The sequence below is a fragment of the Eleutherodactylus coqui genome, chromosome 11 (genome assembly GCF_035609145.1).
Source record: "Eleutherodactylus coqui strain aEleCoq1 chromosome 11, aEleCoq1.hap1, whole genome shotgun sequence".
In the NCBI taxonomy this organism is placed as follows: Eukaryota; Metazoa; Chordata; class Amphibia; order Anura; family Eleutherodactylidae; genus Eleutherodactylus; species Eleutherodactylus coqui.
In genome coordinates this window covers 79,698,781-79,770,869 of record NC_089847.1, presented here as the reverse complement: position 1 = coordinate 79,770,869, position 72,089 = coordinate 79,698,781, and the positions used below count along the sequence as shown (strand labels likewise).

At 43.2% G+C, this 72,089-nt stretch overlaps 1 protein-coding gene across 3 annotated transcripts; it reads left to right on the top strand.

The window, feature by feature from the left end:
- Nucleotides 1–28,303: 28,303 nt before the first annotated feature.
- On the top strand, nt 28,304–71,801 carry ZFTA (zinc finger translocation associated). Of its 3 annotated transcripts, XM_066582755.1 has the most exons (6): nt 28,305–28,652; nt 46,524–46,991; nt 58,244–59,953; nt 60,107–60,637; nt 67,682–68,104; nt 70,544–71,801. In XM_066582755.1, exons 1-6 carry the CDS (start codon nt 28,499–28,501, stop codon nt 70,978–70,980), a joined length of 3,723 nt encoding a protein of 1,240 aa, XP_066438852.1. In that variant the 5' UTR covers nt 28,305–28,498; the 3' UTR covers nt 70,981–71,801. The 3 variants fall into 3 exon arrangements, with proteins under 3 accessions (XP_066438855.1, XP_066438852.1, XP_066438854.1); XM_066582758.1 differs by lacking the exon at nt 60,107–60,637 and having other exon boundaries at nt 28,304–28,652; XM_066582757.1 differs by lacking the exon at nt 46,524–46,991 and having other exon boundaries at nt 28,306–28,652.
- Nucleotides 71,802–72,089: the final 288 nt, after the last annotated feature.

The window sequence follows — 72,089 nt, the reverse complement described above, 5'->3', positions numbered from 1 at the left end:
TTTTCAACATCCAATTAGAATATTCTCACTTCTTCAAGTGAGTATTACCCTTTTAATGGTGGCCGTTAATGGGCTTTAGGGCTTATTTAGACGACCGAATATCATCTCGGTTTTCACGCCGAGCCGATGTACGGTGTCCTTGTCTGCAGGGGGGGGAAGAGCCAGGAGCAGGAACGGAGCTCCCGCCCCTTCCCCGCCCCTCACCACTATTTGCAATGGGAGGGACGGGGCGGAGCTAAGTGGCAGTACTTAGCTCCGCCCCATCTCACCCCCTCCTATTGCTAATAGTGGCGAGCGGCGGAGAGGGGGCGGGAGCTCAGTTTCTGCTCCTGCCTCTTCCATCCTCCTCCCCCTGCAGACTAGCACACCATTGTTATCGGACACCGGTACTGATGACCTCGTTGCCAGGTGCCAAATTGGTAGATATGGAAGCCCGTGATGAGGAGATTTGCTAGCAATTATCTATCAATAGCATAAAAACACTCCATGTTATGTCAAGACATTTCTCCAGTGAGAATCTCGAGGACATTCTACTTTATTATGAACATTGCCAACTCTTATACAGAAAGACGAGGGCGTATCCAAATATTGCTTGGTACAAAGATTAGTGTTACGTAGCTTACTGTTACAAAGGTGAAAATACTTATTGATCACAAGACTTATTGACATCTACCAAATAGTCTCAAAGCTCTCAGACATAGAAATTACCTAAGTCAGGATATTACTGTTGCATTAGACAATAGTTCTGCAATAGTTGTGTGTCTTCTCTGTTAACATAGCTTAGCTTTATTTAATTTGTCTGTTGACTTCTTATTTTAAAATCCTAGTTCCCGGCACTATAAGGCATAGGTTTTAGTCTTCTATTTAAGGGTCAATAGTCCAATACAAGGTAAGAAGCATACACTTATTGCATTCTGAAACTTAACACTTCATATTCCATGACACCGTATATCGGCTCGGCGTGAAAACCGAACCAATATACGGTCGTCTGAATAAGCCCTTAATCTGATGCCTGCTCTTTTTTTACAGCGCTGTATCAGAGGTCTGACATAAAGAAGCAGGAGCCCAGCTGTCTAATGAGAGACTGGCTCCAGCTGTAATGATGGGGACCAGAAAAACTGCTAATCCAAGCTGTTTAACACTTTCCATGCTGCAGTCAGTGTGTCTGCAGCATGGAGAAGGCTGACAGAAGAAGGGGGCTCCCTCTGTCTCTCATTGGACCCTTGCAAAATGATTGTGGAGTCCCAACAGGTTGCTATAGCACCTGAAGGCTTGTAGATGGCCTCTGGGTCTGTCATCTATGGTAGCCCATGAAGCTCAGCCTTTCACTGAGCTTCATAGGCTATATAATGCACTGCAATACTGAAGTATTGTAGTGTATTATAGAAACAATTAAAAGTGGCAAACTTCAAGTCAAGTAGCTGGACAAAAGTTTAAAAAAAGTGTTAAAATACTAATGAATACAAAAAAAAAAGAAAAAAAACTCACCTTTCCCAATTGAGGCTACATTCACATGGGCGACCACGATATTGGGCGAAGAAACTTTGTACGATATTGTGCTTGCCAATGTGCTTTTTAAATAAAAAAAATCACATTTGTGAAATTTTGATCCTCAGGCACGTGTTTCAGGCTCGTCAGAGGATCGCAAGTGTTTCCCATTGATTTCATTCGTGAAACACTTGTGAGTGCTATGCGATGTCTTTTAAGGTCCCGTTAAAAAACAATAGGTAAGGCATTCCACAGAAATGCCCAAACGTAGAGCATGCTACAAGTTTTATCCTGTGGAGGAAAAAAATTGCTCATTTGAATAAGTCCATTCAAAAGAATGAAGTTCATACTCATGTGAATTTTGCGCATCTCACATCATACAAAACTCATGTGAGATTCTTGTCCATGTGAATAAGCCCGGAGGGCGCATTCAGACGACCGTATATCGGCTGGGTTTTCACGCCCAGCCGATATACGGTGTCCCTCTCTGCATGGGGAGGAGGCTGGAAGAGCCGGGAGCAGTGCTCTGAGCTCCCGCCCCCTCTCTGCCTCCTCTCCACCCCCCTGCACTATTTTCAATTAGGAGAGGTGGGCCAGGGGGTGGAGATAATTCCCCCAAAACGTAGCCCCGCCCCCACCCCCTCTCATTGCAAATAGTGCAGAGAGGCGGAGAGGAGGCAGAGAGGGGGCGGGAGCTCAGATCACTGCTCCCGGCTCTTCCAGCCTCCTCCCCCTGCAGAGAGATGCCGTATATCGGCCGGCGTGAATACCCGACCGATATACGGTCGTCTGAATGCGCCCTTAGTATGTAAAAAAAAGCGCACACAAAAAATCCCCACAAGTTTGGTATTGTCGTGTTTTTAGCGGCTAGTGTTGCTGATTTTGATCAGTCGGGCATTAAAATCGTCCTGATTTTTGCTAAATCGAATAGGGTTAGTCCATAATTATTTTTGGCAAAAATCGTAGGAAATTCGAATTTCCCATAATGCCTGCTGCACAGGTCAGCATGCAGCCAATCAGCAGCCAGCCTTGCTGATGTCACCAAATGTGTTCCCCATCTTGCATATGGGGTCAGTTTTATTAGACGCCTGCATTACATGATCTAGCCATATACGCACAGTGTAACCAGTGGCCATTTACAGTTGAGCAGAGGACGGAGAAGCAGCATAACGTTTATATTCCTATGTAACACATGATCTGTTGTTAATAAGGATAAATATTCTACAGAGGATGTATTCCTGCTGGGTGTGAAAGCTTTTATACTGGGGTCATATTTGAGGGAACACAGGAAGAAGCTGCATCATATTTATATCCCTATATAACACATGGTTTGTTGTTAATAGATGTGGACGAGGAGGGAAAAGAGGGATGGAGCAAAACCCGTACAGTTGTGTTTGTTGTGAACAATGATACTATAAAAGTCGTGAAGAGAATGGAGTGGTAACTCCAATAGTGGAGGTGCTGCCAGATCAGATGACGCACCACCTGAATAGACGTGATAGAGTAAGAGAATAGAACTAAAAAACTGGCAATGGAGAAGGCGCAACACTCCAGGTTAAAGCAAATAGGAAGTGACCAAAGGTTTGGGAAACTTCTCCTTTTATTTAATAAAGTATGTGATCAGCTTATGAAAACGCGGTTCAGGGATAACCCCTTCGTCAGTTCAGCTGGTGTTTAAAACATACAAGCAATTGGTGAGTCCCAAAAGGGTTAATGATTAGATCTGTTTGCCTGTGGAGTGAGGAAGGAGAAAAGAAATGTAGTTGGTGGAGGCGGACATGTCAGTGGGAGGCTGACGCTCGCTTTTCTTCTGCCCACGTTGAGCTGCGGGCCTGCCTGAGCCCCAGTGGGATGATCTACCCCGGGTGCCAAAGCCAGGAGCAACAACCCCTGTTATGACAAGTCATGTGGAAAGTGTGCAGCACGGTCATAGAGATAGCATTGCCAAAAAGGGGAGCAAGAGTACCTCAAAACTATGGAAGTGAGCGCAGAATGGAGAGAAACCATAGTTGGAAGCTGTCTACCCGACAGTGAGTTGTACAAGCCCCTGTTAGTTGAAAGCCAGGGGAGTGCAAGTGGTGCAACCACAGTTATGCCATCACCCACTAATGTAATTTCTGAGAAGACGACCCTCAGATAACCCTCAGAGTGATGGTAATTGTTTGTGAGAAGCTGTAACCAGAGAGAGAGAGCGTGGAAGCAAAACCTTGTGTGGAAAAGTGTGTAATCAGAGCAACATAAATTCAAGTGCCGAGTAAGACTGCATCACTGTGAACTGTACTCTGCTAAACTGTTGATTGAATACTGCTCAGTAAACTGTGTACCTTCGGTTTACCACAAAGTCACGTGGACTTGTCTCCATTATTTCATCATCATCACCAGGAGTCCCCCTGTCCCCCACTCAAAGGTACTGGTGTCACAGTGACAATTGCCATTGAACTGTGCTACTTTTTCCTTTCCGTGCAACTGGGTCATTCCTGGCTTTGCTGCCATTGCCGGGGAGAGATTGCAGAGCCACCCATGATGACCACCTTGAACAGACCCCGCGGTCTCGCCCCGCAACAGTCTGTGGAGTGGCCCGGTCACCGAAGCTGTGCAAAAATTACAGTACTATGTGCAGATATGTGCACAATATGCCGATTGCTGTTCTCTTCAAACCTTGTTAATGCGCAAATTTGCTGCACTGTGGCGAGCATTTGTGGCGCTCCCCCTCACCTTTTCGGAAGGCTTCCCGCTGCCAGCACTCCTCGGCTTCCCGTTCCCAGCAGCCTGGTCAGGTGAGGCCTCTACAGACCGCTGGGAACCAGAAACCGGGGAGCGCTGACAGTGGGAAGCCTTCAGAGGAGGCAAACGCAAACTCTCCTGGACATGGCCAGCACATGCATCAAACTAACAGAAGTGTTAAATTAATGTGTTATGACCAAATTGATAATATGTACCATGCAATAAGCATGTGTATTGTAACCTAGATGTAATGCAGTCGCAATGTTCTTTCCGTTATCAGTGACCACATTGTCCAGTAGGAGCTTCCGAGGAGACAGCCACAGTGAGATTTGCTCCTTCATACACAGCAAAAATAATTACCCTGCGTGGCTTTTCTTGCCCAGGATCAACAGGTATAACGCAGAGTGGCAGCGTTTTACCTTGCACCTATGTAAGGAGGGAGGATGAGGAGTGTAGATTATGCTCTGCACTATTGGGGACAGGAGACGTGGACTTGTCTCCATTATTTCATCATCATCACCAGGAGTCCCCCTGTCCCCCACTCAAAGGTACTGGGGTCACTGTGACAATTGCCATTGAACTGTGCTACTTTTCCCTTTCCGTGCAACTGGGTCGTTCCTGGCTTTGCTGCCATTGCCGGGGAGAGATTGCAGAGCCACCCATGACGACCACCTTAAACAGTCCCGCAACAGTCTGTGGAGTGGCCTGGTCACTGCAGGTGTGCAAAAATTACAGTACTATGTGCAGATATGTGCACAATATGCCAATTGCTGTTCTCTTCAAACCTAGTTCATGCTCAAATTTGCTGCACTGTGGCGAGCATTTGTGGCGCTCCCCCTCACCTTCTCCGAAGGCTTCCCGCTGCCAGCACTCCCCGGCTTCCAGTTCCCAGCAGCCTGGTCAGGTGAGGCCTCTACAGACCACTGGGAACCAGAAACCGGGGAGCGCTGACAGTGGGAAGCCTTCAGAGGAGGCAAACGCAAACTCTCCTGGACATGGCCAGCACATGCGTCAAACTAACAGAAGTGTTAAATTAATGTGTTATGACCAGATTGATAATATGTACCATGCAATAAGCATGTGTATTGTAACCTAGATGTAATGCAGTCGCAATGTTCTTTCCGTTATCAGTGACCACATTGTCCAGTAGGAGCTTCCGAGGAGACAGCCACAGTGAGATTTGCTCCTTCATACACAGCAAAAATAATTACCCTGCGTGGCTTTTCTTGCCCAGGATCAACAGGTATAATGCAGAGTGGCAGCATTTTACCCTGCACCTATGTAAGGAGGGAGGATGAGGAATGTAGACTATGCTCTGCACTATTGGGGACAGGAAGACTCCTATTGAGGAGCAGGGGTATAGGCACTTGTGGTCAGAAGTTGAACCAGACCGACACAACCATGGAGGTGTTAGAAATGCCTTGCCTTGTTTCGGGGGTACATCATACTACAAAATATTGATGCAGTGGGCCATGAAAGATAAGTACTATCCCTGGCCATAGTTGCTGCTCCATGTGTTGATGGTGGTGTACACATTATTGCACACTGACAATCGCAAGGAATGGCCTACTGTCTTCTCAATATGATTGTGCAACACAGGGACAGCTTTCTTAGAGAAGTAATGTCGGTTAGCACTGGCGTACGGTGAGGGGAAGCAGGGGTCGCAACGGCGACCCGGCCTTTGAGCTGAGGGGGCCCAGGGGACCGGCGCTGTCGGCCGCATGATGGCTGAGAAGAGAGAGCAGAGGAGGGAGAGGAGGGAGACGGGAGGCAGCGCCGCAGGTCGGCAAGAGCAGAGGGGAGGGCTGTTACACGTGGAGTCAGCAGCCAATTACAAGCTGCAGACTCCCACGGCGCGGCCCTCCCACTGATAGGCTGCGGCTGTGAGTGGTCACAGCTGCAGTCTATCAGTCTCTGCCGACCAGCGATTACTAGGGGGAGGGGCTAGTGCGACTCTACTCACCTCCAGAGCGCTGGATGCACAGGACCTGAGAGAGAACCTGTGGCTGCAGATCACACTCTGGTCATGTGAACAAAGGACGGGGGACTTTCCATTACAGGCTGCCCAGAGACTGCTGCAGAGGTGAGTAGAGAAGAAATTGTAACTATATATGTATAGCTGGTATAAGTTATACCAGCTGTATATATATATATATATATATATATATATATATATGTGTGTAATTATATACAGGAGATACACAGGTTACACCAGCATGGGACATACCACTATATACAGGGATATAGGGGGATATACATCCTTTATATAGTGATATGTACCATGCTGGTGTAACCTGGAGATCTCCTGTATATAATTATATGTACAGCTGGTATAGCCTGGATATATACTGTATATAATTATATGTGTACAGCTGGTATAGGTTATACCTCTCCTGTATATAGTTATATATGTACAGCTGGTATAACCTGGGTATATACTGTATATAATTATATATGTACAGCTGGTATAGGTTATGACTCTCCTATATATAATTATATATGTACAGCTGGTATAACCTGGGTATATACTGTATATACTTATATATGTACAGCTAGTATAAGTTATACCTCTCCTGTATATAGTTATATATGTACAGCTGGTATAACCTGGGTATATACTGTATATTTGAGCACTTTACACACAACTGAAAAACGCATCAGAAACCTGCATGCAGTTTAAAAACCGCATGTATTGTTTCAATCCACGTGCGATTTATAATACTGCATGCGGCTTTTGGATGTGATTTTAATTGTGGTTCAAAAATGCAACAAAATCCATGAACACAGTGTTAGGCCAGCTGCACACAACTGGGTCGGATTCTGCATGCGTGAGCCCGCGGTGCAATCCAACCCTGTGCCCCGCTGGCATCCGTGCGTAGCTGTAATTTCTTCCTTTTTTCTGTACTGCGAATAGTCCACAAGGCGAGGTGTCGGACCCACGCAGTACAGTTTTTTTTCTTTTAATCACTGACTTTCCAGCGCCGTCGCTAGGAGATGACGCGTGTGCCTGTGACTCTTCCGCAATGTCAGGGCAGCAGGTCGCACGGCTTACATTGAGTTCAACGGAGGCCGTCCATGCAGAATCTGCACTAAAATACAGCATGCCATGATTTTTCCTCCGTGAGCGGAAAACCGCAATTGCTTTCCGCTCGTGTAGAGGAAAAAACGCTTTTCCATAGCATGCTATGGGCGGTACATGCTGCGGAATCCATAGGTGGATGCCCGCTCCATATTCCGCAATGCAAATCCAGCCGTGTTCAGCCGGCCTTAGGCTAATTTCACACGAGTGAGTCTGATATTGGGCCGTGAAACTCTGCCCCCTATCACACTCGCCAACATGTGCTGTGCACACGGATGTGATGGGTTGTTGTGTTAAAACCAGCTCGCATCACATCATCATATTCTCATGCGATGCAGAGAAAAAACAAAAAAAAATCGCTCCTGTGTATGATCGTATTCAAAAGAATGGGGTTCATATTCATGTGCGATTTGTACATCTTGCAACGCACAAATCTCGCACAATTTTTGCGGCCGTGTGAAAGCAGCATAAGACATTAGCAACAGGTTTTTACGTAGTCAAGGAAAGGAGTCCTGATAAGAACGCTTACGCCAAGGGCCTAGATCATGTTTGTAAATTAGCACGGTTTAGGTATAGGTATGGGTACAGATGGAGGGAGGGGGGCCCAGCTGAACTTTTGCACCCGGGCCCCTTAGCCTTTAGGTACGCCCCTGTCGGTTAGTTATCCGCCACCTAGGCCAAGAGCATGCCATAAGTTGCCTAAAGGCGGTGGACTCAAACAAGTGATACGGCAGTGACTGCATTACGAACAACTAGGCGATCTGTGAGTTTAAGCACACAACAACTGGATAACAGGACATAAAGTGTTGTTGATTGGCAATAGATTCCATAACGGATAACTGACAGGACAGAGGAGCACTAGATGATAGTGATGATGATGATGCCAATGAGTCCATATTGCCTGTGGATGGTGCCTGGCTACTAGACCAATGATGGGGATTTGAAGCAGCAGCAAGGTCTTAATCACATTGTGGTGCAAATTTGATTGTCACATCTGACCTTGTGATACCACTCAATCACTCAGTGTACTTACACAGAGCCATACTTCATAGATTTGTACCCTGGCTACTTGCAGATATGGCACATTGCCATATTTCGTTCCTCCGGGAAGGTACAGGATTGCCACATGGCAGAGTACTGGAAAGAGCTTGTATTACCACCACCAATCAAGATTGCCCCTCCTCTGGCAGGCTTTTTTTTGGAGTCTACACCGGCAGCACCAGTGTTCCTGTCACCTGCTCCTGAGTTGATCATACAGCAACCTACCCCTGAGATGTTGTGCAGATGTTCTGGACTTACCTCGGCTCAGCTCTTTATCACTGCCAGTGCGGCCACTACCCTCCTCCTCTGGTGACATCATCACCTGGTTCCCAAGTCCTGTTCAAAAACCACATCATTATCATAGTCCTCATCATCATCCACCACTTCTCTCAGTCTGTTCTGATGTCTCATGTGCTCCTTGCCACCCTCACCATATCTACCTTCATAACTGCCATTACCACCACCCCTACTACCACATCCATGTGTCTTAGTTCTGGCTTCCACCTCCACCACACACTCCAGAAGCTGACTATCCTCACACAGCTCCTCATCATTACTATGTTGTTGTTGAGTATCTAATTTAATCTTCGGACCGAGGGTGTTGCGTTTTTTTAACGCTGCAATATCGCAGCTTTTTTTTTAACGCGATTGTCAATGGGACGCTCTAATGTTAAAAACACATTGCACAAAAATCGCAAAGCACAAACTTGCAATGCGTTTTAACATTAGAAAGTCCCATTGACAATCACGTTAAAAAACCGCAGCGATATAGCAGCGTTAAAAAAAAGCAAGGGGGTAAGAGCTGACAGCTGAGCGCTGCCTGTGATGGTTAACAGCGCTCAGCCAATCACAGGCAGCGCTCAACCACTCATCAATGAAAAGAATGGGCGATAGCGCAGATTTTTCTTAGCGTTCCGAGGATTGAGTGAAAAGATCGCAAATGATAATGAAACCATTTGAAATCATTGGTTCCATTATCATGCGTTTTCATTTACTCTCGAATCGCAAAAAAAAGCCTATCACTAGTGTGAAGCTGGCCTTAGTATGCCAAGTAATTGAAGGGATAGAGGAGTAGGAATCTACTGTACCCTGGCTCAACGCAACTTAGGGTAATCCTCCTGAGATGACCAAGAGTGAGCCAAACAGTCCACAATGGCCATAATATCCTCCAAAATAACACAATCCACATCCACTGGAGATGGGCACATGGCTGCTGCTATTTATACTGGGTCTGGGCACATGGCTGGTGTCAACAGTGCTGGTACTGGAACTAATATCCTTATTAGCAGAGGATGTGGGATAGTTTTTTTTCTCTACACTGTCCTTTCCCATTCCTGCCTTTTCTTTTACCAGACATTTCTAATCTTAAAAACAGACACATGCCACTGTGCACTTTACTGCAGTTACTGTACACTACTTTTGGAAGAATTCAAGAAAAGAATTAAAAAAGAAAAAATACACCTGCATGCTTTAAATAGCAATGAAATTGGACAAAAAACACTCTCTGGACTCCAGTGAAAATATTGTACACTACTTTTGTAAAAAAAAAGTTTTGAAAAAAGACACGAACATTTTCAATTGTAATGAAATAGATTGTGTGCAGTGATTACTGTACAGTCATTTTGGAAGAATATATATCACGATTTTAACATTACAAGTCCCATAGACCCCTGCAGAAAAAAAAACGCTGCGGATTTCGCAGTGAACAAAACTGTAGTGGGTAGTCACCCTAAGCCAGCACTTTGACTTGCCCATTCCAAAACTTTATTCTTCTTTAACCATTCTTTTGTAGAACGACTTGTGTACATTGTTCGCTGTCCTACTGAATGACTCACGTTCTCTTGAAATTCAGCTTAGCAACAGGTGTCCTAACATTCTCCTTTAGACCTTGCTGACAAAACTCATTGTTCCATGAATGATGACAAGCTTTCCTAGCCCAGATACAGCTAAAAAGGCCCAAACCATTATACTACCACCACTGTGTTTCACAGATGGTACAAGGTTTTTATGATGTAATGAAATGTTTTTCTTTCTCCAAAAATAACATTAATGATCTAAGTCAAATAGTTCTATTTTTGGTCTCATCTGTCCACAAAACATTGTTTCAATAACCTTCTGGCTTGTCCAGGTGATCTTTAACAAACTTCAGATGGACAACATTGTTCGTTTTGGAGAGCAGCAGTTTTTTCCTTGCCATGCACACCATTGTTGTTCAGTGTCCTCCTTATGGTGATGATTAAATTTAGCCAATGAGAGAAAAAGTCTTCAGTTGCTTAGAGGTTATCTTGGGTTGCTTTATACTGTCCGGGATGTGTTCTGCTTACCTCCCCAGCTCCCCGTTCCTGCGCTGTCACCCCTGGAAGTTGGCACGTGGTCTGTGTGATTCTTCAGTCAGTGTGCGCACATACTATTCTCTAAGGGTATGCGCCTGCGCTGACTGAAAAGTTCCGCTCATATACCTGGACTCCTCTAACCTGAACTATGGGCACCATGAGGCCGGCTTCACATGGGGGATACAATTACATGAGTTTTGTGCATTATGAGACGCACAAATATGAATCACTACCTTCTGAATGGAGTCATACGCATAAGTGATGCGGGAAACATATTGCAGCATGTTCTATCTGGCTGTGTGATCTCGCATCGCAGCATCCATCGCAGTTCCTCCCATTCTCTGCGACAGCCGCGGCAGAGGATTGATTCCTCCCCAAAGCTGTGCGAGGCTGTTTTCACATGAAAACGCCTTGCACCCCTGTGAATTCACATGATGGGGGCACGATATGGTGGCGGGATTCACGGCCCCGTATCGCGCTCACCCGTGTGAAGTTAGTTTAACTTAGTTGTGACTTTGGACAGCATCCTGTCTCCCACTACACTGTGCGGCACATGTACTGTAGATAGAGACTGGCCTATTGTAAGCAATAATGCACTGCACTACAGAAATACTGCAGTGCAACGTCATAGCAATCAGAGCTTTTATGGTACAAGTTCATAAAAAACGAAAGAAAAAAATAGTGTTTAAAAAAAGAAGTAAAATTAAATTAACAAAAAAAAATCATCTACGCACTTTTCCCTTTCTATAACAAAAAAATATTTAAACCCACATTTTTGGTATCCGTAATGAGTAATTATATTACCTATTAAAAAATTAAAAAGTTATAAAAGCTACAAAAAAAACCTTTGCCATATTTATAATAAAAATCTAAATAATAGAACAAAAATACATATTTGGTATCGCTGCATCCGTAAAAGTCCGATCTATCAGGGTAACACATTATTGACCCCACATGGTGAACGTCGTCAGAAAAAAAAAAAGGAACACCAGAATTGAGCTTTTTTGGTCACCCTGTCTCCAAGAAAAAAATGCAATAAAACGCAATCAATAAGTTGTATGTACTCCAAAAATGGCACCAATAGAAACTACAAGACATCCCACAAAAAATGAGCCCTCACACAACTATGTCGACAGAAAAATATAAGTTATGACTGTCAGCTGACAATTTTTAAAAAAATTAATCTTTGAAAGCAAATAAAAAGTAGGACAGTGAAAAATAAAACTATATAAACCTGGTATTATAGTAACCGTACCGACCTGTAGAATAAGGTTATTAGGTCATTTTTGTTGCAGTGTGTACGCCGCAGCAACAAGACGGACTCAAAGATGGCGGAATTTCGTTTTTTTCCATTTCACTCCACTTGGAATTTTTTGAATGTTTTTCAGTACATTATATGGTACATTAAATAGTACCATGAAAAATACAATTCGTCCCGCAAAACACAAGCCCTAATGCAGAGTCTTTAAGGGAATATTCCAGAGATGGGGGGTTTTTCCCGTTTTCACCCATCCACTGAGTAGTACATGGTAGATGGGCGGGAGTACAACTGCTGGGACCCCCACCGATGCTGAGAACTGGGGGTCCCGTTAACCCCACTGCCAGTCATTGCTGGATCATTACCCTGACCGCAGCGAGGTAGCGCTGCATGAACCCCCAGACGCACATGCGCACTGCCACGCCCTTCATAAAGCTCCATTTAAATAAATGGTGCTGCACATGTGCGACCAGCGTCCTACTGAACACGCCCCGCTACGGTCGGAGCAGTGATCCAGCCATCAGATAAATGGGACCCCCTTCCTTGGGATCTATGTGGGTCCCTCCCAGCAATCAGACCTCCACCCAGTGGGAGGGTGAACACTGGAGCCCCCCAACCCCAAGAATACCCCTTGGGACACTGTTTTCCCTAGCAGATCTCCATGTTTGGCACGGGTCAAGTACCAGGAAGAAACTAATCAGATTTACATGAGGACATCACAAAGCAATGTCTTACCAGAGGCAGGCGTACCGCTAGACGCAATAGAGAGGGCCCAGCGCCCCCGCTATATACAGAATGCATGCTGAGCATACTGCTAGCTAGTCGCACAGCCGGATGCGTGATTGTTGCAGCCGCCGGCAGTGTGTGGCTGTTGCAGGAGGGGAGAAGGAGGGGATGCCGACATAAGATAACCCCCATCATCCTCCCCGGAGTCATCCTAAAGGAAGGAGAAAGGCCGCTGCTATTAGTCACCCCCCAGCCGGGGCGGCTGATCTCACACAGGGAGTGAAGGGTTAGGCTGCCTGTCCATGGGCATTGCAAAATCCCACGGAAGATCGCCGCCGCCCAGGAGCAGGAGCCAGCAGATGGATCTCCGCGGTGAGCCTATCTGACAGATAGGTTTTACTGCGGAGAATCACGGCAATTCACAGCATGCTGCAATTTGCCGCCTGTGAGCGGAGAATCGCTATGATTCTTCGCTCATGGACAGGGGGGGCTGCGCTTTCCATAGCGACGCTATGGAAAGTGTGCACTGCGTTCCCCGCGGCCGGATTATCGCCACGAGGAATGCAATGCTAAAACGCCCGTTGACAGGCAGCCTTTAGAGGGGACACACAGATCTCCACCTGCAGCATTGGACAGCAGCTTCCAGGAGGAGTCAGGGATCACATGACCAGGGGATGATCAGTGTCTGCAGGACTCTGTGGGCTGCATGTAGCAGATCTGTGTGAGTGTTATATCCTGGCTGTATCTTTGTAGTATACATATACAGATTATGGTTTGTGCTGTGCATGTAGCAGAGCTGTGTGTGTAAATAGAGCAGATCATGGTAAAATAGCCCGGCAGCACACAGTTATAAAAACTGTCTCTGTTGCCCATAGCAACCAATCACAGCTGTTCTGTGATTGGTTGCTAAGCCTCTAGCTTAGATACAATCTTTGCTGCAGATGGACCTGAAGGCTCTAGTACCCTGTTGTACTGCCTCTAGCTTGGATACAAGATGTGGTACGGGTAGGCATGGAGGCTCTAGTACAGTGATGGCGAACCTTTTAGAGACCAAGTGCCCAAACTGCATCCCCGAGACCCACATACTTACCCCCTCCCCCTCGTGGAAGCATCGCTGCTCCTCTGCCCGGCACACCGCCAGCAGCGTTGATCCCAGTGCACACTGTGACGTCAGTGTGTTGCCAGACGCCTCCTCTCCTGCTCTCGCAGAACCAAGTAGTAGGAGACGTCAGGGGAGGGGGAAGGAGGATCCCGGCTGCACACTGACGTCACAGTGTGCGCCGGGATCAGCAACACTAGCAGCATAGTGAGTGAATACCAGCAGGTGAGCGTCCGATGGCAATCCATGGCAGCAGGGAGGGATCTGCGTGCCATAGGTTCACCACCACTGCTCTAGTACCTTGTTGTACTGCCTCTAGCTTAGATACAAGATGTGATAGGGGGCATGGGGGCTCTAGTAACCTGTTGTACCACCTCTAGCTTGGATACAAGATGTGATACGGGCGGGCATGGAGACTCTAGTACCCTGTTGTACTGCCTCTAGCTTGGATACAAGATGTGGTATGGGTAGACATGGAGGCTCTAGTACCCTGTTGTAGTACGGTACCTCTAGCTTGGACACAAGATGTGATATGTGCGGGCATGGAGGCTCTAGTACCCTGTTGTACTGCCTTTAGCTTGGATACAAGATGTGATACGGGCAGGCATGGAGGCTCTAGCATCTTGTTGTACTGCCTGCAGCTTGGATGCAAGATGTGATACAGGCGGGCATGAAGCTTCTAATACCCTGTTGTACAACCTCTAGCTTGGATACAAGATGTGATTCAGGTGTGCATGGAGGCTTTTGGAGCTTGTTGTACCACCCCTAGCTTGGATACAAGATGTGATACAGGTGGGCGTGGAGGCTCTAGTACCCTGTTGTACCGCCTCTACCTTGGACACAAGATGTGATACAGGTGGGCATGGAGGCTGTAGTACCCTGTTTTACTGCCTCTAGCTTGGATACAAGATTTAATATAGGCTGGCAGGGAGACTCTAGTACCCTGTTGTACCACCCCTAGCTTGTATACAAGATGTGATATGGGTGGGCATGGGGGCTCTAGTACTCTGATGGGCCACCTCAAGTTTGTATATAAGATGTGATACAGATGGGCATGGAGGCTCTAGTACCCTGTTGTACTGCCTCTAGCTTGGATACAAGATGTGATACAGGCGGGCATGGAGGCTCTAGTATCCAGTTGTACTGCCTCTAGCTTGTATATAAGATATGATACGGGTGGGCATGGAGGCTCTAGTATCCTGTTGTACTGCCTCTATCTCGGTGGCCTCTTCCTCCATGTCGAGCTCCGGCCCATCTAGCAAGTTATCCACCCGCTGCATTTCCATCTCTCACCGCTCAGCTCGTACTCGGGGTCTCTGTGCTTCCCCATAGGGCTATAAGTTGGGTTCGGGCTCCTTCAAATTTTGGGGGTCGCAATGGATCGACCTTCGAGGCTCGGCGGCACTAACAGGCCATGTGCACTGGACCTGGGCGGAAAAGGAGCGAACCAACGGACGGCAGAGGGGAGGACTCATCCCGGGTCATGGCTCTACAAAACCTGCGCTGATATGTAGAAAGTTAATTATTGCTGACCTGCCAGTGCCATATCCAGCCTCTTGTAGTTATAGGAAATGATGTGACACATAGATATGAGAATAGTACAGTCCCTCCCCTACGAGTGAGAAGTGGATTTGTCCAAGATTGCGGCTGTAAAGCTATGCTGTAATTATGCTGACCTCCCTGTTTAGTGTGTGAGGGGGCGGCGCACCGCTAACTGAAGTTTTGCTAGAAAACTGACTCACTTGTCTTTATAATAACCAGATTATTAATGTTCTGTGAATTACAGAATTCTGGTAGTAATAAAAATGACATTCATGGCCGACGAGGCAAAAATTCTCGAGTTTTGTTTTTGAGAAAGGAGGGTGATAAGTAATATGGCTGCTAGAGGACAACATCCCAGTAATAGGGCTGTCATTGCTAAAATAATAACCCCTCCACCATAACTGGATTACAGCGCTGCGGTCCTGGCGGTTGTTGTGACAGCGGCTGTCATAAGAAGTCAGGTGACCACTGCAGCCAAATGGAGGCCACAGCGTCACTGTTTGTCCTCCTGAGCGCCATGAGGGCTGGAGTTCAGAAACGTGACACAGTAGCCTCTGATTGTCTGCAATCAACTGTCTACCTGTGGTGGCCGCTGTCACAAGAAACACCAGGACCGCAGCGGGACTGCAGTGCTGGATCCTATCAGAGTGGTAAGTGTAGCGATTTATTAATTTAGTACAGACAGCCCTATTAGGCCGCGTTTACACATGGCATTTTTGTTGAGATTTATTTATCTTTTAATGCAGTTTTTAATTGCAGTTGAAAACCATAACAAAAAACGCAGCATGTGTGAACGCAACTTTAAAGAGATTCTGTCTGGTAATTGGACAACCCCTTTAAAAGGAACCAGTCGTCCCCTATAAGCACTATGAAGTCTTGGTGTACATAGGATGCGTCCGGAGGAGTCCAGGGTGTGTTCTGCTTACCTGCATCTGTGTGATTCTTCAGTCAGTGTGCACACATACTGTTCTCTAAGGGTATGCGACTACGCTGACTGAAAAGTCCCGTTCACATGCGCAGACTCCTCCGACCTGAACTATGGGCACCATAAGGCCGGCTTCACACAGGGGATACAATCACACGAGATTTGTACATTTTGAGTCGCACAAATCTCGCACAAATATGTACCACCGCCTTCTGAATGGAGCCATATACGTATGCGATGCAGGAAACAAATTGCGGCATGTTCTATCTGGCTGCAGGATCTCGCATCGCAGCATCAATTGTTTTCAATGGGTCTGGGGGCAGCAATGGTGGAGAAAAGGGATCGCTGAGTTTCTCCAATTCTCTGCGACAGCTGCGGCAGAGGATCGAGGTCTCCCTGAAGCCGTGCGAGGCTGTTTTCACATGAAAACGCCTCGTACCCCTGTGAATTCACATGGTGGGGGCGCGATATGGTGGCGGGATTCACGGCCTAACTTAGTTGTGACTTTGGACAGTATCGTGTCTCCCATTACACTGTGCGGCACATGACCTGTACATAGAGACTGGCCTATTGTAAGCAATAATGCACTGCAATACAAAAGTACTGCAATGCAACGTCATAAAATCTCATCAGAGATTTTATGGTTCAAGTTCCCCACAGTGACATAAAAATGAAAGAAAAACAAATAGTGTTAATTTAATTTTACTTCTTTTATTTAACAAAAAACTCTTTTACGCACTTTTCCCTTTCTAGTAAAAAAAAAAATTCAAACCCACATTTTTGGTATCCGTAACGACCTGTACGGTGAATTGAATGCACTTTTTATCTTGCACAGCAAATCAACGGAAAAATAAAAAAGTTATGCCTTTTGAAAATTGGAGATGAAAATACCCAAAAAAATCGTCACGCCTTTATGGCCAAAATAGGCGGAGTGGTCAGGTGGGCGGGCTGGACCATCTACTAGCAGTTTATTCGGCTCCAAAGTCCACCCCTCTCAACTCCTTAGCCGTGGATGATGCAGTAGGCATCATCCATGTAGCGCTGCCAAGTCTCACATGCGCGCTGCAAGGTCTTCAGCTGGTGCATGCACAGATGAACTGTCTTTTTTGTGGGAATATTCACGTTACTCGTTGCTCATGCAGCAGTTGTGACCACGCGGCGCACACAATTGCAAGTGCAAAAAAAAGCAGTATGTCCTATTTTGAGGTATTTCTACTGCAAGAACTGCTCATTCGTTTTTTGTTTTTTTTATTATTTCTCACGTGTAAAAACGCATGTGCAGTGATGCGAATAGCGCACTTTGAACATGTGAACGTTTTGCAGAAACTTAATAAACGCAGTTATACAACTGCGGTATATGTACGATTTTCTCTGACCTATATCACACTAGCCTGTGTAAATACAGTGTAAAGCACGCGGTGCAGAGCGCGGCGTATAAGCGTATATTCACACCAAATCTGAGAACCCTAACAGTTTTGCTGCAGATGTGTTTTTTGGTCACATGATTTTTACAGGTAAAAGTACACGCGGTCTTTGATGTGGTTCTCAACCGCACCCTGACTGCGACACGTGAATACGCTTTAAGGACTCTTTTACTCCAGCACATTTATAGTGACGTATTTTTAGTGACGTTTTTCTGGGTGATTTTCTTTTCCATAAAACCCTGCGTCCGGATTTTAGCAGTAGATCAACAGTGAAGTGTGGAGCTCCATAAACAGTACAGGGATCCTTTGTGGGGTTTTTCTTCTTTAGTCGTATGTTTCTTGGGTCAGTGGCTTTTTTTGTAATTGCAGCATCCTGCAGTTTTGATAATTGAAGGCCAGAAAGGGATGGTAGCGCCAGCATCAGGGGGCAGGAGAGCGGTGGAGGATCTTGGTAGCACCGGCATCAGGGGGCAGGAGAGCGGTGGAGGATCTCGGTAGCGCCAGCATCAGGGGGCAGGAGAGCTGTGGAGGATCTTGGTAGCGCCGGCATCAGGGGGCAGGAGAGCTGTGGAGGACCCTGGTAGCCAGAGAAGGGTGGTAGTGCCAGCATCAGAGGGCAAAAGAGCGTTGAAGGATCTTGGTAGCGCTGGCATTAGGGGGCAGGAGAGTGGTGGAGGACCCTGGTAGCGCTGGCATCAGGGGGCAGGAGAGCTGTGGAGGACTCTGGTAGCGCTGGCATCAGCGGGCAGGAAGGGGAAAAGGGTCCTGGTAGCACCGTTATTGGGGGCCCAGGAGAGCGGTGGAGGACCCTGGTAGCACTGGTATTGGTGGCTCAGGAGAGCGGTGGAGGACCCTGGTAGCGCTGGCGTCAGGGGTCAGGAGAGTGGTGGAGGACCCTGGTAGTGCTGCCATCAGGGGCAGGAGAGCGGTGGAATACCTTGGTAGCACCAGTTTCGGGGGGCAGGAGAGCGGTTATGTGATGACTTCTCCTCTTATCTTATAAGGTATATGCTGTTTAACCCTCGCAATTCTATTGCATTAGACATTTTTATTAAGTTCAGGCCTCTGCATGGTTTAATGTGTGTGATTATCACATGTTTATGCTATATTGCACTGCGATATTCCCTGTAGCATTCGTCTACAGGAACGCATTACACTGAATCTGTACCTGCAGTGTCATGCAGATCTGATCTTGTAATGGTGAAAATCCCGCATTGTTCTATTTTTTAGGTTTCTGACAGAAATTCTCATTACAGACCACTCCCCAAGTAGCAACAAATACGGCTCACACATTGCAGTATGGCAGTATATCTTTATGTATATATATACCTGTAAGTTGTCTGTGTAGAATATGCTTGAAAAAGGCACAGTGTGTGGTGCCAATACACGTGGCATTCTATGAATAAAGTTTACCAGCATATGGGTTGCTGATTGAATACTCTATTTTTAAATTGTACCGGAGTCCAGAAGAGCGCGGAGTGGCTTTTTTCATTACCCTTGGTTGTCTGTAATTAAGGCTCCTGGTTGACCAGGGAGCCTTTTCCATCTCCAGACGGCTCTCTGGTTAGCTCCGGATCTTTGACAAAGGTTTCTAGATTCAATGCCAACTTGGATGTGGGGTGCAGGTGGGATTACCCGCGGCAAGGTGAACCCACCATGCACCAGGTGAGTTAACATTCACCTTCCAATCTGTTTTTACTGCAAGATTGTACAAGGCGCAATTTCTTATACTCTCTTTCAAACATCTTCTTTGTTTGTGTCATGATACAGTTACAAAAACCTGTGGTGTGAAGATTAGACTCTGATAGATCCCAAGTGTTTAAATAAAACAAGTTGCCAACTCACACTCATTGTCATCCCATTGATTGAAAATACTTGACTCTAATTTCAACTTCCAATCATCAGTTTATCATAAAGGTTTACATACTTTTGCCCCTCACAGACCTGTAATCTTGGATAATTTTTTTTAAAATAAATAATTCAAGTCTAATGTTTTAGACTCATTTGATTTATTTGTCTTTATCTACTTTTGGGACTTCTTTGAAAATCTCATATAGTTTTAGGTCAAATAAAAAAAATTCTAAAGGGTTCACAAACTTTCAAGCACAACTGTAACTGCAATTACTGTACACTTCAGTACAATCTGTCCCTCCCTCACAGTCACAGACATCTCCTGGCACCTCTACCCCTGGCTGAAATGGCTGCTGAAGCTATGGTGCATAGCCTTTTATTTTAGCCATGATCTCACCCTTATTCTGCCTTCTGATTGGCTCGGAGAGCTGTTTGTATGGCATTATGAGCTATCCTAAAGCCATGTGATTTTTCCTTCTTCCTATTTTTGCCATGTAGGGGACGCTATTTTAGTGGGCTTGGCCAAGACACAGTGCCTGGGTTCAGATTTGCTGAGAACCGAATCTTTAGTAAAGTTCTACCCAAAACCAGGTTTGATGGGGTTCATTTGCTCAACACCAGAAATTGTTGATTTCAACCATAACGAATCCTCGTTCTGTGAAATTTAACAACACATAATTGTTTAAGCCAACTGATAACTGCCCGTCATTGTTTGATAGGAAGGCGTCCGTGTTTTAAATTTTTTGGATGATATTTGGATGGAAGATCTTTCCTGAAAGAAGGTTTCCGTAAAGATGTTTGTCCATTGCCCAGTGTCATTGAACATGTATGGCCAGCCTGAGCGACTGTGATGGCCAATAAAGACTAAAATGTGTATGACTGTGTCTGTAAAAATATTGTTTACCAGGTCATTTTTAATTCAACTGCTGTTCAACCACCAACCTAATTATGTCTGATATGTATAGACACTTTTTTTCTTTTTTAGGAAGAGTCAAAAGCAGCACTCTGATGACAAAATGTAATATCCAGAGATAGCAGACAAAAAAATAAAGGGGGAACTTATCTGATGTGACTAGAGTGCCTAGTAAGGCCAAACCGTCACACCTATGATCCTGGGTAGCCTTGAATTAACAGTCAGGTTCCAGAATGGACACCCTGTCCAGCTGATGTACATCCACAATGGGAGGGCGCTCTGTGTACTTCTTGAAGATCCTAAATGGCCTTGGCCCTAATTGGTAATGCAGAAAAACATAATTATCCAAGCATCCAAAGGTATTTGAGGAATAAACACACAACTGAAGAGAACGAGATAATAAAAGCTAAAGTTACTCTACAGAGGGGTGGTGAAACTCACTCAACTCCCCTACATCTGGGATGGCTCACCAGATATCAATATTCATTTGTTCAAAGCAGAACCAGGTCAAGAAAACCCAAATTTATTTTGCAAGGTATGTACAGAAACAGTTGCAATGCATTTCAGTGCCAAGCTGGCACTTTTTGGGGGTTCATTACAAAATAAAAGGCAAGCAAGGATGCCACCAAAAATATGTGCCATTATAATTAGGGTGATCCCAATTATGGTACAATAAGGCCATGAAAAAGCATATAAAACATATATGAACATAACTCTTCACTGTTAGGACTTTAAAACATAACCTTTAATAAAGCAATTAAAATTTAAAATAGTACTCACAAAGACTGACACACATAATACATAAAGAAAAATATTAATAACTCTGGAAGTGTATCTCAGAGGGTTCTTGAAAATGTAGATGCCATATATCGTGCTTTCTAGGTATAGTGTGATGCCCTAACTGGTATCTATTCGAGGCAACAAATAACCATTTCAGGGTGATAATACACCCCCACAACGGTAGTATCTACAGTCTTGGGAAACTGATAGTGCCCAAGACCGAGATTATTTGTTCTTGGTATTAGCACCAAGAAGGCTTAATCAATATCTGGTCCTTGGTCCGACGCGTTTCGCTCAACTTGAGCTCCTCAGGGACCTCTTGTGAATATTTAATATGCCTCTCAGGATCTTAACAGCAATTGCATAATAACCAAATAGTGAGCATTCAGTTGGTCTCAGGTAAATATATATCTTGCAGATCAGATGTTATCTGCAATGAAGTATATAATACCTCTTAATCTGGTAAAGAAATTTTTTTTTAAAAAATTTTTTCTTCAAAAAAATTTTTTTCTGAAAAGTTCAGAATAAGCCATGTATCAGAGTCTCGCGTTGTGCATGAGACAGTGCTGCATGGACTTTACACACCCATGCCTTGCATCTACCTTGATAGCTTGCTGGCCCCTATATATTTACTAATTCCTATCTACCAGTGGTAACGATGTTGCCTAATAGTTTTTAGGTCACACACTGGAGAATTACTACCAATCACTCACCATCAGGGTGGTTGGCTTGCTATTGCTCTATCCTTTTTTGTTTTACTGATCTACCTGCTACTTAGTGCGATACTTTAGGCTATCTTGTAATCAGAGAAGCATTAGGAATAAGGCACTAATAGAATCTAATTAGCGGAGAGAGATAGTACTTAGAAATTCTCCAGTGTGTGACCTAAAAACTATTAGGCAACATCGTTACCACTGGTAGATAGGAATTAGTAAATATATAGGGGCCAGCAAGCTATCAAGGTAGATGCAAGGCATGGGTGTGTAAAGTCCATGCAACACTGTCTCATGCACAACGCGAGACTCTGATACATGGCTTACTCTGAACTTTTCAGAAAAAAAATTTTTTGAAGAAAAAAAATTAAAAAAAAAAATGTTCTTTACCAGATTAAGAGGTATTATATACTTCATTGCAGATAACATCTGATCTGCAAGATATATATTTACCTGAGACCAACTGAATGCTCACTATTTGGTTATTATGCCATAGCTGTTAAGATCCTGAGAGGCATATTAAATATTCACAAGAGGTCCCTGAGGAGCTCAAGTTGAGCGAAACGCGTCGGACCAAGGACCAGATATTGATTAAGCCTTCTTGGTGCTAATACCAAGCACAAATAATCTCGGTCTTGGGCACTATCAGTTTCCCAAGACTGTAGATACTACCGTTGTGGGGGTGTATTATCACCCTGAAATGGTTATTTGTTGCCTCGAATAGATACCAGTTAAGGCATCGCACTATACCTAGAAAGCACGATATATGGCATCTACATTTTCAAGAACCCTCTGAGATACACTTCCAGAGTTATTAATATTTTTCTTTATGTATTATGTGTGTCAGTCTTTGTGAGTACTATTTTACATTTTAATTGCTTTATTAAAGGTTATGTTTTAAAGTCCTAACAGTGAAGAGTTGCACATAACATTTTGGACTTTACTTGCCCCCAGTGACAAATATATGAACATAAACACTAAAAACCAATAACAAAAGTATTAAAAGGGTATGTGTATAGAAACAAATACATGCAAATCCTAAACTCATGGGAAGAATGATTAGCTGATATTTTTTGTTTAACCCGACTGAAACTGTTTTTGTCTGGAAGGAAGTCAACTATTTCCAAAAATTTTCTGGTGATATTCCAATGGAAGAGCTGTCCTGAAAGTTTCCAGATTGTTCATCATCCAGTGTCACTGAACATGTATGACCAATCTAAGCAACTGTATTGGTCAATAAAGACTAAAATGTGTATGGCCGCATCTGCTAAAATACTGTTCACCAGGTGATAGTTCATTCAGCTGTTGTCCAACCACCAACCTTCTTCTATCTGGTATGTAGAACAGCCTTTATTTATTAGGCTGCTGTAAAATGTGTTACTTATAAAATATTATATTTGTATAGTTAATAAACAATCATAGAAAAGGTGAATCCTTTACACAAACATCCAAGGCAGCAAGTGATTGGGCTTTTTACAGTCCTGGCAGAGGAGCTGTTAATGTGGACACAGCCGCCCCCCCATGGATCTTGTTGTCATAGTAACAGAACTGCAGGGCAATGCCCCTATAGTGAATGTGCTTCTGACGTCCATGTAGGCTCGGCTGGTTGGAGGCATTTATCAGATTTCCAAGCTGCACTTTGTGATGGAAAATATTCTTGCATAAAAAAGACAAAAGTATTATAGAGGTGATACCTTTATTGACTAACCAGAAAAATTGTATTCACAAACTTTCGGGGCACGCAGACCCTTAAATGCTGTCCATTTTCTCTCAATATTAACGTCTGCTTTTTTTTTTTTTTTAAATACAAGTGTATTTAACGTGACATACATTTTTCTGGCTAAGGGCTTGTTCACACTTCAATTATTAATTTCTGTTCTTCTGTTCCATTTTTGGATCAGAGAAACAGACATCAAACTGAATTAAATGTTTCAGTTTTTTCCCGCACTGATTTCAATTGGCTTTCAAAAAATCAAAAATGTTTATTTGATTTTGTTTGTTTTACTTGTGTTTTCAAATTGGAATAGTGCAGACTGCTGCGCTATTTGTAACATTTTGATAACGGAACTGTGATTGTTCCCAGCAAGAGAAATCAAGTAATCTTGTAGACCTAATACCTTTTAACCCTTTCCCACTCCAGGATGTACATTTACGTCCTGCAGCTTTGGGGTATGTATGAAGAGAGGTCGCGGGTTTATTACAGCTGACACCCATGGGCAAAAGCTGCAAGCGGCCGATCGCGGCCATTAACCCTTTAAATGCCCCAAACGATGTTCAGGGGTCCCGTACGCCCCCCCCCCCTCCCCCCCATGATGAGATCGCAAGGACACATGCGAGTATCATGGCAACCAGGGGCTTTCTGAAAGGCCCCAGGGCTGCCTTAGCTGACTGCCTATTAAGTTATCCCTGTGGGGTGACTTGATAGACTGCCTGTCAGATTGCAGTATGATGTAATGCTATGGCATTACATCATACTGCAGGAGCAATCAAAGCATCACTAGTTGTGTTCCCCTGGGGGGGGGGCTAAAAAAAAAAGTAAAAATAGGATCAATAAAGTTGATTTGTTGAAAATTGTGAAAAAAAGTATTAAAAGTTTAAATGAACCCCCTTTTGCCATATCTATAATAAAAAAAAATCTAACTCATAAAACAATAATACATATTTGGTATCGCCGCGTCCATAAAAGTTCAATCTATAAAAGTAGCACATTATTTACCCCGTACGGTAAACGTTATCTGAAAAAAAAAGGAACGGCAGAAATGCACTTTCAGCCACCCTTCCTGCCAGAAAAAAATGCAATAAAAAGCGATCAAAAAGTCGTATGTATTCCGAAATGGCACCAACGTAAACTACAGGACATCTCGCAAAAATGAGCCCCAGCACAACGAGGTCGACGGAAAAATAAAAAAGTTATTGCACGCAAAAGATGTCGGCAGAAAATAACTGTAAAAAATTAAATGTCTTTGAGAAAAAAATAAAAGTAGTACAGCAAAAAAAAAAAACTATACAAGTTTGGTATTGTAGTAATCGTACTAGAATAACGTTATCATGATATTTTTGTGGCAGTTTGTGCGCGTAGAAACAAGACACACTGAAAGATGGCAGAATGTCATTTTGTTTTTCATTTAACTCCACTTAGAATTTTTAAAAACTTTTTTGGTGCATTATATGGCACATTAAATAGTACCATTGAAAAATACAACTCGTCCCGCAAAAAACAAGCCCTCATACAGAGACGTCGATGGATAAATAAAGGAGTTACGATTTTTTAAAAGGGGGGAAGGAAAAAACGGAAATGGAAAAAAAGGGCCGCTTCATTAAGTGGTTAATGGCTAACAAAAATATATGATGTTAATGCGAGCTTTTGAACCTACACAGGGTTCTGCTTCAGGCTTAAACTAAATAGATCCGAAGAGGCATGCATATATATACAGACATACTTATGACAAGGCACAGACATGGATGTGATTAATTTGCACTTCAAAGAATACTGCCTCAGAAATACAAACATCTTTAAAAAGTTACTGATAAGGGAGTGAAGCTTTTATGGTCCCTGAATTAGTGTTGGGGGTGTCACCAGGCCAGCAGTGTTATCTGTGCTATAGATATCTCATATTTCCCAGTCATGCATGAACCCTCGTGGACAATTTAACCCGCTCTTGAAAATGTCAAAAGTTGTTATAAATTTATATTCCAAAGTTCTTCTGTGCTGCTGTGATTTGAAATTGTTTTTCAGTATAATAACTTTCATATCTTCTATGTTGTGTCCGTGGCTAGAAAAGTGCTCGGCCATAGGTAATTCTCTCTTTCTCTCTTCAATCATGTGGTGATGCAATCTCATCCTCGCTTTCAGCTTTTGTCCTGTTTCTTTTACTAAAAGGCCTCCCAACAGGACATTTACTGCACATGATCAGGTACACAACATTGGACATGGAACATGTAAATGTCCCCGGGATCTTATAGTCCTACCGTGTGTTGGGGATTTGTATCCTGGCCGTGGTCAGTACACGTGAGTAGGTCTTGCAGCTCCTTACATTGCAGGGATAAGTTCCCTTTTGTGTGTCAGGGGGCAATGCACTTCTGATTATAAAGTTCCTCAGACTTGGAGGTTGCCTGTAACACAGAAGGGGAGGGTCCGGGAATATGGTTTTCAGACGGTCATCCTTGTGTAGGGTATGATGGAGTTTCTTTGTGGTTTTCCTTAGCACCTTTAGCTGTGAATTGTAGGTCACTACTAAAGGTGCACAGTCATTTCCTTCTCTGTATTGGAGCAGTTGATTTCTGGGGTTTCTGGTGGCTCTGGTTATTTGGTCATCGAATGAGGTGGGATGGTAGCCCTGATTTAAAAACATCCTTTTAAGATAGTATAGATGTTTTTCTCTGTCTGTCAGATTGGAGTAGATCCGGTTGTTTCTTAAGGCCTGGCTGCAGACAATGGACTTTTTGATGTGCTTAGGATGGGAACTGTCCCATCTGAGGTATGTGGGCCGATCAATCGGTTTTTGGTATAGGATGTCTGTACGTAGTTGTTTGAAATTTTTATGGTGTAGTCCAAAAAGTTGATTTCGGTATACGAGTAGCCTAATGTCAGGTTTATGGTGGGGTGGAATGCTTTGAATCTCTCATGGAATTTTACTAGTTCTTGTTCGGTGTTGGTCCAGATGATTATGATGTCATCAATGTAGCTGAAGTAGGCCAATGCTTAGCTGGAGCAGGAGGCCAGAAAGTCACTCTCCAGTTTTGCCATAAAAAGTTTGGCATATAGCAGTGCCATTTTACTGCCCATGGTGGTTCCAGCGAGTTGCAGGAATATCTCTTTGCCAAAGGAGAAGTAATTGTGTGTGAGGATGAATCTTGTGAGTTGTAACATAGATTCAGAGGCAACCCCACTGGCCTCAAGGTGTGCCTTCAGGAGGATTCATGCTTGGGAAGTATGTGACATCTGAAGCACAGATAATACTGCTAGCCTGGTGACCCCCTGAACACTAATTCAGGGACCATAAAACCTTCACATCTTTATCTGTGACTTTTTTGAAGATGTTTGTATTTCTGTTTTAGTATTCTTTTAAGTGCAAATTAATCACATCCATGTCTGTGCTTTGTCATAAGTATGTGTGTGTATATATATATGCATGCCTCTTTAAATCTATTTCATTTAAGCCTGAAGAAGAACCCTGCGTAGGTTCGGAAGCTAGCATTAACATTATGTATTATTTTAGCCATTAAAAGGAACCATATCTACAAGATTACTTGATTTCTCTTGCTGGGAACAATCAAATTTTGCTCTACTGGCTAACATGGTACCAAACTTTTTCATGCATATCTGTATAGCATTTGATACAGGAAAAGTTTGGCGCATTTTGTTGCAGACATCAGGATGCAGAGCAGGTTATATCACAGGTGGGACATTTAGTGACAGTCATGGCGGATTCACACGGGCGAGAAAATCGTGCAAGTTTTGTGCATTGCGAGACACACGAAACTCACAGGAAAATAAAACCCGTTATTTGCACGAGCGACTCTTATTTCCCAGCATATACTGTGCCCAAGACTGTTGGGTGCAACCAGTCCGTATGAAGGCACCCTAAACTCCAAAACTCCTAGCAGCAGCGCGTTCTGGAAGAGAACTCTGCAGCATATCTAGCGTTCCTTTAGGACGGAGGCACTGCGCAATTTCTGCAGGGCAGTCGATAACCCTCCTGAAATCCACAAGTCATAAAGTTGCTGTTTCCTGCAGATTTTGTGTTTTTCTTGGTTAATGGGGCTTTTTGGGGGGGGGTTTTGTGCGACTTTGATTTCTGTTCGTTTACTCAACTGCGTCATTGGAGGAAAAATCTGCAATGCAACCAACCCTCGGGGATTTGGCTTTTATGTTACCTTTACGTTAAATTCTGCTGTGGAAACGTACAGAAAACACGCTAGACGCTGCTACATTAAAGTCCGCTTTGCAAACACAACAGATATTTTCTGTTCCGTGTAGACGAAAAATCACTACAACTCATTTATCTTGCTGGGATGTCGAGGGGCTACGGATTGTGCACTGGAAATTCTGCAGCGTATCCATCTAGTGTGAACAGAGCCTCAGGCTAGAAATCTGCAGAACATTTCAGAACACTGAGCTGCAGAGAATTTAGGAGCATAGAGGAGCAGAACATTACATGGCAGCAGGGCTCTGTGCCGTGACCTCTGCACGGGTTACAGCATTTGCGCAGCCTTGCAGAAGAGCAGCCGGCAGCTCAGCCCGCAGGGTGCCCCGTCTCCTCCCCCCGTCCCGTGCGGCACCATGACGGTGAGCAGCCCGCCCACGTGACGCTATGTGCCCGCCCCCATCCTGTGCGGCGCCTCATCCAGTCCCGTGACGTCATAGCCCCGCCTCCTCAGTCCTGTGCGGCGCTGTACGACAGGCTTCTCCAATGACGCCATGTTCCCTCCCCTCAGTCCTGTGCGGCGCTGCATGGCCCTGCCCCTTCCGTGGCGTCAGGCGATAGCCCCGCCCTCCTGTGCGGTGCTGTGTGGCGTGTACCTCGGGCCCTTAGTGCAACTGTTGTGTGCGGTGAGGCCTGAGGAGCGGGGAAACGGACAAAGAGGGCGGAAGGTGAACAATGGCGGAAGATATGCAACGCGCTAAGTTTAAGGAAGAAGAACCGGAAGTGGCGACGGGGCCCAAGACGGGCCCGGCCGGGGAATCGTCATCCAGGAGCGGCAGCCTAGAGCAGGACAGTCCGATGGTGGGAATAAAGGAGGAGGCCGCAGGGGGTGAGTGGCTGAGGCTGATAGCGATAGGTGACACATGGCGGTAGCTGCAAGGCAGGGAGTCTGGCGACACCTAGTGTCTGTAGAGGAGTACTACATGCTGGATGATCACTCGTGACGTGCACACTGGCGGGCCCGACCGCTGCAGGGAGGCTCCGGCTGCTTGCATGACGTCCTGGGACTTGTAGTCCCCGCACAGCTGTAGTGCTGTATAATACATAATAGTTGTGGATTCCTCGTGTTTTATGCCTAGTGATTCTGTGTCTGCACATACAACATGTTTGTGATTTTGGTCTAGAACTTGTGGTTCCCCAGCTGTTTGGTAACGGCAGCCTTCCTAGGTAGAGATTTAAGATGCGCAATGAGCAGTGACGTCATTACCCGCTCACGGTTCTGCAACACTGCTACTTTTGTTTTTCCTTGGAATTTTGGAGCACTTCACATTATTCCGTGATGGAAGGTTACATTTACTACATTCAGTTTTGCTTAAAATTGAAATAATCAAAACAGAAGTGAAACGTAAATAAGTGGATCATAACATGTTCCTTCCAGGGTTTTTTGATAGTTTTATAACATGGATCCGTAAAGAAACCCAAAACAATGCTTTCCATATCTTGTGGAGCCTGATAGGAATGAGCCAACCAAACCCCTACAAGAGTGAATATTGTCCTTCTGCACCACAGGAGCTTCCTGAGTAGTGCTGGAGGTCCAGGTTCAAATCTGAAAAACTCCATACAGATGTTGTCCTTAGTCAAATTTGAACCTGGAACTCCAGGGGTGAAGTGCCAACGACTGAGCCACCAGGCTTTTTCTTCCTCTCTGAAGAAGAACAAGAAGAAACAAAAAAAAGATTATACAAACTCCATGCAGATGTTGTCCTTGATCAGTTTTTTACCTATGACCCCAGTGCTGCAAGACAAGAGTGATAGACTGAGCAACCATGCTTCTCCTTCCTTCTTCCTCTAGCTCCAGAGGCGGAGAAGGAGACCATCTCTTTCCTCTGCTCCTCCGGCCTCTCTTCCTCTGCTCCACCTTTTCTTATTTCTTTTTTTTTGTTTCTTTTTTTCTTTCTCTTTTTTCTCTGTCTTTCTCTCTTTATTCTCTCCTTTCTCTCTTTATTCTCTCCTCTCTGTCTTTATTCTCTCCTCTCTGTCTTTATTCTTTCCTCTCTGTCTTTATTCTTTCCTCTCTGTCTTTATTCTCTCCTCTCTCTCTTTATTCTCTCCTCTCTCTCTTTATTCTCTCTCCTCTCTCTCTTTATTCTCTCTCCTCTCTCTCTTTATTCTCTCTCCTCTCTCTCTTTATTCTCTCTCCTCTCTCTCTTTATTCTCTCTCCTCTCTCTATTTATTCTCTCCTCTCTCTATTTATTCTCTCCTCTCTCTATTTATTCTCTCCTCTCTCTCTATTTATTCTCTCCTCTCTCTCTATTTATTCTCTCCTCTCTCTCTATTTATTCTCTCCTCTCTCTCTATTTATTCTCTCCTCTCTCTCTATTTATTCTCTCCTCTCTCTCTATTTATTCTCTCCTCTCTCTCTATTTATTCTCTCCTCTCTCTCTATTTATTCTCTCCTCTCTCTCTCTATTCTCCTCTCTCTTCTCTCTCTCTTCTCTCTCTCTTCTCTCCTCTCTTCTCTCCTCTCTTCTCTCTTCTCTCCTCTCTTCTCTCCTCTCTTCTCTCCTCTCTTCTCTCCTCTCTTCTCTCCTCTCTTCTCTCCCTATTCTCTCCCTATTCTCTCCTCTCTTCTCTCCCTATTCTCTCCTCTCTTCTCTCTCTATTCTCTCCTCTCTTCTCTCTCTATTCTCTCCTCTCTTCTCTCTCTATTCTCTCCTCTCTTCTCTCTCTATTCTCTCCTCTCTTCTCTCTCTATTCTCTCCTCTCTTCTCTCTCTATTCTCTTCTCTCTCTATTCTCTCCTCTCGTCTCTCTCTATTCTCTCCTCTCGTCTCTCTCTATTCTCTCCTCTCGTCTCTCTCTATTCTCTCCTCTTGTCTCTCTCTATTCTCTCCTCTCGTCTCTCTCTATTCTCTCCTCTCGTCTCTCTCTATTCTCTCCTCTCGTCTCTCTCTATTCTCTCCTCTCGTCTCTCTCTATTCTCTCCTCTCGTCTCTCTCTATTCTCTCCTCTCGTCTCTCTCTATTCTCTCCTCTCGTCTCTCTCTATTCTCTCCTCTCGTCTCTCTCTATTCTCTCCTCTCTTCTCTCTCTATTCTCTCCTCTCGTCTCTCTCTATTCTCTCCTCTCTTCTCTCTCTATTCTCTCCTCTCTTCTCTCTCTATTCTCTCCTCTCGTCTCTCTCTATTCTCTCCTCTCGTCTCTCTCTATTCTCTCCTCTCGTCTCTCTCTATTCTCTCCTCTCGTCTCTCTCTATTCTCTCCTCTCGTCTCTCTCTATTCTCTCCTCTCGTCTCTCTCTATTCTCTCCTCTCGTCTCTCTCTATTCTCTCCTCTCGTCTCTCTCTATTCTCTCCTCTCGTCTCTCTCTATTCTCTCCTCTCGTCTCTCTCTATTCTCTCCTCTCGTCTCTCTCTATTCTCTCCTCTCGTCTCTCTCTATTCTCTCCTCTCGTCTCTCTCTATTCTCTCCTCTCGTCTCTCTCTATTCTCTCCTCTCGTCTCTCTCTATTCTCTCCTCTCGTCTCTCTCTATTCTCTCCTCTCGTCTCTCTCTATTCTCTCCTCTCGTCTCTCTCTATTCTCTCCTCTCGTCTCTCTCTATTCTCTCCTCTCGTCTCTCTCTATTCTCTCCTCTCGTCTCTCTCTATTCTCTCCTCTCGTCTCTCTCTATTCTCTCCTCTCGTCTCTCTCTATTCTCTCCTCTCGTCTCTCTCTATTCTCTCCTCTCGTCTCTCTCTATTCTCTCCTCTATTCTCTCCTCTCTTCTCTCTCTCTTCTCTCTCTATTCTCTCCTCTCTTCTCTCTCTCTTCTCTCATCTCTTCTCTCTTCTCTCCTCTCTTCTCTCCTCTCTTCTCTCCTCTCTTCTCTCTTCTCTCTTCTCTCCTCTCTTCTCTCCTCTCTTCTCTCCTCTCTTCTCTCCTCTCTTCTCTCCTCTCTTCTCTCCTCTCTTCTCTCCTCTCTTCTCTCCTCTCTTCTCTCCTCTCTTCTCTCCTCTCTTCTCTTTATTCTCTCCTCTCTTCTCTCTTTATTCTTCTCTTCTTTCTCTATTCTCTTCTTTCTCTTTATTCTCTTCTCTTCTTTCTCTTTATTCTCTTCTCTTCTTTCTCTTTATTCTCTTCTCTTCTTTCTCTTTATTCTCTTCTCTTCTTTCTCTTTATTCTCTTCTCTTCTTTCTCTTTATTCTCTTCTCTTCTTTCTCTTTATTCTCTTCTCTTCTTTCTCTTTATTCTCTTCTCTTCTTTCTCTTTATTCTCTCTCTTTATTTCTCTCTAAGCTCTTTCTTTCCCTCTGCTCCTCTCTTTGGTGACTCAGTGGTTAGCACTATTGTCTTGCAGCATTGGGGTTCCAAGTTCAAATCTGATCCAAGGACAACCACTGCATGGAGTTTGTATGTTCTCTTTGTGTTCTCCTCCAGTTAAGGAAGAAAAAGCTTGGTCTTTTCTGAGGACTTGTTTCTTGCGGGACGAGTTGTATTTTAAATGCTACCACTTATTGTACCATATCAAATACTGAGAAACTTTTAAAACATTTCTAAGTGGAGTGAAATGGCCAAAAAAATGCAATTTCTCCATCTTTGGGGAGTCTTGTTTTTATGGCACACACACTGCGACACAAATGACATGACAATTTTATTCTGTGGGTCAGTACGATTACTGCAATACCAAATTTAGTTATTTTTGCTGTGTTTTTTAAAAAAAATAACGTATTTTTGAAAAAAAAATAACATTTTCCGCCGCCATCTTCTGACCGCCATACATTTTTTTATTCTTCCGTCGATGTAGTTGTATGTTTTTTTGCGGGACGTCCTGTAGTTTCTTTTGGTACCATTCTGGAGTTCATGACTATATGATTGCTTTTTATTACATTTTTTTCTTCTTGACGGGGTGACCAGAGCAGCGCAATTCTGGCCAAGACTGTGGAGTTGGTAAGCCAAACCTCTAACTCCGACTCCTCAATTTCCCAGGCTCCCGAGCCCTTCATATATGACTCGTGCTTTCTTTCAACTAAAAGCCTTGAAGAAGCACCATAAGGATACTTAGTCTATTGGAGAGGAAAGACAACAACTGACTTTCTGTTGCTGTTACCACATCCTAGTTAGTCCCCATTTATCAAAAATATTGCTGAGATGAATAGAGCATATATTTATAGGACATTTCAAAGCTTTCCTAAATTCCTATGAATGGAAATTTACAACATATATAAGGCGGAGTCAGTACATTTCTATGAACTCCGACTCCACCAAAATGGAACCCTGATCCCACAGTGCATTTACTCTTTCTGATGAAGTTCGCCGTGCAGGAAAAATAATGCATTACTTTGATAGCTCATCCTTTTATGGATGCAGCAAAGTCAAATATGTTTTTTTTTTTTTGAATTTTGAAAATTCTAAATATGGGGAAAAGCTATTTTAAAAACTGTTATTCCTTTTTAAACTTTTTTGAGTTAATAACTTTTTTTTTTACTTTTTATTTATCTTTAGTGCACAAAGGGTACTTGGTCTTGTGATCTTTTGTTTGCTCATACAGTATAATGCAATACCAAAGTATTGCATTATAATGAGTTTTTACAGGCAGTCTATAAAGCTTTGCCAAGATAATCAGTCATGGCAACCCTGAGGGATTCAAGAAGACCCCAAGCTGCCATGGCAACCAAATGACCCCTTGTATCTATTGTGATGGGCATTAAGGACCACTGAACACTAAGGCTGGGGTCACACAGGGCGGATTTGCCGCGGATTGCCGTTGCATATCTGCACTGCTGCAAAACCGCTGCGTTTGCAGTGCAATGCAGCACAAATGAGATTTGCCAAAAAGCTGTTCTCACAGGACGGATTTTTTCCGCACAGCCGCAGTGCGGAAATGCAACTGTGTCGCGGTTTTAAAAGATGCAGCATGTTCATTCTTTGGTCGTTTCTGCAGCGCTTTTTTTGTCCATAGACCTCTATGGACGCAGCCAAAACCGCACCAAATACGCGACAAAAGTAAAAAAGCGCTGCGGAAAAAATCCGCAAGCCTAAATTAACCTTTGAAGCGGTTTTGCCGCAGAAGCAGTTCTTCTGCGTCAAAACCACAACGGAAAAACCGCAGCAAAACCGCAACAAATCCGCCCTGTGTGACCCTAGCCTAACTGGGGCATGTAACTGCTGCTGATTGTGGCTGTTGTGGGTGGGTGTCAGCTGTCAAAGACAGCCGGAATCTGTCGTTTATGAAGCTGGATTGGTTCCCAATACCTCTCCTTACACACCCCATGCGCTCAGGATGTAAATGTGTGCCTTATGGCGTAAAGTGGTTTTTCAGAGTAAATACTATTGATGAGCTATCCTCAGACTTCACTGCTCAGGAGTCCGTTGTCAGCACTGTATTACACAGGGCTTGGATTGGATCCACTGCTCCAACCCCTGTGCTGTAATCATTACTTGTGACTGCAGGCGCAGCTCCCATTGAAATCAATGAGAGCTGCGCCGGCCACTACACAGAGGTCAGAGCATTGGCTTCCAATCTGATCCCTATGTATCGCGGGGCTGACGGCGGACACCTGATTAGCCGGTGGCCCGAGTAGCAGATGTAATGCCCCAATGAACTTACTGTAGGTATGGCTGGAAGCCTAGACTTTGTCACGATGATGCCACACTTTAGTTTAAACACTCTGGATAATGGCACAGAAATAACAGAGACAAGTCCAGTTTAGTTTAGTAATCTGAGAGTGAGCAGATTTACTTACTTTGGTATTTTGCAACAACGGATGAACTTTACAATTCTCTGAAGACGTATCTAGAGTAGGTATTCAAAAATATAGTAACGGCATCCAAACAGGTGAGACAGGGCAAGTGTACCGTGAGAGTTCTGTAGGACCCGCTGTGCCACTACACAGATGCATTCGGTCAACTGATGATAATTTATCCTGAGGATAGGTCATCAATTGTATTAGAAACCCCCTTTAAGGTTAGGTCATTGATTTCATGCTTCTGGAGAACCCCATTAGTTCTAATGCTTATAAAGGGGCTCTGGAACAGATTTATGAAAACTGCCTTTGTTGCCCATAGCAACCAATCACAGAGCAGCTTTTGTTTTTCAGGAACAGTATGAGGAACGAAAGCTGAGCTGTGATTGGTTACTATAGGGAACAAAGACAGTTTTTGATTTTGGACAGTTTCAAAACTCTCCACCCTCTGTGTTGTACCATTCCTGTTATTTCTCCGGATATGTAGGAGTAAATGAACAACTGGCAGCTGCCATTTCCATTGTAATAGCTGTCAGCACTGATGGAGTATTTTACAGGGGTTTTCTAGATGGAAGGCTCCTTAAATTCCAATTTCAAATGAACATAATCCATGTAAAATTCTGCACCACTATCATGGCCGCAGATCCTGGCCTTGGCTCCCGCATGTAATGCTCCAAATTCATGGCGTTAAAGAATGACTATAGTTTTGCAGTGATTTATTTATTTTTAACTAAAAAGCACAATAAACGGCCTTGAACACCACCCATGATCACCAGAATATATAAAGCCGCCAATTTTCTTTTCCATATAATTGGAAAAATGAGCCAGTGAGGTAGTGTTTAGGAGGCAGTTTGAATTTTGTAGATATCAATAGAAAGCATCCCAAAATGTGCCACTAGCAAATTTCTAAGTACATTGACTACCTGGAGATTATCCCACCCTGCATTAAAGAGGCTATTAAGCCTGGACAATCCCAGTCCATTTGACCTATTAAAGGGCCACTCTAGTGATTTTTTTTGTTTTATTTTTTTAATTCATTATGTAGTTAGGTTTCCGAGTATATAAAATTCAGCTAGTGTTACGTTCGTTTGGTTATTCTTTTCTATCTGAAACTCCCAGCCTCTTTCTCCTCAGATGGTTATATGATCTCAGTTCTGACCAGCTCAGATTTACTTAGGTGTATGTGTTCTCTAATTAGTCGGTTTTTCAGTCAACATAATCCCTGTGATTGACCCTACCACAGAAATTGCTTAGACAGGGACATATACACTCTTGTCACAGTTACTGATGATGATCACACAGTTATAATAGAGGAGATCACAGCTCATCCTCCTGACTGTATACTAATAATATGTAGCTTGTTTAGAGGTATATAAACGGTAATGAGAAGTAGGCCGGCTGCACATGGCCTGGTTGGATTCCGCACGCGAGAGCCCACAGTGGAATTCGACCCTGTGCCCAGCCATCATCCGCCTGTACCTGACATTTCTTGTTCTTTACTGTACTGTGGATGGTCCGCAGAGTGAGCCGTCAGCATGCGCAGTAGAGGTGCCCCCCCCCCCCAAATCCCTGCTTTTCCTGCGTCGTCACTAGGCGATGATGCAGAATCCGCAACCTTTCCGTAATGTCATTGCAGAAGGGCTGCGGGTTGGATGGCTTCCATTGACTTCAATGGAAACTGTCCGTGTGGAATCCGTACGCAGATGGAGCATGCTGTGATTTTTCCTTAGCAAGTGGAAAATTGCAGTTGATTTCCACTCATGTAGTGTTTTTTTCATAGCATGCTATGGGGCGGTGTGTGCTGCAGAATCCGCCTGTGTGCAGCTGATATTTAAACTGTCCACCCAGCAGGCAGAGATGGTACACTCTCTATCTAAGGCTGTGCTGATGGGTCATGGGATTGATGTGAAAGTGAAAGCAAAAATCTCACCACCAATAATGTTGTCTGATAAGCATCAGTAAGGAGGCTGCACTGCATGGAATTACCTGCAATATAAGGAGACCTCCGGAGTGTGACAGGCAATCGGGAAAGGAGTAGTGATGGAAAAATGTGTTTTCGCTGGAGTGGCCCTTAAATTGGGTGATATTTTAGTGGAGGTTGTCCAGTTGAGACAACCCTAGTTTGGCTTTGTTTAGGATCATTGCTGCAGAGAAGCTTAGTCGTTGAAGCACTTGAGGGCACACAGTTTATTGACTATAATGGGCTACATGTGCCAAGATCCAGCAGTTCTGGTATTTTCATTCTTCAGCTCCAAGGACTTCTTAAAACACTCGATTTTTCTTTTTGGGTAAGGCCACGTGTAGCCACTGAAAACCATTCTGCCATGCAGTTTTAACATGAATCAGTGCTGTTTTTGAATGATTCTTTTAGACCATATGGTTTCTGCGGTAAAAAAAAATAAATCATGGTATCATGTGGTAATAACATTACAGAGATGGCGAGGGAACACTTATGCTGCGTTTAGGCGGAATGATTATCGTTCAAACAAACAAAAGTGAACACTGAAGAACACAATTTTTGTTGACTTAGATCTTACACAATGAAAAATCTAAAAATTACCTGAATCTAATATTTATTTAAAGTCATCTTGTCCATAAAAAGGATATACGTATTGTTTTCATGCGTCAACTTGTGTGCAAGTAGTACCGTAGCAGTTAAGGTAAAAATTTAAGCTTATAGCTTTTCCTAGAGTGTTCAACCTATGGACAATCTCGCCTAATGTTCCAACAATACTCGGCCATTATATGTACATCCTATCTATCCTGATACCGTCCCTCCATGACATTCAAATTTTGGCGGAATCGTTCAGCCTGCTCATCACTGACCGCACCAAGAGTAATTAACCAGAGTCAGCATGGGTTTGTAACAAACAGGTCAAGCCAGACAAATCTAATTTCCTTCTATGACAGAATCATAAACTGGGTGGATTAGGGAAATGCAGTAGTATATCTAGACTTTAGTAAAGCATTTGACAAAGTATCTCATACCATACTTATTAAAAAGAATGACCAAATATGGAATTGACAAGGCAACTGTTAGGTGGATTCACAACTGGTTGAATGATTGCACTCAAAGAGGGCTTATAAATGGCTGCACACACAAATGGAGAAATGTTTCAAGTGGGATACCATAAGGCTCAGTGCTGGGCCCAGTGGTGTTCAACATTTTTATAAATGCTCTAGATTAGGGAATTTAGGGGAAACTGATCAGATTTGCTGACGACACAAAGCTAGGAGGGATAGCTAACACTAGAGTAGAGAGTAAAAGTAGATTCAAAAAGATCTAGACAAGCTTGAACAGTAAGCAGAAAAGTATTTAACAGGGAAAATTGCAAAGTTCTACATCTGTGCAAGAAAAATGAAAAAATCACATACAGAGCACATTTGTAAAAGACTTAGGTATACTAACAGATCATTGCCTGAACATGAGTCAACAGTGTGATGCAGCAGAAAAAAGGCAAACAATTCTGGGATATATTAAAAGAAGCATAGAGTCTAGCTCGCGTGAGGTAATTATTCCCCTCTATCTTCCTTGGTCATGTGGAATACTGCATCTGGATACCCCAATTAAAAAAAAAAAGACATAGAGAGACTGGAGCAAGTTCAAGGGAACAGCTACCAGGATGGTGAGAGGTCTGCAAACCATGTCCTATGAGGAACGATTAAAGGATCTGGGAATGTTTACATTGCAAAAAAGAAGGCTGAGAGGAAACTTAATAGTTGTCTACACATTTCTGAAGGGCTGTCACAGTGCAGGGGGATCAGCCCTATTCTCATTTGCACAAGGACAGACCAGAAGCAATAGGATGAAACTGAAAGGGAGGAGACACAAATTAGATATTAGAAAACACTTTCTGACAGTGAGGGTGATCAATGAATGGAACAGGTTGCCACGGGAGGTGGGGAGTTCTCCCCCAATGGAAGCCTTCATACAGAGGCCCGATAGACATCTGTCTGGGATGATTTAGTGAATCCTTCACTGAGCAGGGGGTTGGACTAGAGGTCTCTTCCAACTCTACCATTCTGTGATTCTATGTGGTACCCTTCCAGTGAAGATGTAGGTACTGGTCCATGGTAACTTTTGATCACCCGTGATTAGCAACTAGTTTCCCTTTGGGGGGTAGATGTCTGGGACTATTTTCCTTAGGGAAACCTTCAGGTCTTTTGTGAATCCTAGTATTATTCCGCGATGCCATAAGTTGTTGTAGAGCCCTAGCCCTGGCTGCACACAGAGCAGCTATATGACTTGTCTGGCGCAGAGTGTTAAGGCAGCAGAATGTAATCCTAAGCTCTCGCTCACGACCTGAAGGTTGCGAGTTCAATCCACACATGGTAGCTGGCTCAAGGTTGACTCAGCCTTCCATCTTTCCCAGGGTGGTAAAATGAGTACCCACCTTACTGGGGGGTAATAAATTGCCTGAAAGTGCTTTGGAATAAGTTGGTGCTGTACAAAATAACAAGTCCCTTTTATGCAACTTGAATACAGCTGTTTTTCTTTGCTGTGCTATAGATGTGTAATTATTGCTGGTACAGTTGCAAGAAAAAAGTAAACCCTCTGGAATTGCATGGATCTCTTCATTGATTACTTATAATATGTAGTCTTGATTGTTATTTAAGTCATAATTATAGACAAATGCAAACAGTTGTACTATTTGTCTTTTATTGAGCACACCAAGTAAGCATCCACAATGCAGGGAGAGACAGGACGTCCAAAAGCCATTACGACCCATCTGAAGTTTGCTTGAGACCACCTGGATGTTCCACTGTGCTTCTGGGAAATTGTTCTATGAACAGATGCAACAAATGTGGAACTATTAACCATAAATTCACAATGCTGTGTTTGGAGGGAAGTACACTTGCCAACTACGCCAAAACCTCATCCCAACTGTGAAGCTTGGTAGAGGGAGCATTATGGTTTGGGGCTGTTTTGCTGCTACAGGGCCTGAACGCCCCGTGACCATTGAGGGAGCAATGGATTCTAAGGTGTCAAAACAATTTACAGGGGATTGTAAGGGCAGCATTTTCCGACCTCAAGCTGAAGAGACGTTTGGTGATGCAACAAGATAAATATAAAGGAATGTCAGGAATGTCACTTTAAAATGACCTTCTGGTCCCAAAACAAATTTTTGTCCAGGAACCAGCAGGGGGTGGGAGAGTTAAGCGATAATCGTGTCATTTACAGCACAAGATGATCGCTCAAACATTAAGCGATCACCTTGTGCTCCGAGCGGAGGAAGCGGTGTCCCCGCTTGTCTTCTGCTCCCAGCTGTTCACCGCTCAGAGTGCGCTGGCTGTTATACAGTCGAGCGTCCCGTGCAGGGTATGGAGAACAGAGCCGGACCGTTCTATTCTTCATACCCAGCCTGTCATCAGGGAGCGGGATACAGCTGAAACAATAGTATCAGCTGTATCCAGCTGTGAATTCCTGATAACTAATCGCTGATCTTTCAGCATGTTGAAAGACAACGATGAGCGACGGCTTAACGAAAGCTGCACGATGTCAATGCAGTTACACACGACGATTATCGCTCAAAAAACGGCACAGTTTTGGTCTTTTGAGAGAGCTATCACAATCCTCTGAGTACCTAATGCAAACTGTGCAGCAATTGTCTATTAGTATGTCCCTTCCTCCGGTGCCTAGAAAACATTTTGTACTGGGACCCAGAGGGTTGCTTTAACCGTAATGAAATGTTGTGGCATGACCTGAAAAAAGCTGTGCATTCAAGGCATCTCAGAAATATTGATGGTCTGAAATAAATTGCAGGGAAGAATGATCCAAAACTCCTCATCAATGTGCACATTTTATTTGCAGGTATAGGACATCTTTGGTGGTGACTGCTGTTAAAGGATCTTATAAAGGTTTTTTTTTTCTTTGATATTCAAGGGTTCCCTTTTTCTCCCTGCACTGTGGCTGTTTATGCAATGTACTCAATAAAAGGCATGAACAGTGCAACTGTTTATTAGTTTAGTTAGATTGTAGTCTAAAGGCCATTTTACACGGGACGATTATTGTTCTGGTTGTTCAAAACCATGCGGGAGTGTGTGTAAAAGCATGCAGAAACTGAATGACTAGATGAGAATCCTCCAGTTCTGTTTTCAGCATGCTTAAAATCCGAAGGACCATCATTCGGTGTATACAGCAGCCGTTCAGTACTGAACAGCCGCTACTTATAGTGAATGGAGAGGGGCGGGAAGTCACCTCCAGCCGCCCCGCCTCTCTGCTGGCCGCACTGTCAGCGAGCCTTGCTCCTGTGTAGCAGCACGGGGGCAATTGTCGAGCATCGTTTACCAGCCACTTGTCTCATTTAAAAGGGACTTGAGTCACTAATATAGACAAACCCAATTGGAAAATATCTCAATATTGATACAGAAGGCAAAGTAATACTGAAGGGTTCCCTAAGCCTTTTTTTTCTTGTAACTGTACATTTGCCTATATAGTATTTTTTTTTTTTTTTTGTTTGGCCTGAAGGGAATCTTTAAGTTTTTACTGTCAACTAAAATTCCTAAGTCCCTTTCCTTGTCAGCTGTGTACCTATCGTTTTTCCATTTAGTCTGGTACAGTAAAGTCAGTTAGCCAAAATTGCATGGAAAAGTAGTCTTCAAGGGGGTCTTCTTCCATGAGATAGCCAGTATATATACTATACAGTGGAATTGAAAATCTGCCGCAAGAAATCTGGTCTGAATAAGGAGTAGGTCTCAGTTGTTTTTTTTTAGAGGTTTCACTATATGTATTTTTCCTTCCTGAATCCATAGCCTTACTTTTATCAGTGTTGAAACCTCATGGCCATTTTTCTGCCGAAGCCTCCAGCTTGTGCAGATCCTTATGGTCCTCTCTTGTGTTAATTACTGTACGTAGTTTTGTATCATCTGCAAATATTGATATTTTACTGCACAATTCTTCTATTGGGTCATTAATAATTATATTTAAAAGAATAGTGCTGAGTACTGCCCCTTGTGGTAACCCACTGTAACGGTGTACCATTTATAACCGCCATCTGCTTTCTATCACTGACCAGTTACTTACCCCCTTACTCACATTCTCACCCAGACCAAACATTCTCATTTTATATACCAACCTTTTATGCGCACAGTATCTTGAAAAATCAAGATATGACATCCAGTGATTCGCTTTGGTCCATTCTAGAACTTACCTCCTCATATAAGCTGATCAGATTAGTTTAGTTTATGGCTTATACGCTTTACCATTTTACTGTTTGTTGCATGATTTGTATATTATTAGTATTTATTTCAAAGTAACATTAATTTCATGGTGCTGTTCAAATGAAAACATAGGTGTTTAAATAAGTTCCACTACATACATATATAAAAGAACAGAAGTTATAAACCTCCTACTAAATGGCTAACAAATTGATGCAGAGGGAATAGAGGACAGTGCCCACAAGGGGGCTTACAGTAAACAGGGGAAAGGGAAGGAGACAGTAGTTGGGGGTAGAAGGTGTTCATCATATGGTGGTAGCAGGGTTACTGTAGGTTGCAGGCTTGTCTGAAGAGATGGGATTTCAGGTTCCTTTTGAAGCTTTCCCAGGTGATAGAGATCCCGATGGGTTGAGGTAGTGAGTTCCAGAGTATAGGTGACCCACCGTAGAAATCCCGGAGCCGATTATGTGAGAAGTTCACTTGGGGAGCGCAAAGGAGGAGGTCTTGCGACGACTGGAGGTTACGTATGGGGAGGTATTGAGAGATTAGGTTGGAGATGTATGAAGGGGACATGTTATTAATATTCTTGTATGTCATTGATAATACCTTGAACTGGATTCACTGGGTACCTGGCAGCCATTGAAGTGATTGGCAGAGGTGAGAGGCAATGGAGCAACAGAAAGAGAGGTGGTAAGCTGGGCAGCAGAGTTGATGATGGATTGGATGGGTACAAGAGCATTGGATGGGAGGCCACAAAGAAGGGTGTTACAGTAGTCAAGACGGGAGATGATGAGGGCATGCACTAGCATGTTTGTTGAATTGGGGTTGAGAGATGTCTATAAGGTAGAAAGAACCCCGCGCTCCTTAGCAGTTTACATAACAGAGAGACTATGGAACAATTATTAGTAAGGACAATAGAACTTACTTAGTAGAGGAGCCCTGTGTAAAAACGAGACTCCTAAATCCAGATTAGTCCTCAATAAACAAGAACAGGAACATTGTCTGCAAAGACAATACCATAAGATTTGAGCGTGATAAAGGAGCAATATTAGCTCTGAAACGCGTTGCACTTTATTGGCTCAGCACTGACCCCTATCTTTGTCTACATTCATTTGTCTGCTTATAAACAAGCTGTAATTGAAAACCTCCAGTACCTGTTCTGGTTTATTGAGGACGAACCTGGATTGCTGTTTTTACACAGGGCTCCTCTACAGTTCTACTGTCCTTACTAATAGTTGATTCATAGTTTCTCTTTTATCCAAACTGCTAAGGAGCGCGGGGTTCTTTCTACCTTATCCTATTGTGTTTACGACCGGGGTCATCTTCACCTGCGGACTCTTTCTCCCCCCCCGGACTCTTAAAAACCCTTTCTGCCTTCTCCTCTGGGGTCCTTGATGAGGACCAGTGCAGGAGTGTATCTGCACCCAATGTCTCTGATGAACGGGTGCAGATGCACCCCTGCACTGCAGTGTCGGCCTGTCCCGACATCGAAACTGTGGAGGAAAATGATGTTGGAGCAGGCCCGGCATTGGATTGGAAAGGGTTAGCTTCTTTCAGCAGCATCTCCACCTCTGTGACTGCAGAGTACTAATTTGCAAATGACAAGTAGAGGTATCAACATTTTTGTGGTAAGGAGGCAGCTCTTTGGACTACTTAAGGCCCATTTAGACAGCACGAGTGTCGGGCAAACGGTTCACCTACACGGGAGCTAGTATCATTGGTCATAGCGGGGCGGCAGGAAGAGATTTCTCTCCTCGCGCTCCCCCGCCCCTCTCCATTGCCTTAACATAGTGGACGTTCAGTACCGAACAGTTGCTATTTGCACTGAGCGATTAGCGATCTGTTTATCATCCATCGTTTATGCAGCATAAACGATAGACGATGAGCAGATCGCTAATCTCTCAGTGTAAATAGCAGCCGTTCAGTACTGAACGGATGCTATGTTATGTCAGTGGAGAGGGGCGGGGGAGCGCGAGGAGAGAAATCTCCTGCAGCCTTCCCGCTGAGAGCTAACGATCCTAGCTCCCATGCAGCAGCACAGGAGCTAGTATGTGCGGGGACGAGTGTCGAGCATCGTTTGCTGGACACTCGCCCCGTCTATATGGGCCTTAAGAATCCATTTGGAGTGTGGAGGAGCAGAAATATTAGGTACTGATGGTGGTTTGGGGGGCATAAAAATACAAAACTTATATCTGCTTCCTTTTAATCCCCTTATAGTTTAGAGCAAGCTCTGTGTGTTCTGCAAGGTGAGCACATAACAGTTTTAAATGAAGAGAGCTTGCTCTAATTCAAATGGCTGTAGCCTTGGTTCTGTCAGAACTACCGATTCTTGTCTTTAAAATGACACAAGAAGCTTGTCCTTAGCATTGAAAGAACTGGAGATGCAGTCATTTGAAGTGGGATCAAGAATACTGAATTTACAGTTGTCACTTTTCAGTCTATGTGTACAGAGCAGACAGAGAAAGGGAGGGGGACAAACCAGCAGTAGAGAAGATTTGTGATTCTCCTGTCTTTCCCCCTGTCCCTGGAGAGGAGTGATGTGGACTTTTCTTCATGTTAACATGTCACAATCAATCAGAGAGCATATTTACACTCTCATTGTCACATATGGGGTTTGTCTCCCAGAAAAATGAAGACTTGCTCATCCAATAACTCCTATGCAATTTAACCCTGCAGATGCTGCAGTCATTGGCATCTAAACCTTTTTGACAGAAGTTAAAAGTTTTCATCTCCCCTTACACAAGACTTTTAATATTGAAAAATAAACACACAAAAAACTATATAATCAATATCACCATGTCAATAAAATCTTATGCTATAAAATATTATATCATTTATCCAGCACAGAAATTAACCCCTAAAATAATACCTCAAAATGGTATCAATAAAAACTCCAAGTTGTTCCACAAAGAAACAAGCCCTCATACAGATTTATTTAAGGAAAAATAAAAATGTTTTGGACTTGGAATGTGGTGACACACAAAAAGTCTTGGTAAAAAAACACATAAGAAAAATGTTTATATTATGCAAAAGTCGTAAAATATAAAAGCCCTGCCAAATTCAAGGTCTTGTATAGCTACACTGACAAAAAAATAAAAGTTCAGACTGCTGTAACACAAAAGGGTAAATGATTTACTGGTTCTTAAAGAGGTTGTCCAGTTATAAACTACTGATGGCCTATCAGTAGGATAGGCGATCCAAAATACATCAGCATGGATCTGCTACCCGGCCGAACAGTTGTTTGCTGAGTCTGTGTGTTTATACAATGAGTTGATTTTTGCAGGAAGCAGATAGCGCTGTTCTCACTGCGGTGGCCAGGCTGGGTGTTGCAGGCCAATTTCCCATTCACTTCAATGCAAGATGGGCCTGCAATACCAAGCCTGGTCACTGCAGTGAGGACTGAGCTGTCGGCTTTCTGCGGAAATCAGCGCAGTGTACAAGTACACAGGTCTGAGCGAGTAGCTAATTGGTGAGGGTCCCTGGCAATGCATCCACCGTTAATCTACTATTGATGATGTATCCTGAGGATAGGCCATTAATAGCTTACAACTGGACAACCCCTTTAAGGCTAAAATTAGTTATGCCATTAAGGCCTCATGCCCACGAATAGATCAGATTCTGACTGCGAAATATCGCAGCGGAATCAGAGCCGACACCCCCAGAGACCCTATATTCACCTCTCCAGATACGCTGCGAGTGTCTAGCCCAGCAAGCCGATGCGCACTGCAGCGCAGCGCATGATACGCCGGCGCTGGGCTGTGACACAGATTCTCGCTGTACTTCCGAAGTGCTCACAGCAGAAGTATCGCGGGACGGGTGGCTTCCACTGACTGTAATGGCAGCCGTCTGTCCAGCGATACTTCCGCACAGAATAGAACATGTTGCAATTCTCCCCCGCGAGCGGAAATTGCTGTTGATTTTCGCTCGTGGGCAAGGGAAAATTGTTTACCCCAGCATGTCTATGGATGAACATTGCTGCAGAATTCGCGGTTGGTGTCTGACTGCGAATTCCGCAGTGATAATTCGTCTGTGGGCATTCGGCCTTAGGGTTTAAAAATGCACTTAAGTCGACTGAGGTCTGCGCCAAATATATTTACGTAAGACAAATTCAAAATGCACAATAAAAAAGTGATATTTTCAGGAGGGTCTTTTAAAACTATAATGTGATTGTTAGGGGTTAAAGGGGTTACCACGTACAGCCAATTTTAAATGTACTGAATTTTTAAATGTAATGTTATTAAAATGTTTCTTCTTTTTTTAATCCACTACTCTGTAGTAGGGTAGTTTTATATTTCTATGTGTCGTAAAAATTTCCATCTTCTTAAGGGCTCATGCCCATGGACGGAGCATTACCCACGCTTTTACGCCGCAAGGATAAAGAAAAAAGTCCCCGCTGGCGATCGCGGAAAAACGCGTTTCTTTAACCGCGTTTTTCTGCTGTCTCCATTAATACTATATTCCCGCCGTGGAAAAACGCGGTAAAATATAACATACTGCAATATTTTTTTTTTCCGCGGCGTAAATCCGTGACAGAATCCCGCATGTGAGGACTGAGCGATTAGATTCAAAAGAACCTAATATCTGCGTTATTCCGTCGTGGAGAACGCGGCATAAATCCGTCCGTAGGCATTAGCCCTAAGATACATCACAGGTCTGTTGTGTTATTGTTCCATATAATATGTAGTTAATACCCAAGAATTGCGTAAAAATCTAATAGATGTAGTAAAGTTCCATTTACAAACCAAGTAATCTGAAGGTAAATAAATATATAGTATACATAGGATCATTTTTCTCCTCTTTGTAGAGATACTTTTGTCTGTTGTGGTCTGTCATTTTTAACCACATGCTTTTTTACTTTTATATTATTTTTTTTTTTTTTTAGATACAAGTTATGCAAGCTCAATAGATGCCATGTACCCAGATCCATCTGATTCATTTCCTGGCGGGCTTTTTCCAGGTTCTGCCTCTTTTGATTGGAGTTCCCCAGATAGTAGTAGTGAGGGACGAAACAACGTCGGAGGAGTAGCAGGGCAAGAGACCTATGAAGAAAGGGCTTCCCGGCCAGGAAATAGCCGAATCCCTGGAAAAGACCACAGGCGTTACTACCATAATCACTGGAGACTAGAGTATTTGATGGACTTTAATGCCCGCTCCCATAGTATGATCTGTATGGTTTGTGGCAGTTCTCTGGCCACTTTAAAACTCAGCACCATCAAGAGACACATACGCCAGAAGCACCCTTATTCCCTCAACTGGACTCCTTGCGAGAAGGAGGTCATCATTGGTAGCTGGGATGCGCACTTATGTGTTGATGCTCAGACACTTGCTGGAAGTGAGGAGCACGTGGCAGGTAATTTTGTGATAGTCTGCTAGTTATGAATGTTTGACTGGTTTCAGTTAGCAACTTCCACAGTAAAGTTGTTGTTCTAATTACTTATTGAATGGCGAAAAAGTGTTGCACCAAAAATTGAAAACATGAAACCTTTCCAACAGACCACGTCTTAAAAGACATTACCACCCCTTTATCTAGACCAGATATCCTGTGCCGAATTTTCAGCTTGGCCATATGTTTTGCATACTGGCCACCATCTTTGAGAGAATCACCTCTCTTGAAGACCATTCTTCAATGTAATTTTTGTGGTTGTCTCAAAGATGTTTCCCTGTATTACGAGACAAATGTCAAATATTGTAACAGGCACAGAAAAATATGAAAGAAGGAGCTGTTGATCAGAGTTTATAATTTGAGAGGAATAATAGCCGACAAATCTGTAGAAAATTTGTTCACTTTTACTATAATTTAGTAATTTGCTGCTGGCGCTTAAAGGGCCACTCTGGCGAAAGCACATTTTTCCACCCATGTCACGCTCTGGAGTTCTTTGTGTATTTCAGCTACTCTCTGCAGTGCAGCCTTCTGTCTGATGCTTATCAGGCACTATCTTTCAGTTTCACATCTCTTCCATCATGCATCAGCACAGCATTAGCTGAGGCTCTACCATTTCTGCCTGCTGGGGGAACAATTTATCATTACCGTCTAGAGTCACCTAAATAAGCTACAAACCATAAGTGTATAGTAAGGAGGATGAGCTGTGATCTGTATTATAACTATGTGATAAGGGCTGTGTGATCATCAGCAACAACTGTGATAGGAGTATCTGTGTCCCCTTTTAGGTAGTTTCTATGATAGGAATTATGTAATAGCCTCACACAAACTGAGAAATTGACTAATTTCAGGCGTAATAACTGACCGGGTCAGAGTTGGTTGGAATTCAGATCACATGTCCATTTGAACGAAAAGAGGCCAGGAATTTGACAGAAATAACTAACTAAGGTAACACTAGCTCACTTATGTATAATGGGGGGAATAGCTGCATAATAAGTGAATCACCGGAGTGGTCCTTTAACTTTCTAGGTTTTTCTTTTGATATCTAAGGAAGTTAACAATTGGCACCTAGAGTGTCCAACTGGCTGCTCGGTCTACTATTCTTTGTTTACTCCATGTTATGGGGTGTAAGTCCGCTACAATATAGCCTTTGAAGAGTGAGGATAAATCTTGATCGATCCAATTGATTGAAAGGGATGTGACGGTGAAAATGTATTAGGGTGGATCTTTGGGACGGAGAATCATAAATTTTAATGTGAAGACACTTCTTTGCTTATGTTATCATGGTCCATGGACCAGTCTGTAGTTACTCTTATTACTTATCCCTGTTGAAAATCTGTGCTGCTTTAAAGGCCTTTTACATGTGTAGATAATTGGCCGAGCAAACATTTGTAAGAATGTTTTTTTCCAATTACTGCACTGTGTAAAGGTATTGATTGGTCAAAGTTTGGTCGTTTATTGAATGATCCATTTTATTATGTGGTCCAAAAAGCAATTGTTAAAATATGCAAACTGTATGTGGCCCAAACAATCGTATTAAAGGGCTTGTATGAAGATATAAAGTTATTCACAGGGGATGACTTTGATCATTGGGGGTTCAACTGCTGGGACCCCCACCAATTCTAAGAACAGGAATTTTGCTGTCCCCACATGGATGGAGCAGAGGACATGAATGTGCACTGTTGATCCATTCATTTCAATGACAGCGCCAAAGTATTCAGTAAAATGGTACCAATAGAAATCTACACGTTGTCCTGCAGAAAAAAAGCCCTCACACAAGTGATGGAAAAATATGAAAGATATGGTGATGAGAAGATGGCGACAGTTTTTCTTTTTTATATATACATTTTTTTTAAAGTAGTGCAATCAAAGAAACTATATACATTTGGTATCTCTGTAATCTTGCTGACCCACAGAATAAAGTTAACATGATATTTTTGCCACACTCTATACACCATAAAAACTATTCCCTTCCCCCAGAAAGACGCAATTGCGATTTTTGCATTTCACCTTACTTGGTAGAGATGAGCGAACGTACTCGGATAGGCACTACTCGTCCGAGTAATGTGCCTTATCCGAGTACCGCTGTGTTCATGCTCAAAGATTCGGGACGCGCTGCGGAGCGGGGAGCTGCAGGGGAGAGCGGGGAGGAACGGAGGGGAGATCTTTCTCTCCTTCTCTCCCGGCCGCTCTGCCCCGCTCCCCGCTCCGACTCACCTGTCAGCAGCGGAGCGCCCCGAATCTTTCAGCACGAACACAGCGGTACTCGGATAAGGCACATTACTCGGACGAGTAGTGCCTATCCGAGTACGTTCGCTCATCTCTATTACTTGGCAATTTTACTTTCAATAATTTTTTTCTTAAGTTTTGAAGAGTACAAACCTATATAAAGATACTGTATAAAAAAAAATAAGGCACATCTAAGTCTAATTGGATACACAAGGGAGAGACCAGACAGATGAGAGAGTGGAAGGCAGGGGAAAGGGAGGAGATGGAAAATTCAAAGGCTATTTCCCCGTTCTAAGGGAAACTTGTACCCGATTAGGGATCAACCAGGGAAGTCCCCCATGTATGATATCTAAGGGGCCCAGATGGCCTCATATGTAGACAAGGTATGCAGTGAGATGAACATTGAACATTTATCAACCTTTAATTCATTCTTTTTTTTTTAGGTTCTAACATTTCATTTATTTACGTTCAAAACGTTTTTAGTAAGGCACCATTGTCACAAATAAACAGCAAATCTGTATAAACAGTTATGTTAAAGTCCATTAAGAACATATTTTAAGACATGTTCAAGAATCACTTCTGTCTTTACATTTTCTAAAAAATATTGAAAGTACAAAGTGATTGAAACAAAACACTATAAAAGGGGAAGAAGAAAGTGGGAGGTAGAAGCAGCAAAAGGTCAGTGCCACTAAACAATGTTGACTCTTGTCCATCATGAGATAAAACAGCTTGTGTCTTGATTAGCCCTGTTAAGATCCATTCATTAAATCTCAGAGACGCAGGATGGAAATCTAGGGCTGCCAGGTGGCATAGAAGCAGGAGTGGACTTTATTCTCATCCGCTCTCATCTCTTTATAACGCATAAGGGTATTCATCATCTCAACCCACATAACCCTGGAGGGGGAGGTGGTGGAGCGCCACAGCCTGGGAATAACTTGTCTAGTGACAAGGGGAAGAAACGAGTAAGCACTTCTTGATGTGGGAAACAGAGTCTGCAAAGATAGATAATAGGGCAGCCTTAGGAGATAGTACTACAGACAAGCCGCATGAGTAGTTATACAATTCCACAATATCATGCCAAAGAGTAGCATGTGAACCATACTGCCAGGACTCCTGGAGCATCTCTAGCAAATGGAGGCAATCTGATTAAACATTTTATGCAATTTCTTGTGTATTCTATACCACCGAGGTAGAATCTGAAGTTCTTTTGCATAAAACCACCACTTTATCTATTAGAATATAAGCTTTTTGTCAGAACTCCGGGATGAAGCATCAACCAGGCTCTCTCTATAATAAACCCTGGAGCTTCGTCCCCTGTCTCCCGAGACAGCAGCATCTTGTACAACAAGGAATTCAGATGTGTAGGAAAATCTGAGGACATACATAGCTCTGTGAAGGGAGTGAGGGGCTTAATTGTGTTAACTTCAGGTGTCAAGAGATTTTTCAAAGCCCCTTAAATGTAAATATTGCATACAAGCCCCAGGTGGGACTCCGGTATTTCAGTTTAGCCCACCATTGCACCGCTTATGGAGTCATTTTGTCAGATTGCATTGGTCAGGGATTGCATGGTTAAGATATAAAAGATTGGAGACGGGGCATCCTAGTCTTGTGCCATTCTGAATCTGAAATGGGAATCATTGACACAAACTCTGGCAGTGGGTTTACTGTATAATCCCATCATTCATTCCCTCATATGAGGTCAACTCCAATTTTCTTTTCCAAAAATTACCAATTTACTCCATCGAAAGCCTTCTTTTCATCCACTGTTAGAAGACAGAAAGGGGAGCCAGAACGTTGGGTGACCAAGGCACTATGCTATAATACCAATTGGGGTGGGGTGGCTTGCTTCCTTAATCACCCCAGCTACTTATTAACAAAATTGAAAATATTTTTGAAGGTACAGACATAACCCACAGATCTTATACAGGAAAACCCATAGAAAGATGAGGACAAAGAGAATATTATAGAGAACCACAGACATTAATCCATAAAGAAACCAAACAAGATATCCTCAGTGCATCCAGGCTGTGGTTCATGAGGTTGAGGTTTATCCCGACTGTTTGCCATGATGCTCCTTGGGGGAGCGAAGGTTATTGAAAAAAATTTGAGCCTGTAACTCCAACTGAGAAGTATCAGCATCCTCACTGAGGCCTCTAATGCGGAGGTTATTTCTACAATGACTGTTCTCCGAGTCATCTAAATGCATAAATATTTATGAGAGTTTATAGTGTCCATTATTTTTTTCCTGTGTGTCCTCTACCGTCGCAAGTCTGTGGCCCACATGTTGTATATCATGTTGTAAGGCAGAAATGTCCTTCTTGTGAGAGGCATCCAGCCTTTGCAATGGAACATCAGTCTCCATTTTAGTGCGTAATGCCCATATGTAGGCCTTCCAATTCTAGTCATCAACTCTATCTGGTGTCAGGGAGGAATGGGAACAGGTTCTTGGGGATATAAGGACTAGTCAGGGTCCCCTGGAGAAGGGGCAGGGAAGGAGAGGGACTCTTCCAAACTGCCACTTGTAGTAGGAGAGATAGGCGCAAGCTCATATCTCATACCTCCTCAAAACTGTTCCCTCATGGCTGAACTTCTGCAAGTCTGACTACGCATATGGAGGGAGAAGCAGAGGAGCTGACGTGAGAAGCATACTAGCTGAGGATCCAGGAGTTGAGCTCACACAGGCCACCTCCCTCTGTGCCACCGTGGAATTATCAAAAATAGCCCTTGCCGGGTGAACAAGTGTCTGCTGAAGCCTTCAGAATAGCAGCTGAGTCCGCAGTGAGGGAGGAGCCACTGTATCCCCGCTGGCGCCATAATGAGCTCCACGCGACCACCAGTCAGGTCTTGAGAGGGACAGAGGAACTGCTCCTATCGCCCTCTTTGCCAGGAGGCTGTTGCGGGCTGTCAGGTGCCTTTCTATGACCTATGAGGGGAAAAATCGGGTCCTGGGATGTCTGCTGTGTTGGCAAGTAGTGGGGTTTTCAGAAGTTCCACAAACATGCGACTCACTCGGTCATAAGCAAGCCACGCTCCACACCTTAGTTTATCCTTGACCAGCTGTAAAGGAATGGAACTTGTTTCCCATCTCTTGGCCAGAGTGCTTCTAGCTGCTAAAAAGATGTAGCAAATTAACTGGTGGTTCTTGAAATATCAGGGATAGGAGCATTAAACAGAACTTGTGCTGGATCTTTCTTAAGATTAACTTCTGTAACACAGTAGACCATGTGATAAATACGGATCCAAAATTTGCAAGCAGTTGTGCATTACCACCATACATGGTGTCCTTCTCACCACATTTTCTAAAGCAATATGGCGATACCCCAGAATACATGCGTGACAGTCTAGCTGGCACCATAAACTACCGGAGCAGGACCTTCCACCCGTCTTCCTCGAGCGACATGTTAATAGATTGTTCAGCTGTGGTTTGTGCCAATGGTGAAGATGAAGCACTTTCCCGGTGTCTTTCTCCCACTGCTGCATATAAAGCAACTTCTCTGTTACAGGCAAGAGCATCTTATAAATTACAGAAATTATTCTCCTAGTCCCTAATAGATTTAAACAAACATTCAAAAGGGTTTTTGTAGTAATATCAACATTGTTGCCTTTAAGGCTTTTGCTTAAGTGCCAGATTTGGATACGAAAGTGTTACAAGTTTGGTAATTTATGGAAGCTACAGAAGAATGAAAGCAATTTAATACGCCATCTATCTATGAAGTCATTAATTCTTAGGAAACCATTCAAATTGCAACATTAAAAAGGCCTGAGCCAAAAATCCTGATTTTAAAAAAACTGGTGCTGCCGGTTCATGGGCGAACTCCAAGAAGAACCTGGACAAAAGCCAATCCCATAGGGCCAAGTAGCAAGACTAGGCTGGACACAAGTTGGCCAGCCTGCTTTTAGAAGGCAACCATGGGAGGAGATCTACAGAGAGCCCTGGACAAGCTGTTCCCTCTATTTCTACCCATAAGGGGATCTGGTATCAATAATGAAGCTGGAAGAGTTCAGCTATTCTAGCGGTTTCATAATATTTAGTGATGTGTGGCACTCCAAGGCTGCCTAGGTCTCACAATGCGTAAAAAGTCTTGGCTCCTATGTGCCTACACTGCGTGCACCATATACAGTTCCAGAGATCACCATGGAGGTTTTTTAACCGAACCAGAGGGACGTTAATGAGTAGGGCCCGAAAGACATAAGGCAATCTTTGTAGGATGTTAATTTTAACAGAGGCTACCCGACCCAGCAAAAACACTTCTAAATTAGACTACATGTGCAAATTATCCTATATTGCTTTGCATAGTAGTGGATAGTTGGCCCCATATAGAGGACAAATTTAGGGAGTAAGTGCAGTCCCCAGATATAGTAAGCATTCAGCATTCTATTTAAAATTGTAGTTTAACTGAACGACTTTCACCAATCTATGATTTGATTGAGATTAAAGGCCTCTGATTTTGAGGAGTTTAATTCCAGGCCGGAAATCTCTGAGAATTGTTGTAGGTGATGGTATAAATTGTGTAGAATGTTTAGGGGAAAGAGACCCTAGGGAGCAGGTCATCTGCAAACGGGGCACTATGTTCCCTACTGCCGAAGGTAATGCCACAAATATTAGGACAAAGCCAAATAAACAACGCCAGGGGCTCAATATCTAAAATGAACAAGATGGGCGAGAGGGGGCATCCTTGTTGAGTTCCCCTATTAATATTAAATTCTATCTGATTCAAAACCCCTAATGTTCACTTACGCCATAGGAGCCCAGTAAAGTGTCATCAAGGTAGTCAAAAAGCCAGGGCCAAAGACCCACCTCTCCAGGAGCATAAGCAGGTATTTGTATCATCCTTTTCGTAAGAACCTGTACAGTAATTGAACGCATTATTCATCCTGCATGGCAAAAACTAAAAAACAAAACACAAATGCGTATTTTATCCATTTGCCTCCCAAAAAATGCAATCAAAATTATTAGAAAAGCTGTATGTACCCCAAAAGTGTACAAATAAAACTACCGCTTGTCATCCAAATAACAAGCCCTCACAGTGCTCAATCGATGAAAAAATAAATTTTGTGTTATATGATTAACTCTGTAAAAAAAATTGGCAGAATTGATGTTTTTGTTTCCCCCCCCCCCCCCCTTGCCGTCCAAAAAAAAAGTGTTACAATGCATTATATGCACCAAAAAAAATCAATGGTACCAATTAAAAATACTGTCCTTAAGGGGTTAAAGAGTTAATTTAGCGAGCTGATGCCCAATCTTAGGGGAGTGCCTTAGATGGGGTCTACCTGGGTTTGACTTATCTAACACATGATCCAGATTTAGGTTGGAGTCTCCACCCATAAACAAAGAGCCCTCAGCTTGTGGCAGCAGGTGCTGGAGCGGGTTTTAGAATAATTGAACCTAATTGGAGTTAAAAACCTAATATAACACAAAAGTTACTACTGACACAGCTGTGATACCTAAGACTTCAGTATATTGGCCTTCTGTGTCCCTCATTGTGATCTGGAGTGAAGGAGATTTTTGTTAGAGAAGCATACTACTACTCCTTTTTTTATCGCTTCTGTGGAAGCCATGTAGAAGAATGGGAACCACCTAAGTAAATGAGTAGAGAAATGGGTCTCTTGTAGGGATGAGCGAGTATACTCGCTAAGGCACTACGCGCTCGAGTAATGTGCCTTAGCCGAGTATCTCCCCGCTCATCCCTAAAGATTCGGGGGCCGGCGCGGGGCGGGGAGCTGCGGGGGAGAGCGGGGAGGAACGGAGGGGAGATCTCTCTCTCCCGCCCGCTCTCCCCTGCTCCCCGCCGCAACTCACCTGTCAGCTGCGGCGGCCCCCGAATCTTTAGGGACAAGCAGGGAGATACTCGGCTAAGGCACATTACTCGAGTGAGTAGTGCCTTAGCGAGTATACTCGCTCATCCCTAGTCTCTTGTAGTAAAATACCAATAAAATTGGATAGCTTTTCTGTGTTTCACTGGGGAGTTGAACCCCCAGACATTGTGAGAAAGGACTGTAGAAGGAGAGACTTCAGATTGTGGGTCACTTAACAGCGCCATAGTGCAGAAACTTCATGTTATAAAGAGGGACTAAGAGAGTGAAGGTACCAGGAATGTCATTCCTGTTCCCAACATCCCAAACTACAATAAAGTCACCACTGGAAGGGGAACCCTACAATACCATGAACCATTTCAAAGAAAATTAGTGTTTCTCAATCATATTAACACCAATAGAAATGCCCTGAACTTTAGGGTGGGAAAAGAGCGTCTACCCTCCACAAGAAGAAAGGGAAGTCTCTAGCCTCTGCACAAAACATTTAGCACCACCACAACATCACAAAGTGCGAACTTAAGAAAATTTAAAAAAAGGCGAGGCGGATTGCTAGTGATCCCCACCCAGAGGAAGCGAAAGGGAAAAATGGAAGGAGAGAAACTGGCAAAAGAAAGCAAGGAATATCATAGGAGATGTATAGAAGGTTAGCTAAAGTATACATTTGAATACAGGTTGCTTCGATTTCATGTAAGATAAGCAGATCTCACTTGGGACCTGAGCGTAATGTGAACACTCTGGGCCGTAACATATGAAAACATTAATGCTCTTTTCGCAACACAACAATTTGGAGGCCTTCAGTCCTGGAGGATTTGAAGCAGGAGTTGTCCTAAAGGTGTCAGCAAAATCAACCATTTCCCAGGACTTTTCACACAATGGAGACGGCCTGATACTAGCGACTAGCGATACTAGTGACCAAAAATAGGGGCTTTGCTGGTTTTCCTTAAAGGGGTTCTGACATGAAAAAAAAAAATTTGTACTCACCTTGCCTGGCCTGGCCCGATCGCCAGGCATGTCCCCTCCAGCCGGCATCTTCTTCTGTGCCTTTAAAGCAGAGCAGGAGCGGTCAAAAAGACCGCTTCCTGCTCTGGTCCGTCCGTCAGGCACTTCCGAGGTCAACGGACGGACCGCCACAGCAAGCACGTCACAAGCAGTGCTTGCTGTGGGCGGCCCGTCCGTCCGGCTGAACTCCGGAGTGCTGAGCATGCGCAGTGGAGACGCGGCCCGTCCTGACTCCTGTCAGAGGGCACCTCTCCACTGCGCATGCGCGCGATCCCGGAGCGGCGCGGCTGCTGGAGGAAGAAGACTGCCTGCCGGGAGGCATACTAGCACTTTCTGCTTAGGTTAAGCAGCGCTGCTGATTAGAGCCACCTGATTGGCTCTTCGGCACCACGTGACTGCACAGCGTGCACCAATCAGGTGGCTCTAGTCAGGCTGCTTAACCTAAGCAGAAAGTGCTAATATGCTGCCGGGAGATGACCCCCCGATGTCAACAACAACAGAAGCACAGGTAAGTGTTATCTTTTTATGCTTTAGCAGCCATTAACCCATGGGTTCCCTGGGTCCATTAGGCAGACCAGGGAACAATGGCTGCTAAAGCATAAAAAAATTATTCATGTCAGAACCCCTTTAATATGGCATAGCTTCTCTAATAGCAATTTAGCATCCTGGAAAATTGCAAACATATAGTTGCACTTTTTATATTGGAAGAACAAGCAACAAGGAATTTTCTAGCAAAACATAATGTCATGCTTTGACAACACCTAAAGCAGCGGTTTGAACACCCTACGGTGTTGGATGGTGGAAGAAGCAATGTCAGAGTAGATCTGAATCTCGCACTGCCCCAGCAAAATGATTTCCTTTGTTAGGCCCGGAATTAAGGTTTTATAGAAATCCTTCAGGGCAGATTCCAAATCTACCACAGACTCCTGTAGCTGTCAAATGCAGAAATTGACCTTCCGAGACCTATTTTTGAGATCTATTTTAATGTTGGCTTGTGCAAGCTGATCATGCATACCTTAAATACTGTTGGAATTTTGGTTATCTTTAGCCACCGTGTTGTTAAGCGGAGATTCAATAAAGTTGATACATTACTCTAGGTCTTTCAATTCACTTTTAAGCTGTGAAGTAAGCTGACTGCACATTTTATCCAGTTCTTGTAATAATTAGGAAACAAGGAATTAGGAGTCATGGCTTTCTGAAGAGGGTCATCACCCTGATCGGAGAACCGAGACAAGAGGCCTGACATCATCTGATCTATAGATGAGGCTGACGGGGGCTGAATCGGATATGTTTGAACGTTGACTGTTCATTGCTATCTCTGGGTTTCCTCTTGAGCCAAGTTAAGGAGTTGCTAAGCCCACAGAATAAGTAGTCAGAGGAGAGCAGGGCTTATGCCGAGCGACTGACAAGGAGGCAGGCGAACATTGGACTCCTTCTAAAGGGGTAATACCGTACCCCGCTTAGCAGCCTTTTTATCATCCAGAAAAGAAGGAAAAGTAGAGGAAGTAAAGGACACAGGTAGTCAGACAAAGTTGGGGGTAGAGTTGCTTGCTATTGATAACTAGCCAACAGTTTAGTGGTAAAGGATCGCTTAGCACATATTGACTGTGAAGTAGGTGTAATGGTTTTGCAAAGCCTCTAGGTGGAGTCGGACACCACAGAATGGAGTCACTATCTTCCTGCTGGATCTTAAGGCTGCTTTTTATTATAAAGCTTCAGAGCACTAGAATAATGGGTGGCCAAAAAGTCAAAACATAATTTACAACCCAAGGTTTCCGGATCTGCAGTCTCCTAAGTGGCACTCTATGGCAAAGTCACAAGGCTCTGGCCAGTAGCGTTACAGACATTGATCCTTTCCTCTAAGGGCGTGTCACACTGTATTTCAAAATAATTGTAGGCAGTGGAGAAATCTCTCCTTTGATGGGCTGATAGGGGTTAACACTGTCAGACCATGTGCTGCAGCCAATAATTGGTATTTAGAATGGCTCTAGCAACTATCCAGTTATGTACGTCCAGTAGAAGTCAGGCTCACCAAAATGCTGCTTTCAGTAGGTTGGTCTTTAATTAGAAGCACATTTCTTTTTGTCTCAGTCTCATGTTTTTATTTTGTACTTTACCTATTTCTCTTTATTATTTAGTACATTATACTTAGTGTTTCATTCTGTGTTTATTTATTTTAGAGAGTATGAAAGCCAGAACTGGTCCAAAAAAGAAAAGACGACGTCTGCCTCCCGTGGCTAAAGGAACATGGAGGCCTGTGCTGGGTCCAGAACTTCCTCTGACTTCACCACTTGATAGAACCCATCTGGAGCAGTACATGAATGAATCTCTTCAGCAGTGGTTTAGATTAGAATTTCTGATGGATTATGATTACCAAGGAAACAAACTCCATTGTATGATGTGCACAACTACCTTATCAAGTCTAAGTCTTACTGACATCAAACATCACATTTTGGATAATCATCCCACCTCACTACAATTCAGTCCTACCCAGAAAAGTGTGATTTTAGATGCCTGGATAAATCGTAAGGAGACTCCCGAGGTGGAGATAGAGGAAGACTTGACTCCTGAGGTGGAGATGGAGGAGGACTTGACCCCCGAGGTGGAGGAGGACTTGACTCCCGAGGGAGAGGAGGACTTGACTTCCGAGGTAGAAGTGGAAGAAGACAAGACTCCAGATGGGGATATGGAAGCAGACATGAATGATGATGAAGCAGATAAGAAATTGGCTAAAAAAGCAGTGAAAGGTGATCGGGTGACATCAAGAACTATAAAGAGACCTGAAAATAGGATACTGAAATCTAAAAGTTTTGGTGATTTAATGGAGAAAGATATAAAATCTGCCCATAATTTAGGATTAGAGAATAATAGCAGTCGTAGTGCACAGCTGATTGAGGAGGAGAATCTTGAGCCTACAAATGTTGAGCTTTTGGAGGAAGAGGAATCGCCAACTGGAGATGTTCGGCTCCCTGATAACAAGGAGCGCAATACGAAACAGGTGCACCTGCTAGCTGATCAGGAATGGAAAGCAAGAAAAAAGCATCTTCTGGGATCAAATTCGCAAATTCTAGAAGAACAGCAGAAGGTAAAGGAGGGAAAAAAACCTGAAGCTAGGGAAGGCCAGGTTATGGAGGAAGAGAAGAGGAAAGCTAAGGAGAGCCATCTGCTGGTGGAGGAGCAAAAAACTAGAGAAAGACAACTCGAGGAACCGGAGAAAATCAGAGAGGCTACAGTGTTAAAAGAGGAAAAACAAAAAGCTAGGGAGGCCAAGTTGCTGGAGGAAGTAAAGAGGAAGGTAAAGGAAGTCCAGCTGCTAGAGGGGGAAAAGATGAAGGCTAAAGAGGCACAGCTGCTGGAGGAAGATAAGAGAAGAGCTAAGGAGTCCGAGCTGTTGGAAGAAGAAAAAAATAAAGCTAAGGAGGCCCAGTTGCTGGAGAAAGAGAAGAAGGTGACTATGGAGGCCCAACTGCTGGAGGAAGAGGGGAGGAAAGCTAAGGAGGCCCAACCAGCAGAAGAAGACAATAAGACAGATAAGGAAGCTCAGCTGCTGGAGGAAGAAAAGTCGAAAATTAGGGAAGCTCAGATGCCCCAGAAACAGGGGGTTGAGGAGCGGAGACTGGAACAGGAGAAACTTAAAGAACAAGAAGTGCAGAGTGTGACGGGAGAAATAATTGTGAAGACAGAGGACCACCAGTATGCGGAACTGCCTAAGGATGAAAAAGAAGAAAGTCAGACTGCAAAAAATTTTCAAGCAGAAAAGCAACAAATTCATCAACAAATAATGGAAGGTGCAAAAACACATCCCAGTGAGCCAGGGAAGCATCAAATCCAGGTGCAACAAGTGCAGCAAGCACCAGCTGTACTGGGTATTGGACTTCCTGTTTTAAAAGGTGAGTTGATAATTACCTTTTAATTATTAATATCTTAGCTTTGTAAAAATTACATTTTTGCAATAAAGCTAAAATAAATCATTTTTATATAAAGAGTTTGGATATCCATGTATGTTAATAATCTAATATGTAACTCTTAATCTGCTCTTTCAGTGGAAACTCCAACACCCATAATTATAACACGGGTTTCTGTTATCCCAGAACATACAATCCTTCAGACATCAAAACCCAAACCTTCCACTTCTGCTTCTGATATCTCAAAAACCTGGCGGGTTATTGCACCCAAGGTACCTCCAGTAGACCTTCAAACCCCGCAACTACCACCTGCTATCATTGATGTTCCTCAGTTTCCTGCTGGGGTTGACCCCACAGTATGGGAGGTGAGTGTATGGCGGGGAAACAGCGGTAGTCTTGTCCAAAACAATGCATACCAAATGCGTTGGCGCTCAGATTACCTGATGGACTTCAATGGAGTACGTGGAAGTGTGGTGTGCATGTACTGTAGCTCCACTCTTACTGTTCTCAAAGAGAGCAGCATCAAAAGACACATTGTTCAAAAGCATCCACATACAGGGAACTTCAATGCTGAAGAGAAGGCAGCAATTATACTGGACTGGGAGAATAAGTTGTCTGAATTAAAGAGGATGTCAGCAAAATCGAACAAGGATGGAATAGTTATTGGAGGTAAGCATTATGACGGATATTCTGGTTTTACCAGGAAATTTTCACATATAGAGTTGGAAGGTATTCTCGTATGTCAAAAAAAAAGAAAACAACCCAAAACTATATTGTCAGGATAGAGGTGTCCTCTATCCAAAATAGTGTTGAGTGGCTATCAAATACTTGAGTCGGGTATACCTGACACAATTTTCAAAAAATAATCTTGAATCAGAGCAGCAGATACTGACTCCCATTGAAATCAATATTACTGCTACTAAGTTGACCTCTGAAGAGGAGGGTGGGTGGGTGGTTGGTTGTGTGTTTCTATGAATGTGGCTCAGTTGTTAGCATGGTTGTGTTTCAGTGCTGGGGTCCTAGGTTCAAATCCCATCATGGACTTTAAAAAACTCCATCCAGAAGGATGTTGCTCTTGGTCAGATTTGAATCTACAACTCCCAACAGTGCTAACAACTGACCCACTATACTTGTCTGTTCTGAACAACAACAAGAATAAACAATCCAGATGTTGTCCTTGGTCAAATTTGAATCTAAATCTCCAGCACTACAAAACATCTGTGCTATCGGTATCACCTGAGCCACCACACCTGTCCCGGAAGAGGAAAATTACACGAAGATTAAATACAAAGAGAACATAAAAACAACAACCATTTGTTGAACCTTGAACTCCAGCACTACAGGCAGCAATGCTAACAGCTGAGCCATCACACTTCTTTTTTTCCTCATCCAGAGTAAGAGAAGAACAAGAGTAATAAACACAAAGTGATCATACAAACTCAATGCAAATGTTGTTGATGATCAGCCATGAATGCAGAACCTCAGTGCCACAAGACGACAGTACTAGCCACTAAGCTTCTTCCTCCTCCCTTTTCCTGATTCTGCTTAGGAGAAGGAGAAAAAGGAGAAGGAGAAACTGTTTGGGCAAGAATACAAAAAGAAAACAATAGAAAGGATACTATTGTAGGCATTTACTGTAGGCCATCTGCACAAGCAGAAGATATTGATGAACTCATTCTACATCAGATGGCCAAGTTCTCAAAAAAGCACGACATAGTGATTATGGGAGATTTTAACTATCCAGACATTTGTTGGGAATCTCTCTCAGGTAAAAGTAATGGATCCAACAAATTCTTATCCACTCTTACTGACAACTTTATCTTCCAAAAGGGAAAACAAAGGGATCTGCTATCTTGGACCTAATTCTTACCAACAGGGAGGGAATGGTCAAGGAATTAAGGGTGGCTAGGACCTTAGGAGGCAGTGATCATGCTATTCTTGAATTTTTGATGATAAAGGGAGGAAGACCTAAGAAAACTCAGACCTCAAGGTTGGATTTCAGAAAGGTAGATTTTAATGAACTCAGAGGGTAGGAAAAATCCAATGGCTGGATGTTCTTAAGGACAGAAATGTCCTAGAAGGTTGGGAAATATTGCGAAATGAGCTTCTCAAAGCACAATCGTTACAATCCGTAGAAAAAGGAAGAATGGGAAGCATTTAAAGAGACCAGCATGGATGAACAGAGAACTTGCACACATGTTTAAAAAGGAAGAAAACTTTGTTTATCAAATGGAAAGACAATGGAATATCCAAAGAAGAATATAATGCAGTCTGCAGAAACTGTAGGGCAAGTGTCAGAAAAGCTAAAGCTAATAATGAATTGAGGCTTGCAACAGAGGCCAAAAGCAATAAAAAAGGATTTTGGCGGTATGTCAAAAGCAAAAGGAAAGTCAAAGATGCTATTGGATGCTTACAAGATGAAAATGGTGAATTGGTTAAGAATGATGTTGAGATGGCCACACTTTTTAAAATTCCTATTTTGTATCTGTTTTCTCTCAGAAAGTAGATGGAACATCAACTGATCTTCCCTGTGCTATTGGGGGAATAAAAGAATACAGGCCATATATAAGTAGAAAGATGGTGAGGGAACACTCAGCTAACTTAAATGAATTCAAGTCTCAAGGTCCGGATGAATTCCATCCTAGGATACTAAAGAAGCAGCGGAGGTAATTGCTGAACTTCTCGCCATATTCTTTGAAAATTCCTGGAGAACAGGAGAAGTCCCAGAAGATTGGAAAAGGGCAAGTGTTGTCCCTATCTTCAAAAAAGGGAAGAAGGTGGATCCAGGAAACTACAGGCCTTTGAGCCTGACTTTTATACTGGAAAAGATCTTTGAACAAATTATTAAACAGCATGTATGCAAGTACTTGGATATAAATGCAGTAATTAACCAGAGGCAGCATGGGTTTGTAACAAACAAATGACCGACTGGATTGATCAGTGAAATGCAGTGGATATCTTGACTTTAGTAAAGCATTTGACAAAGTATCTCATACCATACTTATTAAAAAAAATGACCAAATATGGGATTGGCAAGGCAACTGTTAGGTGGATTCAAAACTTGCTGAGTGATAGTACTCAAAGAGTGGTCATAAATGGCTGTAGATCCAAGTGGAAGAATGTATCAAGTGGGGTACTACAAGGCTGTGTCCTAGGCCCTGTGTTGTTCAACATTTTTTATCAATGATCTGTAGGAGGGAATTGATGGGAAACTGATCAAATTTGCAGACGACACAAAGCTAGGAGGGCTAGCAAACACTAGGTAATAGAGAGCGAGTTTTCAAAAAGATCTAGAAAAGCTTGAACAGTGGGGGTCGATTAACAGAATGGTATTTAGCTAGGAGAAATGCAAAGTCCTACATCTGGGCAAGAAGCAGCACATGTTAAAAAGACTTGGGTGTATTAATAAATCATAGGCTGAACATGAGTCAACAATGTGATGCAGCAGCCAAAAAGGCTAACACAATTCTGGGATGAATTAAGAGAAGCATAGAGTCTAGATCACGTGAGGAATTTTCCCCTCTACTCTTCCTTAGTCAGACCTCATCTGATATACTGGGTCCAGTTCTGGGCACTCCACTTTAAAAAAAAGAGTATAGACAAACTGGAGCAAGTTCAGAGAAGAGTTACCAAGATGATGAGTGGTCTGCAAATCATGTCCTATGAGGAATGGTTAAAGGATCTGGGAATGTTTAGGTTGCAAAAAAGAAGGCTGAGAGGAGACTTAATAGTTGTCTACAAATATCTGAAGGGCTGTCACAGTGTATAAGGATTAGCCCTATTCTCATTTGCACAAGGAAAGACCAGAACTGGGATGAAACTGAAAGGGAGGAGACACAGATTAGATATTAGAAAAAACTCTGACAGTGAGGGTGATCAATGAGTGGAACAGGTTGCCATGGGAGGTGGTGAGTTCTCCTTCAATGGAAGTGTTCAAACAAAGGCTAGACAAATATCTGTCTGGGATGATTTAGTGAATCCTGCACTGAGCAGGGGGTTGGACCAGATGACTCTGGAGGTCCCTTCCAATTCTACCATTCTAGGCTTCTATGTGTGGAATGATTGAGCTGGTTGGGTGTGTATTGCTCCAGTCAGCCAATTATCACCAATCAGCTGCTTCTAGAGAGGACTCCCTGGGGTTTAAGTTGTCTTGTTAAAGTAGGCAACGAGGGCCCTTGTCGTGAGCTTATGTATCTTGGCCAAAATACGAACCAATAGCTCGTACTTAAGCTATTACATCTGCTTATGCATGTTAGTATTTGAAGTAAGTGTTTTGCTGTTTGCAGTCCTCGTTGGATGTCTGCTCGCAAGTCCCATTTGCAGTTCAATTTATTATGGTGTTCAGCATGTATGCACATTCCCCTGTCCAAATCCTTTCCCTCCAGCCTTCTATTTGCATTTGTCCTGGGCATGGTGGCATTACGCTCAGGTCGGAAGTTACAGCTGGGTTCCTAAGCTCAAATCTTTCCAAGGACAACATTTGCATGGATTTTGTATGTTCGTTTGTTTCTGTCACCTCCAGAGAAAGAAAGACGAAGCATAGTGGCTGAGTTGATAGCATTGCTGCCTTGCAGTGCTGGAGCTCTAGGTTCAAATCTATCCAAGGGCAACATGTGCATAGTGTTTTATGATCTCTTTGTGTTTATTCTTACTGTTCTTCCCCTCTGGAGCAGAAATCACAGTTGTGCTGGTTCAGTTGTTAACACTGCTGCTTTGTAGTGCTGGAGTTCTAGGTTCAAATCTGATAAAAGGCAACCTCTGAGTGGAGTTTTGTCAACGTTCATGCATGTTATCTTTGATGGGACTTGAGCCTAGGACCCCAGCACCGAAAGGCAACAGTGGTAACAACTGAGAAACACACATACCACTCTCTCTCTAACTTTTATTTGTAAAATGATTTTCTGGCGATTTTTGCTAAAAATCAGTTTGGCGGTGACACAATCTGATATTATTGCCCAGCCAGTCATGATAAGCAACACTAATCCAAAATCCCTAAAGCATGGTTGGCTTTATTCTTCAAATGTTTATAGGTGCTGTAGTATTATGGATGTCTCTGTTGAAAAACGTATTGTTTCCAGTAGCAACCTGTGCAGCTCTGCACTGTGATACAAACTTTAACTCCAGATCAGTAAATGATGGAAAACTTACTTACAGAGTAAAAACAAGCCAGTTCTTTAACCCCTTAGTGACAGAGTTTTTTTTTAGTTTTTCCATTTTCGTTTTTTTTTCTGTATACAAGCCTTGTAACAATGATTGGGTATTAAAAAAAAAGCTAGACTCCATGTACAGACAGCTGTTTCAGGGTATTTGCCCTTCATCAGTGTACAGTAGGAGTCTGGCTTTGCTTTTAATTCCAAGTCATTGTTACAAGGCTCTCCCGAAGGAGAAAATATAGAGTTTCTGATCTAAGTCTAAGGCCGGCACGGGAGTCTCATACCAGAAAGAGCTGGAGCCCTGCTGTCTATTGATAACAGGGCTCAGCTCTAACAACCGAGGGAAAACAGCCGAAAAATCTCTTATCTCCATACATTTAACCCTCTGCATACCACAGTCAGTAGCGACTACACATTTTTCCCCGTGAAGCACATAATAAATTCACATAATACAATGGTGCTTGAAAGTTTGTGAGTCATTCAGAATTTTCCATATTTCTGCTTATATTTGACCTAAAACTACATCAAAAGTCCTAAAAATAAATAGAATACTAAATCAGAGAAATGAGTCAAATATATTAAATTTGGTCATTTATTTTTTAATGAAAATGATCTAATATCACATATGTGTGAGTGGCAAAACTATGTGAACCTTGTAATTCGCAAATAATTTGAAGGTGATATTAGAGTCAGGTGTTTTCAATCAATGGAATGACAATCCTATGTGAGTTGCTGACTTATTTTATCATGGTCTGATCTTCCAACAAGTTTGTGGAAGTGTATCATGGTTCGAATAAAAAAATTTGATGGGGTCCTCAGAAGAAGAGTTGTTGATGCTCATCAGGCTGGAAATGGTTATAAATCCATCTCTAAAGAGCTTCAACTTCACCAATCCACAGTCAGGCAGATTGTGTATAAATGGAGGAATTTCAAGAACAGTATTACCCTCTCCAATAGTGGTTGACCAACAAAGATGACACCAAGAGCAAGGTTGCAAATCCAAAGGGACCTCTAAGAAACTAAAGGCCTTTCTCAAATTAATTATAATGTTCATGAGACCACCAGTCAGGAGAGCACTGAACAACAATGGTGTGCATGGCAAGATTGCAAGGAGAAAGCTGCTGCTCTCCAAAAAGAATATTGCTGCCTGTTTGACGTTTGCTAAAGATCACCTGGACAAGCCAGAAGGCTTTTGGAACAATGTTTTGTGGACAGATGAGATCAACATGGAGCTTTTTGGCTTAAATGAGAAGCATTATGTTTGACAAAAGAAAAACATTGCATTACAGCCTACAAATCTCATATTATCTTTGAAACACGGTGGTGGTAGCATTATGGTTTAGGACTGTTTTGCTGCATCTAGGCCAGGATAGTGTAGGATTACTGGTGGAACAATGAATTTTGAATTATAACCGTAAATTGTAAAGCAAAATGTCAGCACATCTGTTCACGAGCGGAATATCAAGAGAACGTGGGTCATGCAACAAGACAACGACCCACAGCACACAAGTCGTTTTACAAAAGAATGGTTAAACAAGAATAAAGTTTAACATTTTGGAGTGGCCAAGTCAAAGTCCTGACCTTAATCCTATAGCAATATTGTGGAAGGACCTGAAGTGAACAATTCATGTGAGGAAACCCACCAACATAACAGAGTTGAAGCTGTTTTGTTTAGAGGAATGGGCTAAAAATCCTCAAAACGGATGTGCAGGACTAATCAACAATTATCAGAAATGTTTAGATGCAGTTATTGCTGCTCAGGGAGGTCACCCTAGATACTGAAAGCAGAGGTTCATATGGTTTTACCATTCATAGATGTGATAGTGGATCATTTTCCTCAAAACATATATCACCAAGTCTAATTTTTGACTGATTTGTTTGATTTTGTTCTACTTGTCCACTTTTAGGACTTGTGTGAGTAGTTTTAGGTCACATATAAGTAGAAATATGGACATTTGCAGAGGGTTCACAAACATTCAAGCACCATGGTAAGTATTGCCGAATTTGTAATATCTCGAACTATAAAAATTTTAGTTATCCTGCAATGTGATTTATGTGAGATGAGAAAACCTAATCCCAAATTCCTGTTTTTCGTTTGTCTGCCTCTCAAGGTCAGGAAGGGTATTGTTTCTCCACTGAGGAGACCTGTAAGGCCATGCATGCTCCTCTAGGAGATTTATGTAAATGGAAGATGGAACAATGCCTCTGTAGTGCCACCTATTGGAAGGCGGCATTCCTGCAAGTCAATGTCTCACCTTTTAGGAAGCCTTGTAGCAAACCCTGAGAATATAAGCCAAAGCCAGAGTTTTCTGCCTTTCAAAAACCTTAATAAAAAGCGATCAAAAAGTTGCATGTACCCTAAAATGTGCTGATCAAGAGAATAAAGTTATGTTATTTATATCGCACTGTGACCATTGTAAAAACAATGGCAGAATTACTAAAGTGTTTCTTTTTTTGTTTTTTTTTTTAAATAATCGGCCCCCTCTTTTCTCCAAACACACAGTTTTGTATATTAATTTATTTGGTCTTTCTCATCTCTTCATTATTTCTTCTATTTCAGACCAGGGGTTGAGTATTGTAAAAGCACCAGATTGTGATTCTTTAGAAGCTGACGAAGAGGAGTCCAGCTGGTCTGGTGTAATGCCAGAAGGTAAAGGTGCTTCTTGGGAGTTTGCATTTGGAAGACTTCAGGGTAAAGTAAACGATCCCCGTAAGTATCAGCATGACCGCTGGAACCTAGAGTTCCTAATGGACTACACTCCAGCAAAGGATGGATTAATTTGCATGGTATGCGGCGCGACGCTGATGAATCCAAAAATCACTACAGTGAAGATGCACATCCAGCAGAAGCATCCGGATACAACGTACCTGAGTGATCAGGAGAAGGCTGTCGTCATGGAAGAGTGGGAGCAAAAAATGGCTGCAAGTAAAAAAGCAGCAGGACAGCAACAAGGCGATGATGAAATCTGCATAGAAATAAATGGTAAGCTGACTGTGTGGCTATATAGTGACTCCTAAAGGTTTTATAAAATACATTTCTTTTTAAATTTGTTACCAGTTTTCTCCAGGGTTTTAGCTCAGTGATTTTGTGACTGTATTATTCTGCTTAGTGAGGACACTTTTACATAGAAGTAAAAGCTTAACTCCATCTGTATAACCAGATTGAAGAGAGGTGAATTTCGCAGTGGATACGGCGATAAAAGTGACATGATGCAGAATTCAGTTCTGCATCACATGTCACTTTCCATACGGCAGCTTGGGGACAAGATTTTGAGAATCTAATCCAGTTTGCTGCTACTGTTAATGTCACAGAATTTTCGAGGGTCCGCATGTAAATACCGTGGCAAATTCTCCCCATGAGAACCCAGCATAACATTGTACATGTACAGCTTCAGAGCCATTGAGATCAGGGGTACTCAACTAGTTGTTGTAAAAGTCCACTTACTTGGGTCTGCCATCTGGTCCAACCGAACACCAACGGAGGTTAAATAAAGCATATGGAGCTACTTGCTATTTGATCTGAGGCACATGAGATTACTTACTATTGGGCTGTGTTTCCACATGGCTTTTTTATTCTGTTTTTATGGCATTTTGTAAGCATCTTTGATGTGCATACTTATTGCTTTCCCGTGAAACTGTGATTTTCAGCAGATTGGCATTAAAAAGGTACAGCACACTGAAATCATTGATCATTAATCAATTGGCCGAAAATTATACAACTGTGGTGTTTTGCATTAAAATGTGTTTTTTGCGGATTACATTTTTGATGTGCAGTTAAAGCGGGCCTCTAGCTTCAAGACAAAATTCTGTCCTGAGACCTAAGGGGAAAGATGTGTATTACCTACAGTTGTACTTTTCTGCCATACCTCAAATCCACTGTTTCCAAATCTGTTAGTTCAGGACCCCATTTTTGGCTATCCAAGATGACGACACAATCTTCAAACTAAGTAATCTCCACATTGTATTAGTAGTGTTGGACTACCAATGCACTATATCTGCTATTTGATTGGCCAGAGCTGCTCAAGTGACAACACTGGCCAGTCGGAGAGCAATGCACAGTGTATATTAGGTAGTTAGAAAATTGTGGTAGCCATCTTTGATAACTTAAAACGGGGCCCGAAACTTGTGGATCAGAGGAGTGATCTGCAGATAAGGTAGCCTCCTCCATGGAAAGAATTTTGGCCCAAAACCAGAGAGTCAATTTAGCAGGCACATAAAAATGGCAGTGGAAACGCTGTGAAATCATGCTACAAATGCTTAGTGGAAACCCAGCCTTAGGGCTTATTCAAACGATCGTATATCAGTCGGGTTTTCACGCCCGACCAATATATGCTGCCCCTCTCTGCAAGGGGAGGAGACAGGACAGGAGCTAAGCCCCCCCCTCCCCCCCCCCCCCCCCGTCCCGCCCCTCCCATTGCAGAGAGGGGCAGCGTATATCGGTTGGGCGTGAAAACCTGACCAATATACGATCATCCGAATAAGCCCTTAACGTGAGGCACAAAGGATTACTAAATTTAAAGGGGTGTTCTGGGACTTTTACTATTGATGACCTATCAAGTCATTAATAGTTGATTGGTGGGAGTTCGATGCTTGAGATCCCATCCGATTAGATGATTGTCAGACATTCTCATTGATGGTTACGGCTGGAAGTGTAATAGCTGGCTCCCTCTGTGAACTCTTCACATGCTGCGATCTACATAGATCGCGGCAGGGAAGGGGTTAACAGCGGGGGTCGCTTTCCCGATGCACCCGCGCTGTTGCAGGGGAAGGCCGGCTATCAGTGATAGCCGACCCCCGCTGCCGAATAGCGCGAGATATCTTCTGATCTGGCTCTATCCTCAGGACGTAACTGTACGCCTGTTGCGCTAAGTACCTCCCTGCCAGGATGTACAGCTATGCCCTGTGGTGATTTTCTTGCGCTGCGAGAGTGAGTGAAAACGCATGATTATGAAACAAATGAATTTCAATGGTTACATTCTCATTTGCGATGTTTTCACTCATGCGATCCTGAGGGAGAGAAAAAATCGCAGCATGTCCTATCTTTCTGCAATATCTCACATTGATTTAATGCAGCTCTAGGAAAGAAAAAATATGTAAACTGTATACATGAAATCGCATGCATGATGGCTGCTATGACTGGGGTTCCCATAGGTTGCAAAGGGGCCTGTACTTTGGAGAAAGTTTTCAGCCGTTTAGATCAGGGGTTTATGGTTAACCAGTTGTGTGTCCCACCAGGAGGACTTGGATATCTCTTTGCATTGGGTTATCATTCTAGACCTTCTGAAATCCTTTATACCCTCAGCTTTTGTTGACAAGTGACTGTAATATATAAAACCTTTTTGTTTGTTTTTTATCATTTTATTGTTTGCAATTTCCAAACTATAATATCCTAATTGTGCGTATATTTTTTTCCTTAACACAGAAGACGCAACAAACTCTGAAACAAATGGATCAACTGTTGCAGCCAGCAGTCCCCATCCCGAAATTATTTTGCCAACCTTTTCCAAGACACCCAAATCTACCCCTTCCCTGCCACCCCCATGCAATAGTGCAAAGCGCAATTACCAAGTCCGTTGGCGCACGGAATTCATGATGGACTACGACTGCCGCCGTGAAGGTCTCATCTGCATGGTATGTGGTGGGACATTAGCCACACTGAAAGTCAGCACCATCAAGCGCCACATAGTCCAGGTACACCCTTATTCTGTCGATTTCACAGCTGAGGAGCGACAGAGGATCCTGGAGGCTTATAGTGAAATGGCACTACATTATATTCATTCTGAGGACTGTTTTAAAACTCAACCCCAAGAAGAAGTGAGAGGACGCAAGCGAAGGGCCCCTGCTGTGGAGGAGTCATGAATATCCCAGTAGTCCTACATCAATGTGTAAAGAAATAACCACCACCTTTGACTTGTTCTAATATGAATTCTTTGCACGTTAAGATGGTGTCATTTTCTGCCCAATTTACGGTCTTAATTCACCATTTCAGAAAACTGTATTCTAAGACTTACATTGGAACACCCATAATTCCTCCCTTGCTATCGGTGAACGTGCATCCTTTAGTTGCTTCTAGAAGTCTATGTTTTTGTCTAACTCTCCCTTTGCAAGCAGACTGTAACTATGCATACCGTAAATGTTTGTGGCTTTACATTTTCTAGCCACGTGTACCAGACTGTGAAATCATGGTCCATGAAGAGATTTCTTTTTGGTATAAAATACATGGTCAGCTATTTCCTTTATTTTTTATATGTACCAAAATGCTTTAATCCCAGCAACTGTATTGAGACCCTTCCACCCTCCCAAAATAAGTTCCATCTCCCATTGCTAGCAGTATCCTGCAGGGAAAAAAAAGTTTCTCAATCAAGTCTTTACTATGAATTTTGTTTGTTTGGAAACCTTAATGGAGGCATTTTATTAATTTTTTCAAACCTAATTACATTTCTTGCATTCTCAGAAAAGTAATTGGGGGGGGGCACTCGTAAATGTAACTTGTCTCAATGGGATAGTATGATAACAGCAATCATACTGCTGCTCTGGAATTTTGTTAAGCCCTATCAAAATCATTTCATCTCTGTTAAGGAATTGAGCATCTTGGAACATTGTTGCTGAATAGCTGCTTGAGTGATGATTTGACCATCTCCGATACGGAGAAATAAAAGAGTATAATGAACTTGTATTTACATGGCTTCAAAAAGGATTTGTTGGAGTTCTAAAACTTATTTCTTTATTAACCTGTCTCATTTGGGCTTTTATTGATGGGAAAGCATTCCCAATATTAAAGGGGTAGTTCCACAAAATTAAGTTATTCCTTATCCACAGGATAAGTGATCTCTATCTGGCCGTGCAAGAGCAACCACAGAGACCTCCCTGATTCACTGGATTGGGGTCCCCAAAGATTCCTAAATGATTGGATTGGCCGTGCAGTAGGGTGGCCCAAAAAACTCAACTTTTAACTACAAAGCAAAACA

Bases quoted from the DNA above. Each gene is read 5' to 3' on its own strand.
- ZFTA (XM_066582755.1), top strand. From the start codon at position 28,499: ATGGCGGAAGATATGCAACGCGCTAAGTTTAAGGAAGAAGAACCGGAA. The intron at 46,992-58,243 runs GTAATTTTGTGA...TATTTATTTTAG, and splicing joins AAGTGAGGAGCACGTGGCAG to AGAGTATGAAAGCCAGAACT. The intron at 60,638-67,681 runs GTAAGCATTATG...CTTCTATTTCAG, and splicing joins GGATGGAATAGTTATTGGAG to ACCAGGGGTTGAGTATTGTA.